This window comes from Apium graveolens, chromosome 6 (assembly GCF_009905375.1).
Source record: "Apium graveolens cultivar Ventura chromosome 6, ASM990537v1, whole genome shotgun sequence".
Classification (NCBI taxonomy): Eukaryota; Viridiplantae; Streptophyta; class Magnoliopsida; order Apiales; family Apiaceae; genus Apium; species Apium graveolens.
This window is the reverse complement of record NC_133652.1, coordinates 57,375,120-57,447,208: the sequence shown is the minus strand read 5'-3', so window position 1 is coordinate 57,447,208 and position 72,089 is coordinate 57,375,120. Positions and strand designations below refer to the sequence as shown.

Below are 72,089 nucleotides of genomic sequence, written 5' to 3'. Positions count from 1 at the left end.
AAGACATGCTGTACTTTACAAGACTTAGACAATTTGTCAATTTTAAGTAAGTTGTATTGTTATCTAAATTGTATTTTGTACTTGTAACACTTAAGTCTGTAAAAATGCAAAGGAGCAGACTGAAGTCTTTTTCCTAACAATAGTATCAAGCCTAAGGATTCTATCTGGAAGAAGATCAAGAAGATATGCCTCTAGAAAATTTTTTGAAGAAGCTGGAGTTGAATAAATCTGTTTGTGAGGAAAATATCCTAAGTAAAATCTCTAGAGTCACAGATTTACTGTTATAGAGAAGTCATTCGAGAACTCCAGAATGGCTTATCGAGAAGTCATTCAAGTTGTAGAGAGTTACCGACGGACTGAGGAATATCCATCGAGATAGTAGTTTGGCTAGCCGACGGATGACTGCTGTTAGGCACATCCGTTGGGATACAATCACTACTCGAACGATGAGCAATATCCACCGGGATAGAAGAAATGAATGAATTCAGAGTAGAGAAGTCAGGAAAGCTACTAGAGAACTCAGGAAGATATCGACAAGCAAAATTGAAGAAATGAAGATTGAAGATATCGACAAGTCATTCCTTCACTAGAAAACTTAGAGTTATCGACAAGTCTACATTCAGTAGAGAACTCTGAGTTATCGATAAGTCAAAGTGAAGATATGAAGTCTAGAGATCGCGACAAGCTGAAGACCTCTACAAGCCAAACTTAATATGGAGTGCTAGAGATCTCGATAAGCCTATGTACTTATCGAGATGTCAAGTGTTCTATCAATTTAAATTGGAGATATCAAGGTATAGTCTCAAAGTACAGAATTGCAGATCAGTTCAATATACACGATAAACAATCAACAAATAATCCAACAGCTGGATTGATAAGTCTACAAAAGCAGCTGAAGAGTGTGCAAGATCAATGACAAAGATTAACTGACAGAGGAAAATTAAAGTGAACACGGGATGCTAAAGATATGCTAAGCCAGAAATGGAAGATTTGATTTTCTATAAATAAAAATGACAAATTACAGTTTAGAAAAGCTAATAACATGTTTATTATCCATTGTGTAAACCAGCAGTTAACTGAGTTATAAAGTTAACACTGATTCTTAGTTAGTGATAACAATTTAGATCAATCTCTTGTATCACTCCCAAGAAGAAGCTGAGCTCTTTAACATCAAAGATCTTAGAAATTTTGTAGCAAAACAGTCTTAATTTTTAATATAAAATTAAGTGAGTTTTGAAGATCTGTGTTCTTTATTTTCTGCAAGTTTAGATTCTGCATGAACACTTTTCTATACAAGAATTAATTTACTTTGTTCAACCATTAACTTTCAAGAAAGCCTAAAATCAGAAAAACACATTCACCCCCCCTTCTGTGTGTGATTCATTACCTAACAAGTGCTTCAAAAAATATCGCGAACATATATATATAATATATAATTATTATCAAATCATGTCATTTAAATTAAAATTAAATTAAAAAATTATGTAAAATCTGTGTATCGCATTAAACTATATCTATTCTATTTGTTGGTGAGACCGCGTAACTGTATGAACAGTTATGTGATAACTCAATACGATAACAACACTAGAACATGACAGGTTAATAATACTACGTCTACATAAGAAATCAGGGAGAAATGAAGACAAGGCAAATACAAAGAATCAAAAGATTAGAAGAAAGCCTGAAGTCTGCTTATAGGTCACTGAAAGAAGTTCATTAATATGATCATGCCTCAGTGAAGAATAAAGGTTAAAGACTTTCAGGGTTTTAGAAATGTTGAAGATTCGGTATACAAGTGCTACCGGAAGATTTCAGTGTATTGACATTGATTGAAGATAGACAGTGTTCGAAGCATAGGAATCTGAAGAATTGAAGACAGGGTATAGACAAAGGTTAATGAAGACATTGTCTAAAGTACCTTAAAGGATTCCAGTGAAAGTACATTTATTTATTGACAGTCAGTGTCTGAAGCGATAAAGTTGTTGCAAGCTTAACAATTTAATCAAGGCCATAATACGAAAACCTGAATCGGGGTTAGTCGTCTGTGAACCAGACCAGTTACACTAGGCATCAACAGCTCATGAAAGGAATCTGGATATTATTTATAGAGGAATTGTTAAGTTGAGGAACGTACTTGGATTGAACGTTTATCTGTTAAAGTACGAGAAGAGGTGCGCGGGGTATACAGCTAAACAGCTCAAGGGACTGGCGAAGCTCAGAGTTTAATTGGTAAATTAAATAAATGTATTTAGTGGACTTTAATATAATTTATTTAATAAACTTAAAATGATTTATCTTATAAACTTTAAATAAGTTTATTTTATAAATCTAAATTAGTTTATTTATATAAGTTATATTTAAGTTTATTTTATAAATTAATTTAGTTACAATTTAAACTTAAAAAAAATAGAAAAAGCAAAAAGTAAATAAAAAAAGAAATGAATAAAAGGAATCAGGGGTGGCATCTTCCCCTGGTCGCCCCACAAGTAATGTTTTTGTTTGTTAAGTTCAAGTGGCACTAGTAGTACTCCTAGTCACCATAGGCTATGTTATATTAGTTTGCCTTGTATTAGTTTTATTGTAGTTGGTCGCCAAAGAACTTCCTTGGTCGCCACAGAACAGATGTACCTTGTACATTCAATAAATTTGTGTGGTCAATATTTACCCACACATCTTTATTGAATATAAAGTCTACACATTTGCAGCAGAAGTATTCATCCATTTTGGGGATTCATTCTGTTCATCTTCTCTCCCAAGAGAGTAGTGAAATGGCAATAAAGATTTGCACAAAAGCTCAAGCTTTTTGTATATCTGTTTAACTTCTAACCCGGAGTAACGTTATAATACCCGATTTAATTCTTGTATATTCTTAGGGGCATTATAATCGTTACCCGGTAATTAAATCCTTAGACAATCAAAAGGTAGATCATTGTATAGGAATTAAATATGTAAATCTTTGTAGAAGTTAGGAATTTTGTTGTTCTTAGATTGTAGCCGGTTAATTTATTTACCAGAGTGTAGCAACACCCCTCGAGGATTTATATACGAATATATACTTCCCCGAATATCTTGTGTTCCTCATTTTATATTCCCAAACACTATTCATCTCAAGAACACGTAACCTCTAACCGAGCACTAAATCTATATCCGCTAAAGATTCGATTTTTTTTTAATTTAGTAATTATTGTATTTAACCCCCCCTTTTACGATAACTCGGGACCTAACAATTGGTATCATAGCTGACTGATTGATACATAAATCAGGATCCGAAAATTAATTTATTTTATTAATTTGCATTTACATAAATTTATTTTATAAATTTAATTTAGCAAATTTATCTTATAAATTTATTTAAATGAATTTATAATTAAACTTGAATAAGTTTATTTTATGAATATATTTATAATAACTTTATTTTATAAATTTGAATTAAATAAATTTATTATTTAAATTTTGGTAAATAGAAATTATTAATCTAAATAAGTTTTTCAGGATTTAGGCTGCCACTTTTGTGATCTGTGTTCAGTTTGTTTGATTTATAAAACAAATAGTCACGTATAGGAGCAAATGGAATTAGAGGGCTGCCATTTTTCTTTTCTAACAATTGTAAAGGAAATGGTGAACACAAAAGGAATTGGCTGGTTTGTTATCACTGTGGCCCACCTGTAGTAGTCTTGGAATTACAATACTAGGGGGAGGAAACAATGAGGGTAAAACGAGGTCGCCACAGAAGTCTTAGTCGCCATAGACGAGTCAAACTAAGGTTTCACTCTGGTCGCCACACACGGTTTGATCGCCACAGGGAGTTTGATTGCAATAAAAACCAAGTTCAGCCTGTACCTCCTTCCTGGTCGCCACTCAACACTTAACAATTTTTGTAACCCCTTAATTATTATTTCTGATTTATTTATTTTTCCATAAAATTTAAAATTCTTAAATTTAAATTTTTCTTATATAATAATTTATATTTTATTTAATTTTTAAGAAAATTCGAAATTCTTGAAAATTACATTTTTACGTAAATATTTATTTTTGATTAATTTATTTTCTAAAAAAATTAAAAATACTGGAAATTTAATTTTTCTTAACTATTAAATTAAGGGTACTTAAGGTGTTGGTAGACTCAGGATTTCTCTGGGCTTTTAAAGTGGATTTTAATCTTTTGAAGAAAACGAAGACCTTGTGCTATTCAGACGGAAAATTCATGAACACGATTGTAGATAATGGTTTTCTTACTCAATTGGAACTGATTTCAAGACCTATAGACGAAAATTGTGGATCTTCCTCAAAGGCTTACTCCATAGGATACCACTGGGTTTTCAGACGCAGGAATTGAATGAAATTTCAACGGGTACAATTTTTCTTGGAGATTTTAAGACAACTCTATGATTCGAGAATATACAGTCACACAATGGTTTGTACCAATACAATATTTATCCAGGAATCAATGAGATCATACATGAAGGAATTGTGGAGTTCAGAGAGAATAGTGGGGATATACAAATATCTCAGTTCACATGTAGTATAGTTGGAACCTCGGGACAGAATGTAAGAGTTACTGATTGATGAATCAGAGAAAGCTCAGGTAGAATTACTTTAGGGACTGGACGTCAAGGTAGTGTTTCACTTGTGAGGGAAGTTTAGTTGCATCAGATTCACAAGGAGTACATAAGCTATATCCAAGGATCAAGCCTATCTATTCCGAAGCAGAGACTTTTACAGATTCAGTTCAAGAGGTAGTTACAAGACTGAGATTGGGACATTAACAAGATTTGATAGCTACAGTTATGACAAGACATATGTGTCAAGTAACTATCAGGGATTTTGCTACAACTGAACAAGAAGCTTGACAAATAAGGATGAGTAGGGATTCAGTTGAAGAGTTGAGAAAAGGTGTAATATTTTCTTAGGGAAGCAGCCGGTTAAAACTTATAGTCCACAGGAAAGTGTTGGGATGGATCAGATGACGGGGATAATGAATATCTTGCTTTCATAGCAATCTCTGAAGATGATCTAACTCACATATCTCAGGTTTTAATTTCTTGAACCACTGCAATATTTTGCTCTCAATATTCAATGCATGACAAGATCTTAGTGTTTAAATGTTTAACACTCGCACAAGCATGATAGCATCACACATAGATAATGCTGAACTAGTTTACTAGATTATTTTCTGGTACCTGTGATTGATGTTTAACTTGTGCATGTTACTCTAGATGATCTTAAATATGTGTTTGAACATTTGTTGAACATGATTAATTGCTTTAATGAGATATATATTTTCCAGCACTTAAGACCTTTGTTTATGTTTATCTCCTGCATCCTATTACAATGTGATTAATTCATTTGATCCGAATTGTTTGTTAAGATGTATTAGTTTATAATTGGATTGAGATAGCTAGATGAGATACATCAACATGATTGGACTAGATAGAATTATTGATTTATTTGTTAATTCTATTTGTTCCATATCTTGCCTGTCTTGCTTAATTCTTATGCATAATATTTCTGAAAGAATGCCATGTATTCTCAATGCAATGCTTATTTATTTCTATTCCCTGAATGCATCTTTTAGTACTTGCATTAATTGTAGAAAAAGCATGTTTAGGATTACAATAGGGCAAAGAATGCTAGTCCTCCTTATGTAAGGTTGGAACCATTTTTCCCCTAGCCTAGAGACAAATGGAGAAAATGGTCAGTCATAGATAAGAATTAGCATGATAAGATTGCAGTTGTTGTTATCTCTATTTATAATAATATCTCTAATCCATCTGGACCCAAACTGATAAGTTGGGTACCAAGAACTGTTAATCCATTTGTGAGTGCAGGACATAATAGGTTAATTGATTCATATGTATTCTTGGTAATTCATACTCAAGGCATATGATCAAAGAAAGAGCCTCATAATCAAATGTGATTGACAAAAGCTATTCCGTCAATAATCTTTGGAGATGACAACAAAGGTTTTCATTACGGGACAAGCTATACAGAAAAGGGATGTCATCATGGACTCAACAATTGCTATCACTGATAACAACTAATTATTGGAGTTATTGATAACAATTAAAGCATCTTTCTTGCTGGAAAATCAAGGCACAAATCCTCTTATCAGAAAGTTCTGCATCAAAGGATAAAATGTCAATTCAATGAAGGATTAGTGTCTCATCTGAAGCAGGAATGTTGAGAAGCTTGCTCTTGTTAGAGTAAGAAAAAGATATGCTCGTGGCTAGACTGAAATCTTAGGAAAGGTGAAGTCAATGGTTTCTATTGTAAAGCCTCATCTGACAAAAGTTTAGCTATGGCATTAAAAGCTCTCACCCTTGAACATCAACTCAAGGAACTCTTTTGTGAAAAAGGATTAGTGAGAGGACACTCTTATATAGAATTCAGAAGATGATAAATATGAGGCATGTCAGAAAGAGGAGTCAAAGACAATATCACATCAAAGCAAAGATATACCTTAGTGATGGTGGTTGACTACTCTTATTAAACAAAGTTGTTGTTCGTGCATTCTCAAGACAAAGAATCATAGATGGTGATTGATCATGTCAGGAGATCAAGCTGGAAGCAACTGTAAAAGAAATGATCTTGTGGTTAGATAATGGGACTGAATTCAAGAAGCAGTTCTGATTAATATCTATAACATCAAGAATATTTTGAGACATATTCAGCACTGGGAGCTCCGTGTCAGAATGGAGTGGTACCAAGGAAGAACCAAAACTTGATTAAAGCTACAAGGGAAATATCAAGCTAATCAAGACTTTCTAAATACCAAAGGACTGGAGCAGTCAAAACAGTTTGCAACAAGTAAGATCAAGCTGATCAGGATGTATACATGAAGACCACTAATGAGTTAATGGCCAACATGAGCAAACAATGGATAACCTGAAAGTGTTTGGAGAGAATGTTCCACATGAGCAAACAATGAAATATTTTCAGTTGTTTGAAGACCTTGGCATTTGCAGCTAAGACTTGTAAGGATATTCTTCATGGCTACTCAGTGGAGTCTACAACCTACAGGGCATTTATGGTTTATCAACAGAAGATGATTGACAGTCTAAATGCACAGTTCAACAACTCCATGCTCTAAGTTGTTGTAAGTCATATGTCATAGCCTATTTGTATATTCGAGGATTCAACTCAACTCAAATAAGAATGTAATAAGTAAATAGTGGATCGACCGTCAGAGAGATCTCGCAAAGTAATATCTGTCAAAGGATTCAGAAACATGGTTCATCTACAGACTTGAGGAGTTAATTCACTGGAAGAAGTTCAAGAAGTTGATCATGCCTCAGTGATATAAATCAAGATCGTGGATTTAATCAAGTGACAGAGATCTCGTCAGAGTATCATTAATTACAAGGATTTAATCTGAAGAAAATCAGAGTATCAAAGTCAACACATGAAGAAATGTCATGGAAGTTAGTCACTCATGAACCAGACAGTACATCGAGTGTCAACGTTGAAGTGGTGGAATTGATTCATAATTTTCAGTGATTTTCAGAAGATTTGCAGAAGAATGGTTGCTGCTCAAGACTAGAATTAATTCTCTATTAATTAATTAAGTCATCTAATTTAATTAAGAAAATAAATTATATCTGCGAAGAATAATTTATTTATTAATTGAATTAATTGATTAATTAATTCTGAATTAATTTTAGGAATTTTCAGAAGTTTAATTGGTTTAAAAATAGTCTTAAATCAGCAAGACAATTGAAAATGAACTAGCATGACAATCTGGATTGTCATACCGATTGTCATGCCAAGTCATTTCAATTGTCATACCGAAAGTTACACTAGGAAGGAGATTGTCTTGCTAGTTCAACTGATTGTCATACCGATAGTCATTGTAGTTCAATCAGATTGTCTTGCTAGTACAATTGAAAGTCCTACTGAAAGTCTTGCTGAGCCAAAGAGATTGTCCTACCGATTGTCATTGCAGTTCAAGTAATTTTGTTGGATTGCATACAAAAAGAAAAAGAAGCAGAAGACATTCTCACACTGAAAAATACAAGAACACAGCAGCCGCCTAAGAAATATTTCATTGTTCTCTGCTGAAATTCAAAGATCAATTTCTAGATTGCAAAGTTAAATCCAATCAACTAGAAATCTTTATCTTGTTCTTGTGTAACAATCTAGCGGATCAAAATCCCTAGAACTTAATCTCAAATCGCGTTTAGCATTTGATTCTAATTATTGCAAAAATAGAAAAAGTTCATGTCGAATTTATTCTAGATTTGTGATAATTGATTTGAGATTAATTCCTTGTAATCGATACAGTTGTTGTAACACCTTTCAAGTTTAATAATATTCTTATTTAACTTGAATTTTGTTTCACATTTTTTATTCCGCATTTATTCGATTATTCGGTACTGTTTGTATTCAACCCCCCCTTCTACAAACACATTGGGACCTAACAATTGGTATCAGAGCCTTCTGATTAACGAACACATCAAGATCCTAGACTTTTGTGATTTTTCAACTCCTTGAATTTTTATTTATTCAAAAATTCATAATGACTTCACATAAAGTTGGAACCGTTAAAATTCCACAATTTGATAAAGAGAATTATATCATGTGGAAGAAGAAGATGCTATTATTTTTACAAGTTGCAAATCCCAAATATTCAAACTTGTTAAAGAAGGGTATAAAAACTCCGATGGTTATTGAACCGGAGGTAATAATAGATGGTGTGGTGACTACTAAAGTTAGAACCTATCCAAAAGAGCCCGAAGATTTTACTCCTGCTGAGAAGGAAGAAGCCTCCTTGGATGCCAGCCTTCAATTAATATTAATTGATTCCCTTGATCCCTTGATGAACAGACATGTGATGAACTGTAAAAATTCTAAACACATGTGATAAACTATTGAGGTAATTAATGAAGGCACAGAGGAAGTTAGGGAGAACAAGTTGGAAATCCTAACCTCTGAATATGAACATTTCAAATCAAATCCAGGAGAAGGAATTACTGAAGTGTTTGAGAGGTACAATGCGTTGATCAACAACCTGAACATCAATGGAAAGTATTATTCAATCAGGGAGGTCAACAAAAAGTTCCTTTTAACACTGCCAGCTCATCTTGAACATAGAATCACTGCCATTAGAGAAGCTAGAGATCTGAGTGAGATTTCTTTGGACAGGCTCTATGGAGTGTTAAAAACTTATGAGTTGGAGCAGATTCAACAGAAAGAAGTCTACGGGAAGGATAGAATGGTCAGCACATCTAATGCACTTGTAGCTAAAGGTCAACAACAACAACAATCTCAACAGTTAGAAAGAATGGTACAGTTTTCCAAGGGTGAGGAAAATGAGTTAGTAGCAGAATATGATCCTCCTACTACAAATCAATCAAGTGATGATTTTTATTTCTTGGAAGAGCTGGAGCAATTGGAAGATGAATCAATGGCCCAAATTGTCAAGAGATTCTCCCATGTCAGATTCAGGAGGAATCCCAAGCTTAAGTACAAGTCCAACTACAACAAATTCCAGAAAGGTGGATCTTCATCCTCTAACACCAGCAGTGGTGGATACCAAACAGGGATGGTTGATCAGAGCACCATTAGATGCTATAACTGCAATGAGTTGGGACACTTTGCCACAGAATGTAGGAAGCTAAAGCAAGTAAGAAAGAACTCTGAAAGGGCTTATCTGGCAAAGGGAAGAAGCTGGGATGATACTGACAGTGAAGATGAAGAAGAAGGAAATCTTGCTCTTATGGCTATTGATGGAAAAGCTTCATCATCAAGAATAGAGGTAAAACTTTCTGATGCTGAAATGGTTTATCATCTAAGAGGTAACTTAGATTGTGCACGTCGTGATAATGAACTGTTAAGTTTACAGATCACAGACCTTGAGAAAGAGGTCAATGAATTAAGACTTGTGCACATTAATCAAGACAAATTAAAAGAACAGGTATCTTTTTTAGAGAATAGAGTTGACTGTTATAGAAAACTCGAAACTATTCTCAAAGACAAGATCACCGGTCTTGAGACTAAGGTTAGAGCCTACTTCAATTCTTGTTCGAAGGCTAAAGAGTTCTACAGTAAGCAAGCTGTTAATCAAACATCTGGAATAGGTTATGATTACAATGCTGCTATTGGAGAATTAGGCATAAACTCCCCTCCTCATGTCTGTGCTAAAGGGAGGGAAGTACCACATGTGCTTAAGGGTGTTGATGAACCCCTCTATAAAGCATCAATTGCTGAACCATTTGATGCGACCTCTTCTGTTATTCAAGAAGAAATACGTGCTGAGGATCATGCTAATGAGAAGATTGTTTCCAAGTCAAGTGAGTCGAAAGCTCCAGTCAAAGTTGTGAAAGCAACTGAGATTAACTCAGACACACATGAGTTGGATAACAATAATGCCATGTCTACCATGCATAAATTGCCTGCTGTTAATCACTCTCATAAAGCATGTGGTGTTGCTAATTGTATGTCTTGTGCTTTTAATATGATGTATGCTTATTTTAATGGTAAGCATGTGTCTAATGATAAGACTACTCCTCGTCAGCATGTGAATAACAAGAAGCATGATAGGTCTAAGACTGCTAGTCCTTCTAAGGCTAGAAAGGAGACATTTGTGCCTAAGCTTAAACAGAAATTTGTTAAGGCTGTTTACAAGGTCAAATGTTCAGTCATTGAGGATGTTGAGATCGTTAAAATTAAAAATGTTGTTTTGCCTGACAAAGGACAATTCTACAAGTATGCCGGGCCCAACCAAGTTTGGGTTCCGAAGAAGGTCTAATCCATTTGAAGTGCAGGGCAGTATACAGGTGTAACCGGTAGTGTGGATTCTTGACAGTGGATCATCAAGACATATGACCGGAGATAGAGCCCTGCTATCAAATGTGGATTGAGAAAGCTGGCCCCCTGATTACCTTTGGAGATAACAGCAAAGGTTTATCTGAGGGATATGGCTGTCTGCAAGCTGGGAATGTTATCATTGTAATTTTGTATATTGTGCTAGGTTATTATCAGGAAGCAGTATCCAACATATAGCACCAGTGACGAGACTTGAGAATATTACGACATATCAGGCACCTGCTGCACATTACACTTGGAATTGTACTCTAGTAAGATGTGTACAAGTGTACTCCTGATTGGTGAGTTAAAAGAGGAAGTCAGTGCACCACAGTTCATGGACTTTGCAGCTGCAGATCTATTGGACTATGCAATCTCTTCTTCACAATCTCACTTCAGGTTGGTATGAACTAGTGTACTACTCAAGCAATCGTCAAAAACATGGTATGGCACTCTAACTGAAGTTATTATTTAATATGAACTAGTAGAGTCGTCATATTTTTAACTCTCTTATCATTAGGCACAATCATATTGTTTTATATGTGCAGTGATATATTGATTATGCAACATAATAATTAGTATCTAAAGTACTTGACAAGTATCGGTCAATGACATCTTGTTAACATTATGTTGCAGATATTTGTAAGCTTTTGACATGAATGAGAATTACTTAGACTTTACCCTAAGTGATCAATATTTTATCAAAAACTCATTCATATTGAAAAACAAAATCAAACTTCTTTCTACATTAGTGATTTCTTATTTCATGTAAAATCTTTTGAAATCACTATTGTAAATCATTTTCTCTCTATTACCATATGTTCTGTGTTACAGGTACAGTCTCCAATGACTTTCTTTCATTGACAGTCATGAGGTTGAAAACCCACAACGTCTATCCCAGACTGTAAAGACAAACACAGAAACAGAACCAACCAACACTCTCTTACCACTAAATGTAGTATGAATGAGCGTGAGGGAGATAGTGCCTTAGTGCACCACATAAGGAAGGTTCTGTAGTCAACCCAGTAGCTCTGTCTCATACATAGATGAGTAGTATTTAAACCGAGACAACTGCTAGCCCCCATACATCTTCTCAAAAAGATGTAATGGCTGAAAAGGCACAAAAACAGTTACTAGATTCATTCTCTCAACAGGGTGAGTCTATTAAATTTTGCCTGTCGGCCAAGGTATCCGATGTAGTGTCACCACTTCAAACATAATCAATTCTTGATGCACAAGGAGAGGTTACACACACAAAGAATGAGTTGACGGAAACAAGAGTTTCGACCATTTTAAGGTCAGATTCGATTGTTCAAGGTTCGTTAGTGGACCAATTACCTTTACAGGTGTTAGGAGAGGATACTGATCCAAAAGCCATATGTCAGTGGTCAGTGTCTACCTCCCCAGGCTTAAATCCCCTGGATGCATCTGCGGATAGTGGATCTGACATAGGTGCAGATCGGCAACTTGTTGACAATGATTCAGATATTACGTGATGTGTAACAAGGAAATGTCTTCACAGACATTAGAAGGGAACTTTGATCTTTATGCTAAATTCGTTGGATCATTGTTTACCTTCCCAGAATTCAAGTCTGGAACCCTAAAAGGGAAACTAGCAACTTGTAAATTATGACTCAGATTCATCTAACGAGTTTAACAAGGATGGGGATTTGTGAACTCCCATTGCACCATCTGTGACCTCCTTAAGGATGGCTAAGGTGATTTTCCTTGCAGGTACAGCTGGAATATGGAGCTATGAGAGGAGTGATACACTTGTGAGAATGAGTGTAAACACGAGTGGAGAGAAGAGTGAAACACATGTGAGGTACACTAAACAGAATCACACACTCACAGTGAGGAAGAAAGAGAAACTACTTGTTATTTCTTTTCCAACCAAGTGAAATATGAGAACTCCTTCAGACAACAGCATACATTCCTTCTTTAAGGGGGAGATAAAAGCTTAAGTAATAGTTTGGAGGATTCCTCAACTAAGGGGGAGAAATAGCAGGGAGTAAGAAAAAGATCCTAAAAATGTACACTACACCACACCATTGTTGTTTGTAACTACGGATCCTATTGTACGGGAGAGGTGGTAAACACAAGGTGATTTCCTAGTAAGGGAAGAAGCTGTTAGGGGAGTACCATTGGTTTTTATCTGCGGATCCTATTGTACGGGAGAGGTGGTAAAATGAAGGTGATCTTCTTTAATCAGTTGATTCTCATAGGGGGAGAAGCAAGAGATATGGCCTTCTCAACAGGAAATGTGGTTGTACAAATGAAGATGGAACTACTTGAAGATATGTTCAGTCTAGAGGAACATCTACTTGGAATCTGGAAAATGTTAAATCTCATCCAGAATTTTTCTGCTATTTACTTTGCATGTATGTTTATATCTTTTTCTTATTTGTTAGTTGAGTTATCCTCTAGGTATTTGTGTGTTATTGTCTAACAAACAAATAGGGGGAGATTGTAAGTCATATGTCATAGCCTATTTGTATATTCGAGGATTCAACTCAACTCAAATAAGAATGTAATAAGTAAATAGTGGATCGACCGTCAGAGAGATCTCGCAAAGTAATATCTGTCAAAGGATTCAGAAACATGGTTCATCTACAGACTTGAGGAGTTAATTCACTGGAAGAAGTTCAAGAAGTTGATCATGCCTCAGTGATATAAATCAAGATCGTGGATTTAATCAAGTGACAGAGATCTCGTCAGAGTATCATTAATTACAAGGATTTAATCTGAAGAAAATCAGAGTATCAAAGTCAACACATGAAGAAACGTCACGGAAGTTAGTCACTCATGAACCAGACAGTACATCGAGTGTCAACGTTGAAGTGGTGGAATTGATTCATAATTTTCAGTGATTTTCAGAAGATTTGCAGAAGAATGGTTGCTGCTCAAGACTAGAATTAATTCTCTATTAATTAATTAAGTCATCTAATTTAATTAAGAAAATAAATTATATCTACGAAGAATAATTTATTTATTAATTGAATTAATTGATTAATTAATTCTGAATTAATTTTAGGAATTTTCAGAAGTTTAATTGGTTTAAAAACAGTCTTAAATCAGCAAGACAATTGAAAATGAACTAGCATGACAATCTGGATTGTCATACCGATTGTCATGCCAAGTCATTTCAATTGTCATACCGAAAGTTACACTAGGAAGGAGATTGTCTTGCTAGTTCAACTGATTGTCATACCGATAGTCATTGTAGTTCAATCAGATTGTCTTGCTAGTACAATTGAAAGTCCTACTGAAAGTCTTGCTGAGCCAAAGAGATTGTCCTACCGATTGTCATAGCAGTTCAAGTAATTTTGTTGGATTGCATACAAAAAGAAAAAGAAGCAGAAGACATTCTCACACTGAAAAATACAAGAACACAGCAGCCGCCTAAGAAATATTTCATTGTTCTCTGCTGAAATTCAAAGATCAATTTCTAGATTGCAAAGTTAAATCCAATCAACTAGAAATCTTTATCTTGTTCTTGTGTAACAATCTAGCGGATCAAAATCCCTAGAACTTAATCTCAAATCGCGTTTAGCATTTAATTCTAATTATTGCAAAAATAGAAAAAGTTCATGTCGAATTTATTCTAGATTTGTGATAATTGATTTGAGATTAATTCCTTGTAATCGATACATTTGTTGTAACACCTTTCAAGTTTAATAATATTCTTATTTAACTTGAATTTTGTTTCATATTTTTTATTCCGCATATATTTGATTATTCGGTACTGTTTGTGTTCAACCCCCCCTTCTACAAACATATTGGAACCTAACAGCTGTTAAAGGAGAAATTAATGGTATTGATGATTCATATCCAAGCAGTGGAATGGCAGTGTAATACACAACTCATTATTTCAATGAAGCCAATCAGCAAGGGTAAGGATTTTCAGGAAATCCCAGCAACAGCTTAGGCGGAGCAATAGAAGGATCAACTAGTCAGACACAACACCACATTGAAAAATCAGAGGACACTAAAGAACATATCCGCTGAGACAAAGGGTTTGATGTCAATATTATTCTCGGAGTCTAGTTCTTAAGTGATCCAGATGGTGGAGTAATGATTAGCAGGGCTACTGAGTGTGAATGATTATTTCTCTAGTTTTTTATCTGAAGAATAAACTAACAAAGTTACAGAAGCTCTGATAGATCCGGATTGATTGGGTGATTACAAAACAAGATGAACTCAATCAGTCAGCAAGCAGATTGTAGGGAAGCTGGTATCCAAACCAAATGACAACTTTGTAATTGGTACTAGGATAACCAAAAGTCAATACTGGATGACAATGGTATTGTTATGATGGACAAGGCCAAACTGGATGCTAGGTTATTATCAGGAAGCAGTATCTAACAGATAGCACCACTGACGAGACTTGAGGATATTACGACATATCAGGCACCTGATGCACATTACACTTGGAATTGGACTCTAGTAGATGTGTACAAGTGCACTCCTGGTTGGTGAGTCAAAAGAGGAAGTCAATACACCATAATTCATGGACTTTGCATTTGTAGATCTATTGAAATATGCATATCTCTTCTTCATAATCTCACTTCAGGTTGGTATGAACTAGTATACTACTCAAGCAATTGTCAAGGACATGCTATGACACTCTAACTAAAGTTACAGTTTAATATGAATTAGTAGAGTCGTCATATTAATAACTCTCTTATCACTAGGCACAAACATATTGTTTTATATGTGTAGTGATATAATGATAATGTTATATGTTGGTCTACTAACAAAGACTTGTGCAAGATTATTTGCTAAGTTGTTGCAGAGTAGGTATGGAAGAGCATGTTGGAAAGGTTGCAATTCTTTTTAAAATTACTTCAAGAAAGCCATTAGGAGAATTCTTTTGAGAGCTCAAGCAAGCCAAAAGAACAATTCTTTTAGGAGCACAAGTAAACCAAAAGAATGATGGCAATACAAGTAAGTTAAGGATCCTTTGAATATGCAAAATTTGGAAGATTCTGAACATGTCAAGACTACTTACCAACAGAAACCACTAAAGTTTGATCAATGCAACTCAGGTATAATGATAAGCTGTAGAGGTATGATAAGCACACTCTTTTACTCAAATGCTAATAGACAACATGTAATGTTCTCAAGATGCCAAAGTGCAAGGTTCTAAGTAGATCCTAGAGAATCCAATCTTATAGCTATTAACAAGATTTTTAGATATCTAACGGGATTACCAACTCTTGGAGTATAGTAACCTAAAGATATTATGCTTAACATGTTTGGCTATATAGATATAGATTACACAGGTTGTAAGAAAGACAGGAGAAGCATCTCTGAAGATGTCAACTTAGGTGACTAGAGAAGCATTTCTGGAAGCTGTCAACTTCATAAAAGAAGAGTGATTTCTTATTATGATAAGAAACAACTTCAAATCCAACAACTCTGTGGAACACTCTATGACAAGGCACCTTCACACCAGGTATCATTACTTTAGAGAGCATGTCTTTTAGTCAAAGAATTACTTGCAGAAACACTTATTAAATCACTTGTTAAAATTAATCTTTCAAGACTGGTTTGTAAGTGTGGGATATCATTCATTGCATATTAGTTGAAAATCCCATATGTAAGGAATTCTTAATATAAGTTCACAAGTATTAAATTTTCAATATATTAAAGCACTTGTGAATTTATCAATAATCCAGTACCTCGTACTTAGTGCTACTATCTTGATTATCATGATTACAATGTCATATACATTTGTGGTAGTTAAGCATTATAACATTAAGTTTGAATACTATTTTAATTGATTTAAATTATGACTGTAGACAATTCCATTCTATATCAGTCTCATAATTTAAATTATATTAAAATAATATGTAGCATAGTTATTTGTATCTTGTACGAATAATTGTGATACTTTTATTATTAGTGATATTATTTAGAATTTTTTTTCAAAGTAATCAATGCTTATTTCTAAAATAACTGATATTGAAATTTGAAGTATTTTCCAAGTCATGTGTATTAAACTATCAATATTTTATATGCTTAGAAAGTATCTCTAAAAAACTAATTATCCAAAGAGTGATTGCCATGTATATAAGTCATATATCCTATTGGTGCTTACTCAAGGATAATTATAAATATTTAAGTGCTAGTATCTAACTCATAGATATTTAGTATTTATTTATTTAATATTTATTTTGGGTTTTTTGGAATATGGATTTTGAAGTAATTCAATGATTTTATTTGCTCTATAATTTAAACTAACTTAAAATAAATAAGTAACATGAATGATTATAACTAAATCTGTCAACAATTGATATCTAGAATATTGATTATAACTTATGTGTTATAAGTTAATTATGATATTTTGGTTTTAGTGAATTTAGCAATGCTTATATCTCAAGAATTCACTGAAATCAGAATATGATTGTAGCATGGTTAGTTGAGTGTAAATTCTTGACTTATATCATTTAATGATATTTAGTTAAGAGTTTAACTATGAACTAATTGTGAAGTATTAGTATTTGTGATATTACTTAGAACTCCTCTAAGTAATCAATGTTTATCTTCAATCACTTATACTAATATAGAAAGTGTGGAAATTTTTCTTAAGTATGACTATGGTTAACATATCTGATTGCTTTATTAGAAGTAACCATATGTTGTCAAGTTAGAATAATTTTTATACTTATTTGCAAATTCCTAAATACTTTGATAATAGATGCAATACTCAATGTATCAAAGTATATGGAACTTAGAATATTTATCTAAGATTGCAAACAAGTCAATGTTGGTTAATGTTGCTTTATTTATCAAACCAATATTGTTTAAGATATTACAGTTGTAAGGAGTTAACAATTGTACGATATATGAAATTGAATGCTGATGTCTTTTTGATAGATAATTGGTATTTAACTCATTGATATCTTATTTTAATATTTAAAATAGGATGCAACATAATTATTGGTATCTAAAGTACTTGACAAGTATCAGTCAATGATATATTGTTAATATTTTGTTGAAGATAATTGTGAGATTTTAAGTTCTAGTGAATTTAAATGAGTTGCTGTATCTGAAAAATTTACTATAATTTAAAATTAGCAGCATAGTCATTCTTATTAAGATTATTTATCAATAAACAACGTTGTTGGTAATAATTTTATAAAGATAGATTATGGAGCTTTTAATATGAATGAGAATTGCTTAGACTTTACCCTAAGTGATCAATGCTTTTACAAAAACCATTCATATTGAAAGACAAAATTTTTCTTTCTCTTCTTAATACTGCTAGGTCATCAGTCTGTGTCTTATCAAATCATTTATCTTTTTAGGCATAAAAACAGACTTGTGCACTCGAACAGTTTTAGGAGAAAATTAAACTTCTTTCTACATTGGTGATTTCTAATTTCATTAAAATCTTTTGAAATCACTATTGTACATCATTTCTCTGAAAGATTAAATGCATAATTTTCATTCATTTATATCTTAAGTGCATTTTATCTCTATATTACCAAATATTCTGTAATACAGGTTCAGCCTCCAATGGCCTTCTTTCATTGATAGTCATAGGTTGAAAACCCACAACTTTTATCCCAGATTGTAAAGACAAACACAGAAACAGAACCAACTAACACTCTCTTACCGCTAAAATAAAGTATGAATGAGCGTGAGGGAGAAAGTGCCTTAGTGCACCACATAAGGAAGGTTCTGAAGTCAACCCAACAGCTCTGTCTCCTACAAAGTTGAGATATATTAAAACTGGGACAACTGCTAGCCCCCATACATCTTCTCAAAAAGATGTAATGGTTGAAAAGGCACAAAAACAGTTACTAGATTCATCCTCTCAACAGGGTGCGTCTATTGAAATTCTCCTGTTGGTCAGGGTATCCGATGTAGTGTCACCACCTCAAACATAAGCAATTCTTGATGTACAAGGAAAGGTTACACACACAAAGGATGAGTTGACAGAAACAAAAGTTTTGACCATTTTATGGTCAGATTCGATTGTTCAAGGTTCTTTAATGGACCAATTGCCTTTATAGGTGTTAGGAGAGAATACTGATCCAATAGCCATATGTCAGTGGTTAGTGTCTACCTCCCCATGCTTAAATCCCCTGGATGCATCTGCGGATAGTGGATCTGACATAGGTGCAGATCGGAAACTTGTTGATAATGATTCAGATATTACCTGATGAGTCACAAGGAAATGTCTTTACAAACATTAAAAGGGAACTTTGATCTTTATGCTAAATCCTTTGGATCATTGTTTACCTTCCCAGAGTTCAAATCTGGAACCCTAAAAGGGAAACTAGCAACTTGTAGATTATGACTCAGATTCATCTGACGAGTCTAGCAATGATGGGGATTTGCGAACTCCCATTGCACCACTTGTGACCTCCTTAAGGATGGCTAAGGTGATTTTCCTTGCAGGTATAGCTGGATTTTGGAGCTATGAGAGGAGTGATACACTTGTGAGAATGAGTGTAAACACGAGCGGAGAGAAGAGTGAAACACTTGTGAGGTACACGAAACAGAATCACACACTCACAGTGAGGAAGAAAGAGAAACACCATATCCCATTCCTTATCCCTAAACTTGGTTCTTGATATTTCGGGTCTCGAATCTATTTATGATTGAAACCTGTTAGTCCCTTAACAATATAGCAAGAATTACAGAAGGGGGGGTTGAATGGAATTCTTGAACCTTTTTCTCGAAATAAAAATGTTTAACTCGAATATAGGTATAATGTTTTGATTAGCACAATGCGGAATAGAAACTTAATTGAATCAAAACATAAGTAATTAAAAACAAGAGTCTTTAAAAACTTTCTAGTGGATTTAAACAATTCCACCAGATATATATATAATATATCGAGAGGACTCTGTGTGCAGGAATGCTCACAGCTGCTTACAAAATGGAACTACTGAGAATACAGGAAATGCTAATGATTCTGCTTACAAAGATTTCTCTGTTTTTGTGTTTCTCAGCTATCTCAGTTATTTTTCTATTTGCTACACTCTTGGTTTATATAATACCAAGATTACAAAGTCAAAAATACTGAACAAATATAAAAACTATCAGTCTTAAGCTTTGCTGCTTTTCGTCCTCTATTACCCAGTTAATGGGCTTCCACAGTGTGTTTGTATACATCTCGACAGCTGTGTGTCAGCTTTCACTGTTCAACTGCTGTTTGAATTCTTCATATGATCATCCGTCGACTTTCAGAACATCCGTTGATGGTTTAATTGATCATCCGTCGACTGCTATATTAAACATCCGTTGATAGTCATTTGATCATCCGTCGGTGGCTTTGTTAATCATCCGTCGGTAGCTATTTTAGCACTTGACTCTATTTCATTTATGCAGAATTACAAGACATCATTTATGTACAATTAATCAACCTATTATGCATATCTAGCTAAAGTCAACATGACTTATATGCTACTACAGATTCTATACAAAGGTGCATACATAACTGTGCTACAAACTTATTATTACATAAGCTACTCACTCGATTGATAATAAGTTAATCATCCGTCGGGACTATAATGAGTTATCCGTCGGGACTATAATTCTTATCCGTCGAGTGCTACATAATTTCACTAAGTAAAATCTACTTAGATGTTTTGTTTATGAAATCATCAAGTACACAACATATGCACAACAATCTCCCCCAATTTATGTCTACTGGAATTGTAGCCATAAATTAAGAGATACTTGATGATAACAAAACATCCTGAACATACATCTTTAAAGATAAGTAGATAAACTGAAAGTGCTTCAATTAAACAAAATGTACAAGGTTTGGCTCACAGTCAATTCAAGATGCTCCTCTAGCCTGAGCAGATTTTTCTAGTTCCTTGAAGGTCTGGATCTTCTTCCAAGCTTTCTGTTATTTTCCTCAATCTGATTTTGGAGCTGCCTGTGGAATTCTAGTTCATCAGATTCTGAGAGATCTAGTTTTTCTTGCATTTCCAAGAGAGTCTCATTGCTAGAGATACTCAATTGGTCTTCTAATCTGAAGAATCTTCTCACACCCTTGTCATCCATGAACTCCATCAGCCAGTAGGGCCTTAGATGCACTCTTCTCCCTGTGTATGGGATGATTAGAGTCTTTGGGAGTGTATCTTTAGCTCTAACACTCCTTAGTTCTTTAATCTTCTTCAATACTAGTCTTCTTGCAGTTAAATTGAACCCAAAGTTTTTCTTGAAGGATGAATAAACTTTAATCAGCACAGCTTGGCTCTCTTGAAGAATCCTGTGAAGTGGCCACTGAATCTCCCTTCCTCCTTTGTACTTGAACACTAACCTTTCAGGCAGGTTCCTGTATGCATCAATTCCCCTCACTTCATCCAGTTCATCCAGATAAAGATTTAGATCTGAAAATTCTTTAATGTCACAGAAGTACAAGTAGTCTCCCCTATTGACTTTGGGTTGAGCTTTAACTACTGACTTGGATTTGAGAGGTGACAGCTTTACTTTCTTGACTGCCCTTGACTTTGTCCTTTTTGGCTTGCTAAGGATTGGTAGGCTGAAGTCAGGAATTGGTATGTTATCCCACTCTATTGGCTCATCCTTTGGCACAATAGGTTTACCATGTATATTCCTGTAGGGATCCACCACCCTTATGTCTTCAAAAACCACAGAGGGCTTTGATGCTTGAGTTGTAGCTGGTGTGGATTCCTTAGGAAATTGATTTTCCAATTCCTTGTCAACAACATCCAGTTTCCTTTTTGTTCTTCTAGCCAATTCTTTCTTCCTTGGGGATTTCTTCTGTCCTTCAATTTTCTTCTTTGATTCAGCAGCTTCAGATGGTTGAGAGGGAATTTGTTGAGAAGAGTTTACAGCCTATAGCTTGGCCAAGATAGCAATCTCTTCTTTCTTTTGTTTAGACTTCTTTGCATCTAGAGCAGCTTGCCTTTTTCCTGCTTTAATCTGGCTTTTTCTTCTTTCTTTGTTTGAGCAAATTGTGGATGTCCAGCTACCACACAAATTTCCTTTCCATTTCTGAATATCTTAGCAATTCTCTTTTTTGAAGCTGAATCAGCTGGATCTTTATAGAAGACAATAGATCTTGACAGAAGCTTCTTTTCATTAGGCTTGGGTGTCTCATACACAGTGTCCATAGGGTTCTTCCAAGATGATTTTGGATAATTTGCCCTTGGTTTAAGAAATATTTCAGCCTTTGGAGACTTGATGCAGGAAGATTGTCCTTTTTCCAGATAGTTCATGCTCATCTCATTCACCCTGATTGGCTTGACATGAGAGTGATGGATGGCTGACTTAACTGGCTCCTTGACTAGTTCAAACTTTTTCTGTATCTCCTCATCAATCTTATCCCAGTTGACCAAACTCAACTTTCCTTTTTCAGCAACTTTTAAATTTGCTGCTGCTGCTTTAATTAGATCTATACCATCTGCAACTGTTGGCTTGGAGACAGTAATTGAAGGTACAATTACTTTACTGATTTGTACTTGAAGTTTCTCCCCCTCAGTTGGTCGTTTCTCCCCCTTACTTGATTCTCTCTCCCCTTTTTGTTATCATCAAGTTAAGGAGTTAGGCCTTGTGCTTTAGCCAGTTGCATGAGAAGATTTGTCTGAGTCTGTTGATTTTGAAGAAGGATAGCCACTGAATTCTCAATAACTTGAACTCTGTCTTCCATCTTGGCCAGCTTCTTTTCAGAATCTGATTCTCTCCTCAGTCTCAATAATAGATCTTGTATGGTACCATATGGCATTACTGAATCCAGCTTCTCAGAATTATAAGTTTTCAAGTCAGCTATGTCCCTTTTTATTTCATCTACACTCAGATTCTGTCTGACTTGCTGGAGCTTCATTAGATGTAAAGACTCTAGGTGAGCTTGAAGAACAGCCTTGGTACCAGCATTGAAGCTCTTCTGAATGGCCTGTTGAATAGATATAATCTGTTTGACCAAGGATACATTGAATTGTCCAGGAGTAGATTCCTTAGTCAAAGCCCATTCAGGTAGATCAGGAATAGAACTTGGGCCTTCAGCTCCCCCTAAGTTCATGCTTCCATCAAATGAAATAGAGTCATCATCATTAGAATTTGCTCCAAATTCTTCAGATGGCTCACCAGCTTGAGAAGGCATCCTATTGACAGCAGCTTTATCTCTTTGAAGAGATTCTGAGGTGTGTACTAAATTCAAAGTCTGTTCTGCCTCCACATTGCCCTGAGCAGCCAACAATTGATAGGCTGACATAGGATGAGTAAAAGTGTCAGCATCCAAGGAAATGTTATCAATTTCAGCTTTGTAATGTTGCTAAAATTGTCTTCCCTTTTCAGCATCATCCACAATCATTGACTCACTAGCAATGGCTGGATCCACCCTTATTTCTCCTGTACCTGTCTTTCTCTCATAATCTCTCTTTTATTACATCAGGGTCTCATCCTGGCTTCCCACCCTCACCTTCACCTACTAAGGTGGGACTCCTCTCACTCACTTTTGCCAATCCTGAATAAATGGATTATTGAGATTCACTCTTTTCCTCTCCTTTTGCCTGGGAGCAACCCAACCTCTCACTCAATGCACTCTCCTCTCTCAATCCTAAGAGTGACTGTATTACCACTAAATCTTCTGCACTAGAGATAATTAATGTTTGAAGTTGTGCAGAGACACTCGACGGATAGGTGATATCCATCGGGTGAGTGGTAAAGTTATCCGACGGATAACTGCTGTTAAGCTTATCCGTCAGGATACAATCACTACTCGACGGATGAGCAATATCTATCGAGAGAGTAGAAATGAATAAGGTGGGAAGAGAAACTACTATTGACTCTGTGTTGATTAAAGTTATTTGAGGCACAGATGTCACAATAGTATCTGAAAGAATTGGCAAGTGAGCCAACAAATCATCTAAAAGATGATGCTCACTTGCACTAGATTTTAGCTTCCCCAACAGAGTTAAAGAAGGGGAATCAGGAATTGAAGTGTTTATCATATCCACTTCTAGAGAGTTTGTTGGTGAGTATGGTGTTTCAGAGGCTTCTATTATAAGAGATTTTGGTTGTGACTCCACATTTATTGGAGCCCCATCAAACTGAATTTGAGAAAGTGCAGGGACTGTGTCTTTAGCACCAATTTGCACTGTGTTTGTGCCCTGTGCATCCCCAGTGGTTTTGGATTTCTTCTTTCTTGTGTAAGTTTGGGGTGAGCTTGTGTCCCTAACCCTTTTGGCCTGTGCTCTTGGCTGAGAGCTTTGTTCAATAGTCACATCCTTTTGGGATGATGTAGCTAGAAGTGAGCTTTTGTCCTTTTTAAGCACTGCAGTTTGTTGGGAAACTGCAGTGTGGCTAGGCTGGGATTCACTCAACTCTCCAACCTTATCCTTAGGGTTTCTTTGATGTTCACCCCTTCCCTCACCTAACTGACCCTCCTTCACACTCCCCTCTTTGGCTTTGGTGGATTTTTCAACTGGTACCTTTTGAGAGATACCAGAGAGGGTTTTCTTTGACTTGGATTTAGAAATTACAGTTGTTTTGGCAGCTTTGGTAGGCAACTGGTTGGTCATTGTCACAGTTGCCATAGCTACTCCTGAACTCAAAGAAATTGAGGAGATTGGAATGGTTGAGGGTATGGATGAACTTACCTCACTTACCTGAGGTGTCTGTATTACAGGAAAGTAGAACATTGGCACATCCCTATGATGGTTGGCTCTATTCAAATCTGCAATGATTCTTCTCTCTTGAACCCAACAAGCCAATTTGTTGTTTGGGTTCTCAAGTATAATCTCTTGACAAAGATGATTAGCCAATAGCATGAAAAATCTGGCATAATATACATTCTTTCCCCTTTTGGCTAACTCACCTAGTTTAAAACCTAACTCATACAAGACAAGGTCACTGAAATTGTAAAATTTATCTGTAACTAGCATGTATAGCATGTTAAGTATGAAAATGTTCACAGAATCAAAATTACTGATTTTTCCAGAGAAAACTTTAGTTACAACATCACACATGAAACTCCATTCCTTCCTAAGACCTAATCTCCTAATATCACTTAGTTTAGTAGTAGGAAGTGCATAATGCATGAAATTAAGCATATTGATAATATCAGTGTCATTGTGTGGTGAAGTTACATTATTATCAGGAATTTTGAAACATGCTTTAATCACATCACTATTGATACAGAACTCATTACCTTTGATAGTTAGAGTGATGGTTTTGTCAGTAGAGTTGTAGATTGCAGTGGTCCACATCTCTTCAACAACTTCACAGAAGATTGTGGGTGATTCAAGCATGGCATAACTTAACCTGCAGTTCTTCACAAAGTCCATCACCTTGTGATAGTCTTCTGATTGTTGAATACCCTTATTGACCAAAGCAGTGAAGTTGTTCTTCTCATAAATGAACCCAGTTTGAGACATAATCTTTACTACAGGTGCCATTGTTAGAGAATGAAAGCTTGAAGAGAAAAAGAATATTTGCTTGAGAGAGAATGAAATAAAAGCAGTTGAATTTAAGAATGATAAAAGAAAATAATTGGAATGAAATAAGCTTTTATACTATCTCAAAAACAACGGATAAAAATAATAAAGAGGAGTAAATTAACCAATAGAAATTTTCCAAAATAGCCGTTTAAAAATAAACTATAAAAATTCCACCCATTATCCGTCGTGTAATGCTTACAAACTGTAAGTATACTCGATGGATAATATTCAGGGAATTAACGGCTGAGATTTAGACAATTTGACGGATGAGGATAAACTGATATCCGTCGAGTTTTAAAAGATTCCAGATAAGTAATTGATTTTTATTTGCAAATATTATATCGACGGATGACTCAACTCGATGGATACTGGTCATCCGCCGAGATGCAAATTTTGACTAAGCCAAAATTTCATCCAAGACTAAAAATCAGATAAATTTCTGGCTTCATAACAACTTGCAAAATAACTCAGATAAATTTAAGAGTAATTAAGCATACCTAACTCACTTACCAACCTTGAAAAGGTGGATTCATCCAGTGGCTTGGTAAAGATATCTGCAAGTTGCTTCTCACTTGGAACAAAATGTAACTCCACAGTACCATTCATTACATGTTCCCTTATGAAATGATACTTGATGTCTATGTGCTTTGTCCTTGAATATTGCACTGGATTTTCAGTGATGGAAATTGCACTTGTGTTATCACAGAAAATGGGAATCCTTTCAACTTGCAAACCATAGTCTAGCAATTGGTTTTTCATCCACAAGATCTATGCACAGTAACTGCCAGCAGCAATATATTCAGCTTCAGCTTAGAAGTAGAGACTGAATTTTGCTTTTTACTGAATCATGACACAAGCTTGTTTCCTAGAAATTGACAGGTTCCTGTTGTGCTTTTTCTGTCAATTCTGCAACCTGCATAATCTGCATCTGAATAACCAGTTAGATCAAAACCAGAATCTCTAGGGTACCAAATGCCAAGTTTTGGTGTTCCCTTGAGATATCTGAAAATTCTCTTAATAGCTATCAGGTGAGATTCTCTAGGATCAGCTTGAAATCTAGCACATAAACATGTAACAAACATTATATCTGGCCTACTAGCTGTTAAGTACAGAAGTGAGCCAACCATGCCTCTATAGCTTGAAATATCTACAGACTTTTCAGTAGTGTTTAATTCAACCTTAATTACAGTGGCCATGAGAGTTTTTGCAGATGTGCAATCCATTAGATCAAAATTCTTTAAAAGATCAAAAATATATTTAGTTTGACTAATGAATATTCCATCACTAACTTGTTTAACTTGTAAACAAGGAAAATAAGTTAGTTCTCCCAACATACTCATTTCATACTTACTTTGCATCAATTTGGCAAACTTGTTACAAAGTTTCTCATCTGTAGAGCCAAAAATAATATCATTTACATAAATTTGAACAAGTATGCTAGAGCCATTAACATTTCTGAAAAATAAAGTTTTATCTACAGTACCTCTTGTGAAGTGATTTTCCAAAAGGAACTTTGATAAAGTGTCATACCAGGCTCTAGGTGCTTGCTTCAGTCCATAAAGTGCTTTCAGTAGATAATAGACATACTCTGGAAAATTTGGATCTTCAAAGCCAGGAGGTTGACTAACATACACTTCTTCCTCCAAATCTCCATTCAGAAAGGCACTTTTGACATCCATTTGATGGACTTTGAAATTGGCATGGGCTGCATAGGCTAAGAAGATTCTGATGGCTTCAAGTCTTGCAACAGGAGCAAATGTTTCATTAAAATCTATTCCTTCTTGCTGGCAATAGCCTTTAGCAACCAATCTGGCTTTGTTCCTTACTACTATGCCATTTTCATCCATCTTGTTTCTGAATACCCATTTGGTGTCTATTGGATTCTTTCCTTTAGGCTTGGGTACCAGCTTCCATACTTTATTCCTTTCAAATTGGTTTAGCTCCTCCTGCATAGCTAAAATCCAATCAGGATCTAACAGAGCTTCTTCTACCTTCTTTGGTTCCTCCTTTGACAGAAAGCTGCTGTATAGACATTCTTCCTGAGTTGCTCTCCTTGTTTGAACTCTAGAAGAAACATCACCAATAATAAGTTCAAAGGGGTGATCTTTTGTCCATTTCCTTGGTTGAGGTAGATTAGCTCTAGATGAAGAGACCTCAATGTTGTCTTATGTGTGATTGAGTTTTGATTGCTAGAAACTCCCCCTGAGTTTGTGGATCTTCGATTTGAGAAAGGAGTACTTTTTATGGGTGATCTACCTTGACTTCCTGCTCCTTTTGATAACCCGACAGATGGTGAATTTTGAGTACCGACAGATGAGGCAGGTTGTCTTCCGACGGATAACACAGATTGCCTTCCGACGGATGAAGCATTATGCAACTTGACGGATGTTGAGTTTTGTGCTTCATTGGTGGTAGATTTGTCTGCATTATTCTTAGACACTGTTTCTTGATCACTCTCATCATCACTTTCATCACTGACCATCTCAACATTGTCGAATTTGAGGCTCTCATGGTAATCTCCATCTTTCAGTTCTTCAATCTTTTTATCATAAAAAACAACATGTATAGATTCCACAACAATGTTGGTTTTTAAATTGTAGACTCTATATGCTTTACCAACAACATATCCAACAAAAATTCCTTCATCTGCTTTAGCATCAAACTTCCCATTTTGATCAGTTTGATTTCTCAGAATATAGCATTTACAGCCAAAGATATGAGGAAAGTTTAGAGTTGGCTTCTTGTTCTTGAACAATTGATAAGGAGTCATGCATCTTGCTTGATTAATCATAGAGATGTTCTGAGTGTAGCATGCAGTGTTTACAGCTTCAGCCCAGAAATATGTTGGTAATTTTGATTCTTCAAGCATTGTCCTTGCAGCTTCAATAAGTGATCTGTTCTTCCTTTCCACTACTCCATTCTATTGTGGAGTCCTTGCTGCTGAGAACTCATGTAAGATTCCATTTTCCTCACAAAATGCTCTCAAGACATAGTTCTTGAACTCAGTTCCATTGTCACTCCTGATTCTTCTTACTTTGAAATCAGGATGATTGTTAACTTGCCTTATGTGATTGATGATGATTTCACTAGCCTAATCTTTAGACTTTAGGAAATATGTCCAAGAGAACTTTGAGAAATCATCTACAATTACTAGGCAAAATCTTTTCTTTGAAATTGACAATACATTGACTGGTCCAAACAAATCCATGTGAAGCAATTGCAGAGGCTCTTCAATTGCTGACAATACATTGATGCTTTGATCTACTTCCCTTTTTGGCAGGCATCACACAGTCCATCCTTTGTAAACTCCACTAGAGGAATGCCTCTTACTAGTTCTTTCTTTACCAGCTCATTCATGGTCTTGAAGTTTAAATGGGATAGCTTCTTGTGACATAGCCAACTTTCATCTTGACTTGCTTTACTGAGAAGACAAGTTACAGATTCTGCTTTAGTTGAGTTGAAGTCAGCTAGGTACACATTTCCTCTTCTCACACCAGTGAGAACCACTTTGTTGTTTTGATTATTAGTTACAACACAAGCTTCTTTATTGAAGGTTACTGAGTTGCCTTTATCACAAAGCTGGCTGATACTCAACAGATTGTGTTTGAGACCATCCACTAAGGCAACCTCTTCAATGATGACATTGTCCTTTGAAATCAAGCCATATCCCACAGTATAACCCTTGCTGTCATTTCCAAAAGTAATACTTGGGCCAGCTCTCTCCTTAAATTCTGTGAGCAGGGTAGAATCACCAGTTATGTGTCTTGAACAACCACTATCCAAGTACCAAAGATTCCTTCTGTTTCCCTGCACACATCAAAATCAAATCAAGTTGATTTTGGTACCCAAGTTTCCTTGGGTCCTGCCTTGTTAGCTTTCTTCTTCTGTTTCTTAGGTCTTAACTTATTTGACTTAGGAATTTCAGATTCTTCCTTAGTCATTTGGGTTGGGCCTTTGAAACCATTTAATGCAACAGAATTATCATGCATATTATGGCTAACAGGAAATGACATGCTTGGTGCAAACATGTTATTCCAGTAAGGCATGCTAAATGGCATTTGAGGCATATTATATGCAGCATAATATGGATTAGGTGTAAATGGCATATTAGCAAACTGTGCATTCATATTCTGTGTAGGCATAACATTAACAGGCATAGGAGGCATGGCATTTATGTTGGGAAATTGAGACTGAACAGACATGGGAGTAGGCATGGCAGATTTGCAATTAACAGAGAGATGATTTACACTACCACACTTGACACAGATTTTTCTAGGAGCATATTTATCAGGTGTATAGTTATTGTGTTTGTTAATCCCTACTTTACCATTCCTATTTTTTTTCCTTTTAGTCTCTGTTTTTACCTCAACTTTCTCAAGTCTGTCACTTAACTGTTTGACAGTCATGTGACCAACATTAGCCTTTTTCCCTTTCTTAGCTTGACTTGACTCTCCTGAAACAAAGTTCTTGGAAACAGACCCATACTTTTCATTTAGCTTGATTAATTTGGCTTTGCTAATGGGTTTGCTTACAGCCGACGGATGAGGATTTTCATCATTCGACGGATAACACTTTTTGTTATCCGAGGGATAGTCCTCATCATCCGTCGAGTCTACATCTGTCAATAACCCATCTACCAAAATAGGTTCTAGTTTCTCTTTATTCTTTTTCCAGGCTTCATCACAAAAAGACTAAATTCCTTGAACTTTGGTGATTTGAGCATGAACATCCCTGGATGTTTTCCAAGCTTTAATCACCTCTTGTTCACGCTCGAGCTGCTTCTTCAAAATTTCTTCCTTTTTCAAGGACTCAGTTAATTACTCCTTGGCAATCTTACACTCAATTTTTAGTTTCTCAAACTCAACAAACTGAGAATCAAGCACATTATTCCTCTCACTTAAAAACAAGTTGTTTTCTTTGATTTTAGCATTTTCTTTAGTGAGAGACTTAAGTGTAACACGCAAATGATACAATTCTATAGACATGTCATTTATGGCACCATTACACTCATCTTTAGATAAATGTGCAAGGTTTGTAGTGATTACCTGATTGCTTGAGGAACTTGTCTCTGTTCCATCAGACTTGGCCATTAGGGCTAGATTAACATAGCTGACATCTTCATCTTCATCCAAACCATCTGCTGCCCAGTCATTCTCTTGTGTAATAAAAGCCCTTTCCTTTTGTTTGAGTAGATCAAAGTATTTTTGCTTATAATCCACAGACTCAAACCTTTTTTTACTGGAATCTGACTTTCTACACTCATTTACAAAAGCCCTGCCAAGCCACATTTGAAACATTTGAATTTTGACTTATCCACCATGTTTCTATTTGGCTTGGCTGCTCCAAAGTTCTTTTTGAACTTGAGCTTGGCAAATCTTCTAGAAAGAAATTCTAGGTGCTCATCAATGTCCTGCATGTCATCTTGGCTCAATGAATCTTCACTTTCTGCTGCAAGTCCCTTACCCTTATTCTCACAGACCTTTGAAGTTGATTCTACAGCTTCCATCTTCACTTCCTTCTCCTTTTCCAGATCAGCAACTAGTGTAATGGATCCTCCTTTCTTCTTTCCTCTCTCCATTCTTTCATCCTGCTCTATCTCAAGCTCATAGGTCTTCAGAATACCATACAGTCTCTCCAAAGTAAACTCCTTATAATCTTGTGAGTTTCTCAATGAGACTGTCATTGGTTTCCATTCCTTTGGAAGAGATCTGAGAAATTTCAGATTGGAGTCTTTAGTCTGATAGACTCTTCCATGCAACTTAAGAGCATTTAGTAGTTTTTGGAATCTACTAAAAATGTCAGTGAGTGACTCACTTTCTTCATTGTGAAAATGCTCATATTGCTGAATCAGGAGCTGTATTTTATTTTCTCTTACTTGCTCAGTGCCATCACAAATTATCTGTATTGTATCCCAAACTTCCTTGGCAGTTTTGCAGTTGATAATATTATCAAACATGTCTGCATCAACTCCATTGAACAGAATGTTCATGGCCTTTTTATCCTTCCTGACTTGTTCAATATCAGGGTCAGACCATTTGTGCCTTGGCTTTGGAACAGATGGCTCGTTTCCCATTGCAGCTCTCATTGGAACATGAGGGCCTCTTTCTATGCAGTCCACATAGGCCTCATCTTGAGAAAGCATATGAAGATGCATCTTTACCTTCCAATGATGGTAATTATCTTTATCAAGAAAAGGAATCTTGACTCCAACATCTTTCTTGTTCATTTTGCTGAATTGTTTTGATCTTTAAACTCTTTGTAGATTAAGAGCTTGCTCTGATACCAATTGTTAGTCCCTTAACAATATAGCAAGAATTACAGAAGGGGGGTTGAATGGAATTCTTGAACCTTTTTCTCAAAATAAAAATGTTCAACTCGAATATAGGTATAATGTTTTGATTAGCACAATGCGGAATAGAAACTTAATTGAATAAAAACATAAGTAATTAAAAACAAGAGTCTTTAAAAACTTTCTGGTGGATTTAAATAATTCCACCAGATATATATATATATATATAATATATCGAGAGGACTCTGTGTGCAGGAATGCTCACAGCTGCCTATAAAATGGAACTACTGAGAATACATGAAATGCTAATGATTCTGCTTACAAAGATTTCTCTGTTTTTGTATTTCTCAGCTATCTCAGTTATTTTTCTATTTGCTACACTCTTGGTTTATATAATACCAAGATTACAAAGTCAAAAAGACTGAACAAATATAAAAACTATCAGTCTTAAGCTTTGCTGCTTTTCGTCCTCTATTACCCAGTTAATGGGCTTCCACAGTGTGTTTGTATACATCTCGACAGCTGTGTGTCAGCTTTCACTGTTCAACTGCTGTTTGAATTCTCCATATGATCATCCGTCGACTTTCAGATCATCCGTTGATGGTTTAATTGATCATCCGTTGACTGCTATATTAAACATCCGTTGATAGTCATTTGATCATCCGTCGATGACTTTGTTAATCATCCGTCGGTAGTTATTTTAGCACTTGACTCTATTTCATTTATGCAGAATTACAAGACATCATTAATGTATAATTAATCAACCTATTCTGCATATCTAGTTAAAGTCAACATGATTTATATGCTACTACAGATTCTATACAAAGGTGCATACATAACTGTGCTACAAACTTATTATTACATAAGCTACTCACTCGATGGATAATAAGTTAATCATCCGTCGGGACTATAATGAGTTATTCGTCGGGACTATAATTCTTATCCGTCGAGTGCTACATAATTTCACTAAGTAAAATCTACTTAGATATTTTGTTTATGAAATCATCAAGTACACAACATATGCACAACAAAACCTAACTCTTAGGGACCTAACATTTACATATTGGATTAGAATACTTCGGGACCTAACAAGTTGGGAGCTAACAATTGGTGATCTCACATTTGGGAGGTATAAGGAGTTGGGAATATTGGTTACCATGATGATCAACAGTGAAGTCATTCATGCAGCATTTAACGGGATATGGTTGATCAGATTCTGACTTGTTATTTATTTTTCAACCAAGTAAAGTATGAGAACTCCTTCAGACAACAACATACATTCCTTCTCTTAGGGGGAGATAAAAGCTTAAATAATAGTTTGGAGGATTCCTCAACTAAGGGGGAGAAGTAGCAGGCATGAGGAAAAAGGTAAAGCACATGTACATCACACTACATTAGAAAAAGTGGATTCGTTCATCACTATTCTTCATAAGGGGAGAAGCTGTTTTCCAAAAGGGGAGTACCATTAGTTCTTATCTGCGGATCATATTGTACGGGAGAGGTGGTAGACGAAGGTGATCTCCTTTAAGTAGTTGATTCTCATAAGGGGAGAAGCAAGAGAGATATGCGCTTCTCAACAGGAAATGTGGTAGTACAAAAGAAGTTGTTGATGATTAATTCAAGACTGAGAAGTATTATCTGGAAGAGATTTGAAGAACCAAGGAAATGAAGATGAAACTACTTGAAGATCAGTGCTAGAGGAACAAGCATCTTTCATTTCAGTTACTCAAGAAATCTGGAAATGCAGTATTTGATCCAGAAAACCCGTAGCATTATTTACAAGTCTTGGTACATTACTTTTTCTAGTTGTTAGTTGAGTTATCATCTCTATTTAATTTGTTTGTTAAGTTTAACAATCAAATAGGGGGAGATTGTTGGTGAGACTACGTAGTTGTATGAACAATTACGTGATAACTCAACACGATAACAATACTAGAACAGGACAGGTTAATAATACTACGTCTACACAAGAAATCAGGGAGAAATAAAGACAAGGCAAATACAAAGAATCAAAAGATTAGAAGAAAGCCTGAAATCTGTTTACAGGTCACTGAAAGAAATTTATTAATATGATCATGCCTCAGTGAAGAATAAAGGTTAAACACTTTCAGAGTTTCAGAAATGTTAAAGATTCAGTATACAAGTGCTACCGGAAGATTTCAGTGTATTCGCATTGATTGAAGTTAGACAGTGTTCGAAGGCATAGGAATCTGAAGAATTGAAAACAGGATATAGACAAAGGTTAATGAAGACATTGTCTAAAGTACCATAAAGGATTCCAGTGAAAGTACAGTTGTTTATTGACAGTCAGTGTCTGAAGCGATAAAGTTGTTGCAAGCTTAACAATTTAATCAAGGCCATAATACGAAGACCTGAATCGGGGTTAGTCGTCTGTGAACCAGACCAGTTGCACTAGGCGTCAACAGCTCGTGAAAGGAATCTGGATATTATTTATAGAAGAATTGTTAAGTTGAGGAACGTACTTGGATTGAACGTTTATCTGTTAAAGTACGAGAAGAGGTGCGCGAGGTATACAGCTAAACAGCTTAGGGGACTGGCGAAACTCAAAGTTTAATTGGTAAATTAAATAAATTATTTAGTGGACTTTAATATAATTTATTTAATAAACTTAAAATAATTTATCTTATAAACTTTAAATAAGTTTATTTTATAAATCTAAATTAGTTTATTTATATAAGTTATATTTAAATTTATTTTATAAATTAATTTAGTTACAATTTAAACTTAAAAAGAAAAAGAAAATAGAAAAAGCAAAAAGAAAATAATAAAAAAAAAGAAATGAAAAAAGGGAATCAGGGGTGACATCTTTCCCTGGTCGCCACACAAGTAATGTTTTTGTTTGTTAAGTTTAAGTGGCACTAGTAGTACTCCTGGTCTCGCCATAGGCTATGTTATATTAGTTTTGCCTTGTATTAGTTTTATTGTAGTTGGTCGCCACAGAACTTCCGTAGTCACCACAGAACAGCTGTACCGGGTCGCCACAGAAACCTCAGTTCAATAAATTTGTGTGGTCAATATTTACCCACACATCTTTATTGAATATAAAGTCTACACATTTGCAGTAGAAGTATTCAGCCTTTTCGGGGATTCATTCTGTTCATCTTCTCTCCCAAGAGAGTAATGAAATGGTAGCAGAGATTTATAGAGAAGTTCAAACTTTTTGTATATCCGTTTAACTTCTCACCGGAGTAATGTTATAATGCCCAATTTAATTCTTGTATATTCTTAGGGGCATTATAATCGTTACCCGGTAGTTAAATCCTTAGACAAACAAAAGGTAGATCATTGTATAGGATTTAATTTGTAAATCTTTGTAGAAGTTAGGAACTTTGTTCTTCTTAGATTTTAACCGGTTAATTTATTTACCGGAGTGTAGCAACACCCCTCGAGGATTTATATACGAATATATACTTTCCCGAATATCTTGTGTTCTTCGTTTTATATTCCCAAACACTATTCATCTCAAGAACATGGAACCTCTAACCGAGCACTAAATCTACATCTGCTAAAGATTCGATTTTTTTTAATTTAGTGTTTATCATATTTAACCCCCCCTTCTACGATAATTCGGGACCTAACACTATTATATAATAGACGAAATATTGAAAATTTTGATAAGCTCATGTATTTTAGCTGAAAAGAGTAATTGATTAGTTATTAACAATTATAGTATTTATACTTTATTAAATAGATTTGTCTATGATATCTTTGGCATGAGTGTTTTAGTTATACGGAATAGAAAAGATTGTGTGTGTTGCGCGGATGGAAAAGATTAAAGACGAGAATGTTTTATTTGAAAAAGGTAATTGTTGTTTTTATGAAAAAAGCAATCGGTTGAAAATTTTGATAAACTAATGTGTTTTAACTGGAAAAACTAATTGATTAGCTATTAATAATTATAATATAATTATTATATTTTATTAGATAGATTTTTGCATGATATCTTTGGCAGGGTTTTTAGTTATATGGAATAGAAAAGATAACGCGTGTTTTATTTGAAAAAGATAATTGGTGTTTTCATTTTAAAACATTAGCAACTTAGTAGTAATAATAAATTATTTGAAATTCAGATAAAGTTAAACTTTTTTAATGTTTCTTTTATATGATATATAAGATTTCTAAAATCTAAATAAATGCAAGTGCGCGATGCTTATAATTTTTGTTTAACATAGCTTTTTAACAAAACCCGCCAATACCAGCAGTAAAGAAAGTGAATAAGAATAATTTCAAGTTCAAGTTCGAAAATGCTTGGTTGACTGAGCCAATGTGTGGCCAAATTGTGAGAGAATCTTGGAAGGAGGAGCCTGGCGATAGCGTGTTGAACAAAATTCGTAATTGTGCTAACAATTTACAGGGTTGGGGACAGGAAATCACAGGCTGTTTTAATAAGAGAATAAAGGAATGTAAGCGGATTTTGAAGGCGACAAGAAATGGCAGAGACCAGAATTCAAAAACGGAATATATGGAAGCAAAAAAGCAATTATTTTTGGTGTTGGATCAGAAGGAAATTTTTTGGAGACAACGGTCGAAACAGCTTTGGTTACAGGCCGGAGAGAAAAACACTAAATTTTTTCATGCGGCCTGCAACAGTAGACGTCGTACAAACAGAATCCAGAGGTTGAAAAGTGAGGAGGGGCATTGGTTCGATTGGGAGAATGGGTTACATGAGCTGATTAAAAGTTATTACCAGCAATTGTTCACAGCCACTAATACTCAAGAGGGGAATGTTCTTGACTGTATTCCGAAAACAATTTGTGAAGAACAAAATGCGCAGCTGCTTAGTCAAATTACAGATGAGGAAGTTCGACACGCTATTTTTCAAATGCATCCCGATAAAGCCCCGGGGCCAGATGGCATGACCCCGGCTTTCTTTCAGAAACATTGGAATGTTGTTGGCCCAGATATAGTATGGTTGGTTAAGCAATTTTTTCATACAGGAGAAGTGGTGAAGGAGTTAAATGAAACAAATATAGTCCTCATTCCGAAGAAAAAGAACCCTTCATGCTTATCAGAGCTACGACCAATTGCGTTGTGTAATGTGGTCATGAAAATAATCACAAAAGTTCTTGCCAATCGACTAAAGCTAGTTCTTGATTCAGTTATTTCGAATTCTCAGAGTGCATTCTTACCGGGGAGGCTGATTTCAGACAACATTATGGTCAGCTTTGAGGTGATGCACTATCTAAAGCGAAAGAAATTTGGGAAAGAAGGGTACATGGCTCTGAAACTTGATATGTCTAAAGCATATGATAGAGTTGAATGGACTTTTTTGCGTGGCATTTTGCTGAAGATGGGATTTTCTGATTGGTGGACGCATTTAATAATGCAATGTGTCATGTCAGTTTCATATAATATTGTTCATGGGGAGCATGTTATTGGTCCTATTTGCCCTAGTCGAGGACTTAGACAAGGAGATCTTTTGTCTCCTTATCTATTTATCATTTGTGCGGAGGGGCTATCAGCTCTTATTCATCAATACGAGGAACGAAAGTTGATTCATGGAATTAGAATATGCAATAAAGCTCCAATAGTCTCACACATGTTTTTTGCTGATGATAGTTATGTGTACTGTAAAGCGGATACGAATGAAGCTGACAAGGTGCTGGAACTTTTAAAAGTGTATGAAGACGCGTCGGGGCAGAAAATTAATAAGGAAAAGTCTTCAGTTTTCTTTAGTGGGAATGTTATCCAGTACAACAGAGTTGAAGTAAGTCATAAGCTTGGGATGAAGGAAGCAGATGAGCATAGCACGTACTTGGGACTCCCTAACATCTTAGGTCGAAAGAAATCAGTGGTGCTGGCCTACTTAAAAGATAGAGTTCAAAACAGAATTCAGAGTTGGAGACCGAAGAAATTCTCAAAACCAACGAAGGAAATACTAATCAAAACAGCTGCTCAGTCCTTGCCAGTATTTGCTATGAATGTGTTTTTATTACCCATCGAAATCACCAAAGAAATTGAAAAGATGCTTGCTAATTTTTGGTGGAGTTCGACTGATTCTGGTGGCCGTACGATCAACTGGATGGCCTGGGATCGTATGACTAAACACAAACATTCTGGAGGCTTGGGATTTAGAAGTTTTCGTGACTTTAATCTGGCAATGTTGGGAAAACAATGTTGGAGGCTGATCACGAACCCAAATAGTCTTACAGCTCAAATTTACAAAGCCAGATATTTTAAGGACACGTCGTTCTTGGAAGCCAGCTTGGGTTCTAGTCCGAGCTTCATTTGGAGAAGTCTGTTAGAAGCAAAGAATGTCATCTTAACTGGTTCAAGCTGGAGAGTTGGTACAGGAAATGATATTAATATTATTGGCCAACCATGGTTGGGAAACAAGGAGAATGCATTTGTCACGACAGTATCTCCATCAATTGTCAATCAAAAAGTCAGCTCCTTAATGTGCACAGGAACAAGGAATTGGGATTGGGAAGTGATTGCAGATATCTTCAATAATAGGGATCAGGAAAGTATACAAGCAACTATCATTGAAGAAGAGTTGGATTCTGATATGCTACAATGGGATTGGGATATCACTGGTCAGTACACGGTGAAAAGTGCATATAACTTATTGCAGGTTCAAAAAGGAGCATGGACAGTTCATGACGATGATAGCTCTTGGAAAGCTCTCTGGAAAATTAAAGCTCCCAAGAAGGCTCTAAGTGTGCTATGGCGAGCCTTGACTCATTGTTTACCTACTAAAATGCAGCTTATCCAAAAAAGAGTTAAAGTTGACTCTTTGTGTGAAATTTGTAAGTCTGGTGTTGAAAATACAGCTCATATTTTTCTCCACTGCCCTTTTGCAGCTAGTTGCTGGGAGGTTTTGCAGGTTTCACCAGTGTGGGACTCGACTTGGGAATTTGCGAATTGGTTTGAGCAGTGTTTACTACATGAATCAAAGGAAAACAAAGTCAAGATGATTATGCTCTGCTGGTCTTTATGGCGGTATAGAAATGATGTGGTGTGGAACAAAAAATTTTCGAGGCCATAGCGTGTAGTTGCAGCTACTTTAGAATATCTCTCACAATGGAAGATAGCCCAAAATAGATTCTATAAGGTCCCTCTCCAACCGTCGATGCCTGGGGATGGGGCAGAAATTTGGGTAAAACCTCAACAGTACACAGTGAAGATTTCAGTAGATGCAGCCACATTCAATGACAGACATGCCACAGGGATGGGAATGGTGGCCAGAGACTATACAGGTGGTCTTGTGAGCGCGAAAACAAAACTTCTGCAGGAGCTTTTGCAACCCAGTATGGCAGAAGCTGTAGCGATCAAAGAAGCTTTGAGCTGGATAAAAGAAATGAAATGGGACAAGACTGTAGTGGAATCTGACTGCCTAGTGGCGATCCAGAGCATTCGAAGTTCAGTCCACATGCGCTCAAGGTTTGGACGCACTATTGAGGATTGCAGGAGGATAATCAAAGGGTTAAACAACATGGAGTTGTATTTCATTAAACGGTCTGCGAATAGGTCGGCACACGAGCTTGCTCGATTGTCACATATGTATCCTGATCGTATATTTGACGGAAGCTCTATTCCGGTCATAGTTAAAGATTGTATTGTGCTTGATTCAGTTGAGAAATAAAACTTCTGCATTTTGGTCAAAAAAAAAAAAAACAAAACCCGCCAAAATTATGTAATTTTCATTTGAAGGTTTAGACTAATTAGGGTTAAAAAAAGCTTGCTCGCAAGAGCGGGCTCAATTGATTAAGTATGAGATAATTATTCTCTTGGTCATATGTTTGAATTTCACAGGAGGAGAATTTATGATTATGCATCCTGAAACTGAAACAGAGTCTGTCGCTTAAGTTTGATTTATCTTGGTTCACGTAACGTAGGCTATTACGCGAGTCCGTGAGATTTATCCAGGGCACATCAGAATCGAAAGGTAGTGCCTGCGAATTTTATACGATAAAAAAACTCGTTAATTAAATTAATTCGAAGAAATTTATTAACCTCGGACAACAGAGAACTGATGCATGTGACTCCCGCTGGCATCAATTATATTTATGTATTCCCTAAAGAACTAGTATGTTCTCTAATTATATTTATGTATTCTGCAAATATTTTTTTACTATTTTTCCTCATTTGCATAAAAAATTATCAGAAACAGATTTTAGTTTTACATAATATATTTAAAATTTTAATAAACAATGTCATAATTACTATAAATATAAAAGTGCATTATGTTCTGTAATTTGTGCATAACATATGTATATGTTATGCAAAAATTTCCTCAAATTGTTTTTCCTATATACAAAATTTTATTTTCATTAACGTTGCACATGCATTTTAAATAAGAGGTACAAAAAAATATATAAAAAAATGAAGTGTTCTCCGGTTTTCTCATATTAAGGTGTTCTCCATGGAATTCAATCATGTATCTTTATATTAATCAAATTAATAAAAAATTAGAAGCCTACTTTAAAATCAATTAGTTTATCATATGAATTAGTAGGAATTAATTAGTAAAGATAGTTAAATAATTTCAGCAAATACCGAGCAATCAACTGCCAAATTTTCAATATTTCGTTTATTATAATAATACTAGCTTAAAACACGTGCGATGCATGGTTGTTTTAAATAATTATTTTATTCTTATTATTTTTATTTTATATATTATTTAAATTTATTCATGCCTAAATAAGTATGATCAAATATATCTTTTATTGAAATTTATAATAATTAGGCATGTGAAAATAGGTAAAAAAAAAAATTAAAACAATTAAAACCACCTGTAATAAATAAGTTTTTATTTCTAATATTCTAAAATTAAACAATCCGGTCATAAACTTGTGTTACTATTTTATTATAGATTTAAATGATGTAAGCCAGGGACCGAACTATTTAATAACTTTATATTGATCATAGTTTTATTATTTTTCTAATTAAATTTCAGCCATCATATTTATACTACCTCATGTTATTATATGAACAATAGAATAGTAATACAGATAAAATTAGCTTGAAGGTCACAATAGGGATTTATAATTCACTTAACACGTACCCCATCATTCCAATGTAATAATACTCAGCAATTTGCTCTTTAATATGAACTGAGCTGATTGGGAAAGAGGGTTCGGAATGTGTGTATATCTGTAAGAAGTAAGTAGTAGTGTAATAATATTTAAATTTAATAAGAATTAAAATATACTTTAATTTAAATAAAGGCAATTACGTAAATTCAGCAAGTATCGACCGATCAATTATTAAATTTTTAATATTTCGTCTATTATAAAATAATATAGATAATATAGTATAGATGAATAGTATAGATGAATGAGATGATTGACACATACTTTTAGTTTAAAGAAAAAAATAAAACCACTATCTTTGCAAAACATATATCTAGCTTGGAAAAAAAGCTTAATAACATTTTAATCATATATTTTTACCCGAACAAAGAAATTAATTATCAATTTTTAAAAGTGTATAATTTAGGTCGAGCTCTAATTCGAACTAGACAATAACTGAACAGGTTCGTTAAATAAGTTAAATTCGGGTAGATGTTTCACCTTGTTTAAGTTATTTGTGTGAACCGATTATACCTGAAACTCGATTACACTCCACTTTTGAAACTCTCTATTTCGCGAGGACTCGATTCGACTTGAACTAGAGAACTCGTTTACAAAAACAATTAATTAAAAAAAATCATGGATATCCAACAAAATTATTATTTTTTATTTTCTGAAAACTTGAAAATATCATTTAATTAGATATATCTTAAGATCCGGAGTTCCTTAAAATTGAATTATCAATTAATATTTTTTTAAAAAAAATATTAATATGAGACAAAACACTAGTTTCGAATACTAATCAATAAATATTTTTTATCGATTACCAAGTGTTTGTGTTGGTGTGTTGTGTTAGTTTGGGAAAGATCCGATTAGAGAAATTGTGCCATTTTGAGTTTGTAAAGCAGAATTTTGTGAATTATTCTGTTCAGTTGTAAACTGTGTTACTCATTCCTAACTTGGTTCTTTGTTAAAAAAGACGAACTTGGTTCCTAACTTGGATTTTTATTGCTTCACCAGTTAACAGCTTGCTACAGAGTGTTTAGACAAACATTAAGTTGTTGAAACTAAAGATCATTTTCAAACTTCTACAAAACATAAATAATTTTAAGTCGGAAGGAGCCTGGGGGGAGTAGGTAAGAAAGATAAAAGTGCAAGTTGAAATACATATAAGGTTTTCAGAGGCAGCAATTAGGGAAGATTAAAGTGGAAGATCAAACAGTGGCCTGCATGGAGGTCCAAGCGAAATTTAAGCAATAGATTAGCTTAGGTTATTTTACTTCAAAGCAGAAAGAAGAGATCTATGATTTGGCTATAGAGCATTATGTGTACATGTGTCTTTCCTTTCATATCTCGAGCAACATTGCGGGCTCATTTCAAGTGTGTATTAAAATAACAAAATTTTTGTTATCCTCTTATGTGTATAATGGGACCATTTGTTGGGACTGCTTTCTCATCATTCGATTCAGTGATGAAAATATGCAACTAAGTTTGACGATAACGTTGTATTACTGTACTGTTTATGCAGGCAGGGATCATATTTCTAAATCCATTTCTGTACATGTCTGACCGCTAATTACCTATCCCCCAAACACACACATATTACCGACACAACTCATCCAAAAAATTCAATATTCAGCATCAATGTGTACTAATAAGCCCCTCCTAATTATGACAATGTTATTCCTATTTAAGGTTTCAGTGTGACATGTGGAGACCTTTTCCGCATGTGTGTCAGTATTCAGTAGGTAAATGTCTGTGCAATGTAATAATCTTAAGCCAGTAAAACTGAAGAATTAAATAAATTGCAACCATTGAACAAAAAGACTATGTTTCCCTCTTACAATTTCTTTTCCTTTTGCCTTCACTAATAATCTACTAATATAGTACCATGATAAGATTCATTGCAGATACTTTAAGTTACAAAACCAGGCAACACATTAAGTTACAAAAACCCAATATCAAATTAAGGATTACAGAACTTACCGGGGGCTTACTCTACTCAATCTTTGCAACTCAAAAGTGTACTCAATCTTTGCATCTAAAAGTGTATTCATCAAACCTTAACTTGCCGGTGTAAGCATCCATCAACTCTGGAACTTCATCCATGTATGCTGCGACATATTTCTCCAAGAATGCAACATCATTCATCCCCAATATTTGATAAAAGCCAGAACTACTACTTATAGATTTTCTAGACTCCAAGGCTTGCAAAACAGAACATCTCGGTATAATCCTTTTCGCCAAGCTAAACGCAATGACATATGGCAAATCCACTAACCTAGCAGGAGTCCATCCCAACTTCTTCACATAAAACTCCAACACTTCTGTAATTCTCTTATCCGAATAAACAATAACAGTAGGCAGCTTCTTAAACATCGTAACAATCTCATTATCCGAAAATCCAAAGCTTCTATAAATCTTACATTTAGCTTCCCAGATCTCATCATTAATAAGACACAAACAAGTAACAGCCCTACGAAAACCATACGACAAAGGATCAAAGCCCATATCCCGAACCTTCATTACAACTTCACTAAACTTATCATGATGCTTTCCAGTAACTTGCCCGTATTCCGTAACAAACTTCAAAACCTGATCCTCAGGCACACCAAGCTTTTGCAATAACTCAATATTTTGTAACAAATCTCTGGGAATACAGTAAGTAAGCACAAATGGATTACTAATAACAACAGCAGCAGCACTGCAATGACTACCCGTAACCGATATAAGCATATCGAAAATAGGTACCAAATGTTGTTTCAAACTCCTCCTAAGCACATGTGGGGTTTTGTTAACAATCTTGATAACATCAGATTGAGATTGATTGCAAATAGATAGTAAAAATTCGAGCTTGGGCTTTAGGATTTTGGGCCCAAGAAGACAAGCAGGTTGTTTAACCAAGATTTTGTTAATATGGGTCTGTGAGAAGCCATATGTTTGTAAAAGCTTTGAAGAGCTTGTTTTCTTGGATAAATCGCATTGTTTGATTGAGATGGTTGCGTAAGTAGATGTATAGATATTATTGATTATCGGGTGGGTTTTGAGTTTCTTCAACCACCACCGCAGCACCACCATTTCTTCCGGGCTTTCTACACTCGATTCAGATAATTAGGGTTACAGAATTTGGGGATTTTTGTAATTTCATTAAAAAATTGATATTATATAAAACTGTTTTTATTGTTATTTTCAAATTTCAATGTTTATCTTTTAAAAGTTACGAAGATTTTTTTTTTAAATCTAATGTTTTATAATTTAAGTGAAAATAAAAAATATATTTAATAAAAATATATTTGATGATACTACTGTAATATCTTAAACATGATAAAAATCGGTTAACAAACCCTAATTTTATATTTTATAAAATCTTTAGCTAATTTATTTATCATATTATTTTATCAATATTTTATGAATTGTTATATTAAAATAATTATATAAGTAATTAATAAATTTGGTTAAAAATAAATTTTTTTATAGTTTTTTTATAATTATTTTTACACTTAACATCACGTAAAAATAAATAAATATATATTATAATTACTAAAATTAATAAATACATATACATATAGTACACACGCATGCTAGGGTTCAATTTATTTTCATGTATAAAAAATTCATCTCTAATGAATAACATCACAAGAATGATTCATGAATATCATGTAGGCGGAAGAAGAAGAACATGAATCAAGAATTAGAACGAGTGCTGCTTACTCTCATCATCAGAGGCAAAGCTGATTCTAACCCGAGTTATGGTGGTTCTACAATTAATCATCGTGTGATAAATCGTAGTAGATAAGAAGGTCATGCTAGATTATACCGTGATTATCTATCAGATAAACCTACATATACAGAAACACAATTTCGTCGAAGATTTCGGATGCGCAAATCATTATTTTTACGAATTGAAGATGCAGATACAACTCATGATAATTAGTTTACTCAAAGAACTGATGTTGTGGGAGTTCGTGAACTGTCATCACTCCAGAAAGTTATAGCTGCAATTAAGATGCTTGCTTACGGAACTGTTAGGAATATGTTGTGTACTTGATAATAACTTGAACAAAACACTTAGTAGAATTTATTTAAGTGAAATTGTAGTTTTCAACGGATGATCAATTCAACATCCGTTAAAAGAGTAGTTTATGTAACAATAAGATTAGTAGCACATTCCTGCATACTTAAGTAATTTAGTGAACTAGATTTTGTAGAATGTGTAAGTCATGTTGACTACTAGATTGATATGCAAGATAGGATGGTTAATTGTAAATATTAGATGCCTTGTAATCTTGTATAAATGAAATGGAGTCAAATGTCAAGAAAACAGTCTCAACGGATGATTCACAAAGTTTCAACGGATGATCAACATAAGTCTCGACGGATGATCAACAGAAGTCTCGACGGATGATCAACCTAAGTTTCAACGGATGATCAATCTAAGTTTCAACGGATGATCATATTCAAAAGAGCAGTTGATGGTGACTTGACAGTCACATGCGTTGGTTGTATGCAAATGGAATGTGGCAGCCTAATTCAGGTTTTAGAGAACAAAGAAGCATTTCCATTTTCATGCTAAACTGAAGATATTCAAAGATGCTGGTAAGAGAAGTGTAACAACATGAAATTAGACTAGAAATAATTTATCTTATTATCTTGTCTTTTTATCATGTAACTTGGTGATATATAAACCAAGGGTAGAAGTTGAATAGTATCCAAGTTAGTAAGCATTTACTAGAGACATAGATAAGGCAAAATCTGTAAAAAAATTCTTTGTTCTTGTTGTTCAACTTGTAAGCAGTTGTGTACAATTTTGTAACACAGAGTTCTCTACTTCATATATATATATCTCTGGTGGAAAATTTCAATCCACCAGAAAGTTTTTAAGTACTTGTATTTAAATACTTTGTGTTTTTATTTCTACACTACTTTCATTCCGCACCATTGCTAAATCAAACACAGTTATTTATTTGTAGAAGAATTGTTCTTAAAATCTAAAAAGTAGCCAGAATTTCATTCAACCCCCCATCTGTAATTCTTTGTTAGATTGTTAGGGAATAACAATTGGTATCAGAGTAAGCTCTTCAAGAACAAAGAGTTCAAAAATCACAACAACTAACAAGATGAGCAGAAAATATGTTGGAGTAAAGATTCCATTTATGTACTGTTATATATAAGTGATGATGTCAAAGATCACTGAAGATAATAATATCATTAGTGTCCCTTATCAGAATATGAAGTAAGCCAAATGGACATCTGATCTAAGGAGATTAATGAACTGTTATTTTTGGTAATCAGCTAAGCTTGGGGCCAACCCTAAGTAAGTTGTATTGTTATCTTAATTTGTATTTTGTACTTGTAATGTGTAAAGTCTGTAAAAATATCAAAGGAGCGGACTGAAGTCTTTTTCTATAAGCAGTATCAAGCCTAGGAATTCTATCTGGAAGAAGATCAAGAAGATCATGCCTCAGAAGAATTATGAAGAAGCTTGGAGTTGAATAAATCTGTTTTAGGAAAAATACTCTAAGTCAAGATCTCTACAAGTCACAGATTTAATGTTATAGAGAAGTCATTCGAGAACTCCAGAATGGCTTATCGAGAAGTCAGGAAAGCTACTAGAGAACTCAGTGAGATATCAACAAGTCAAGAAGACATGAAGGTTGGAGATATCGACAAGTCATTTCTTCACTAGAGAACTCAGAGTTTTCGACAAGTCTATATTCATTAGAGAACTCTGAGTTATCGATAAGTCTAAGTCTACTAGAGAACTCAGAGATATCGATAAGTCTAAATTCACTAGAGAACTCAGAGACATCGACAAGTTAAATTTTGACTAGAGAACTCTGAGATATCGACAAGTTAAATTTGACTAGAGAACTCTGAGATATCGACAAGTCAAGAAGCTACTAGAGAACTAAGAGTTATCGATAAGTCAAAGTGAAGATGTGAAGACTAGAGATCTCGACAAGCCAAAATTCTCTTATAGAGAACTGAAGACCTCTACAAGCCAAACTAAATAAAGAGTACTAGAGATCTCGATAAGCCAATATACTTATAGAGATGTCAAGTGTTCTGTAGACCTAAACTGGAGATCTCAAGATACAATCTCAAAGTACAAAGTTGCAGATCAGTTCAATATCCAAGATAAACAATCAACAAACAATCCAACAGCTGGATTGACAAGTCTATAAAAAGCAGCTTGAAGAATGTGCAAGATCAATGGTAAAGATTAACTGACAGAGGAAGATCAACGTGAACACGGGATGCTAAAGATATGCTAAGCCAGAAATGGAAGATCTACTTTTCTATAAATAGAAATGACAAGTGACAGTTTAGAAAAGCTAATAGCATGTCTTATTACACACTGTGTAAATCAGCAGTTAACTAAGTTATAAAGTTAACACTGGTCCTTTAGTCAGTTGTAACAATTTAGATCAAATTTTTTGTAACACGAAGAAGCTAAGCTCTTTATCAACAAAGAGCCTAGAAATTTTATAGCAAAATAATCTTAATTTTAATATAAAATTAAGTGAGTTTTGAAGATCTGTGTTCTTTATTTTCTGCAAGCTTAAATTCTGCATGAACACATTTTACTACAAGAATTAATTTACTTTGTTCAACCAAGCCAAAAACATTCAAGAAAAGCCTAACAACAGTAAAACACATTCACCCCCCTCTGTGTGTTATTCATTTCCTAACAAGTGGTATCAGAGCAAAATCTGAAAGTAAACAGATTCAAGGTCTTGGAAGAATGAATACACAGAAAATCAGTAGCATCAAAATTCTTACTTTTGACAAAACTAACTACACTTTTTGGAAAAAGAAAATGATGCTGTTTATTAGGATGGCCAATCCATTCTATATTCAGATCCTCAAGAATGGACCCTTCATTCCTATGGTTAGAGTTGAGGAATCTACAGATGGAGACATGGTTATTCCAGCTCATTATGCTCCAAAAGTTTCTTCTGAGTATAGTGACCCTGAAAAAGAGAAAGTTTCCCTGGATAGCAGCTTGCAATTAATATTGATTGAGTCACTTGACAATGTAATGTACAACAACATTGTCAACTGTGACACTGCCAAGCAAATATGGGAAAAGAATGAGATACTCTGTGAGGGAACTGAGGAAGTTAGATCAAATCAAAGAAGGATACTGATTCCACAGTATGAGGGTTTCATGGCTAAGCCAAAGGAAAACATTACTGATGTGTTTGAAAGATTCAATAAGCTGATAAATGACTTGCAACTTCATGAAAAATACTATAAAGCTGAAGAAGTGAATCTAAAGTTCTTGCTTACTCTTCCTGATCATTTGGAACAGAAAATCTCAGCAATCAGGAAAGGGAGAGACTTGAGCAGAATAACTCTGGAAGTTCTATATGAAATTCTCAAAATAAATGAACTAGAGATGATTCAAAGGCAATCATTGAGATCTGGTCAAGGACATGTTGTGGATGGCTCAAGTGCCTTAATTGTAAATGAAAGCCAAACATCCAATGATGAACCAAGATCTCAAACTTCAGTTGCCTTAAAAAGTGAGCAAAGAACAAATGATTCACAAGAGCAAGTTATTCTGGAATTGGAAAAAGGATGAGTTATATACTCTTGAAGAACTGGATAAGCTAGATCAGTCAATGGCCTATTTGGCTATCTCTAACATTAGAGTAAAGAAGCCAAAATACTTCAAGAGTAAATGACAGTCTTTCAACAAAGATAGCAGCTGGAAGGAAAAAGGGAAGTACAATTCTGATAGCAAGAATGGCTACAAAACTGCATCTGTTGACAGATCTAAGATAGGGTGCTTAAATTGTGATGAACTAGGCCACTTTGCTACAGAATGCAGGAAACCCAAGAAGGCAGAGAAAGATAAAGCTTATCTTGAACTTGAAGTAAAGATAAAGCTCTTCTGAAGAAATAGCAAAACAAAGCTTGTATTGCAGAAGGTAAAAGTTGGGATGACTCTGAAAATGATGAAGATGGAAACTATGCACTCATGGACTTTGAGAAAGGAGAATCATCCTCACCTAAATCACAGGTACCAACTCTTACCTCCACTGATTTAAATGTGAATCAATATAAGGAAACTGTTGAAAAGATGAGCACATAAATATTTCACATTCATACAAGCATGGTGGCTGCAAATGAAGAAATGAGCTGACTGAAAAAAATAAATGACAAGCTTGAGAATGAAACACAAGGAACTAAATTATTGATAATGGAGCTTGAAGCCTTGAAACAAGAAAATGGTTATCTGAAGAACAAGCTCAAGTGTGCAAATGAGATTGAGGCTGTGCTAAGGGAAAAACTGGAGAAAATGAAGTAAAGTTGAAGTCCTTCAGGAATGTATCTGAATTGGTTGGTCAGTACCATGAGAAAAATAAACCATGTGCAAACATTGCTATTGGTCTTGATTATGATGCCTTGAACAGCAAAAAGAAAAACATAAGTGACAGAGGAAAAGCAACAGAGAGTGAAAATGTTCCAGCAATGCTGAGAAATGTTGGGTCACCTGTGTTCAAGACTTGTGAAATAAACTTCAGTGAAGAAGAATTGATCATCAAGCAATAAATTGCAGATGAGGATAATAAAAAGAAAAATGCAAATTCAACTCAGTCTTCCAAGGCTAAAGAAAATCTCATGGACAATCAAAGCACCAAGACTCCTGTCAAAGAAATAAAGATTGAAGATGCAAGAAAGAAGAAGAAAAATAGAAATGGGAGAATAGGGAGAAACAAAAGCAATAATCTGGCTTATGTTGCAGATGCTCCTGGAAAGAAGTGTGAAAAATATGGCTCTGCAAATCATCTAACTCACCTTTGTAAAAAGGTTGTTAGTAAGCCAACTGAAGGAGCTTGCAAATACAATGAAGCAGATTTAAATGATCCCTACTCATTCTGTGATAAGTTTGACTGTATCCCTTGCAACTTGAAAGTGATGAAGAGTTGCCACAAACTGAGAGTAGACCTCAAAAAAACAAAAATTGAGTCTACATCAGAAAGGGAAAGTGCACAAAAATCATTGAACCCTATTTTATATGAAACAACTCACTCTACTTCTGCTAAATCAGTTAACAAGAAGAAAGTACCCAACATTACTTGGGTCACTAAATATACCTACATCTCATTGTGTGCAGGGCAAAGTGAAGAAAGTCATATGGATCATTGACAGTGGATTTTCCAGATATATGACAGGTGATAAGGCCCTGCTATCACAGTTTGAGGAGAAAGCTGGCCCATTGGTGACCTTTGGAGACAACAGCAAAGGATTCACAATGGGTCATTGATGATGTAGCACTAGTAGCTGGTCTTGAAGTGAATCTTCTCAGTGTTAGCCAATTTGCAGACAAATGCTTTGAAGTTTTATTCAACAAAGAAGAATGCACTTTTACCAGCAAGAAAACTAGTGAAGTTGCTCTGAAAAGAGTAAGGAAAGGAAGCTTGTTTGTTGCAGACTTAGACTCAATAAATAAGGATGGTATTTGCTGCTTCTACACCAAGGCATCAGAAGAACAAAGCAAGCTTTGGCATAAGAAGTTGTCTCACTTGAATTTCAAGGCAATTAACAACTTAGTCAGAAATGAGTTAGTAAGAGACATGCCCAAGCTGGAATTTGCTCAAGTTGAAGTTTGTGAAGCTTGTCAGAAAGGAAAAATGAAAAGATCTAGTCACAAGTCAAAAACTGTAAATTCTATAAGTGCACCCTTGCAACTTATTCACATGGACTTATTTGGGCCAGTAAATGTCTTATCAATTTCAAGGAACAAATATGCACTTGTGATGGTGGATGATTTCTCAAGATACACTTGGGTAGAGTTCATGTACTCTAAAGATGAAACTCCACACATCATAATTGATCACATCAAGAAAATAGAAAAACAGACTGAAGATTACAATTGTGTGAAAAGATTGAGAAGTGATAATGAAACATAATTCAGAAATGATGCAGTAAGTGAATTCTGCAAAGGCAAAGGCATTGTTCAAGAATTCTCAGCTGCCAGAACACCTCAACAAAATAGAGTAGTTGAGAGAAAGAACTGAACATTGGTTGAAGCTGCCAGGACAATGCTACAAGATGCCAAGTTGCCAACAAGTTTCTGGGAAGAGGCTATTAACACTGCATGTTATACTCAGAACAAATATCTCATTAACAAGGCACATGGAAAGTCACCCTACTCAATCATGTCTAAAAAAAGCCTATTGTAAAGCATCTTCATGTGTTTGGAAGCAAGTGTTATATTTTGAAAGACAACTCTGCATATGTGGGAAAATTTGACTCAAAGCTTTTTGAAGCAATTTTTCTGGGATATTCACTGGAAAGAACAACCTACAAAGTTTATGTGACTGATCAAAGGAAGATTATAGAGAGCATAAATGTGACCTTCGATGATGACAAGTGTCCAGGCTTGGAATGCCTTGATGATAATGAAGCTGAAGCCCTTGTATTTAAAAACCTCAACATTGATAGTGATTCTGATGTGGAAGATGAAGTTGATGCACAACAGATGTTAAATGAAGAGACTACTCAACATGAAGATCATGAAAATGGAAGCTCAGCTCAGACACCTGCATTTTATAGCACAAACTCAGGGGGAGAAAGAGAAGAAGGAACTGGCAGTCATACCAACAATGAGGTAGAGGATGAAGGCACAAGTCAACAAACAAATACAAGGAATGTAACACCCCCAAATCCGGGGTCGGGGATCCGAGTTGTCACGAGTTCCATTTCCCTTAATAACACCTAATTCTTAATAAACAATCATCTACTGCGTACTATGACCCCATTATATACACACACCACAAGTTATAGTCTCAGAAATGAATACCAAAAATAACACAAGTCATTTTATTCCACAATTATAAACCATTTCACCTTAAAAAGGGTTTCTTAATAATTTACATATTTTTTGCCATTATTACAATTCATAAATATACATAAGTCTGGTATATCGAAAGTTGAAAGCCTAGCCTATTGGTAGATCCTACCTCAGCTACACGACATCAACGCCTACAGGAAACTGCGGAACGTTTCCTATCTGCTCGCGAATTGGGAGCTTGATCCTGTTCATCTTGTCTATCTATTATTGTGTGATGAAAGAAGAAAGCAAGGGTGAGCAACAAGCCCACCGAAATAATATGTATAATAATTAACAATATATGAGCATTCTCATAGTACTCATGAAAGTCTTGGTCAAGAAGAAATGAACCAAATTTGATATCTTAACGTGACCAAGTCGCAAAATATTCAGTATATATGTACATATATACTTTTCAAAATCTTGGAAGTCCTCTTCCATGCATAATAAACACAGAGTTCCAGTTTATAACTGTATAAAAATATCGTTGCAAGGTGATCTCATATATCAAACCTTGTCTCAACATTTTTCTGAAAATCTTTGACATGCACAAGATAATCATTTACAAGATATAAGTTTAAAAGATGAAGTTATAAGATACTCCAATATACTTATATCTTTTCCGAATACTACTTGAACTACCACCATTCAAGTTGTAATTAGTTTCAAAAGTTCATCACACTGATGATACTACAAGATAAGACTTGAATAGATTCAATCTTTGAAATATCATTTGAAAGAAATGAAGTTACGAGATACTTCATTAAGTCCCGATATATATATACACCTATATATATATATATACATTTCATACACTCCTTGAAAACCTCTATTATGAAAATTATAAACAGAGTTGCAATATCCAATGAATTTGGAAAGGAGAAAACCTTGGCATAAACCTGATATCTTGCTGATCAGGAAAAGATACCAATAAGTAACCTTTTCTACTAGTAGATGGACGAATTCCCCACTGGTCATCACCCCGGCCACATTAGGACCTATGCTGGACTGCCACTCAGCCACTTACGCATTGATGGACTCCCACTGAGCCACTTACACTTTCATGGACGCCCACTGAGCCCATATTGCTTATGCCGACTCAATTAGATGAACTTACTTCCCGAACGATGCGCAAGTAATCAAGATGTTTTCTCAAAACAGCAACCTCGTTGCGAATGTAAAATACACCACTGAGCCGGATCCCTCAGGTTTTGAGCGGGTATTTAAATCCCCTTCGAAAGGAAGATCTTAAATATAAAAATGAGTTTTGGGATTCGCTGTAACTTTTAAAAATCATTTTGAAGACTCGAAAACATTTTTAAGAATGTTTGGAGTAATGCTGATTTAATAAAATAAATCAGTCCCGATATGTTGGAGAATATCCGAATATTATTATTTAAATAATATTCCCATAAAGGATAATCTCTATAAAAATAATTGAAGTAGAAGTTTTAAAACTCATACTTGAATTGAATAATAAATAACCAAAGATATACTAATATATGAAAGTACGATCTTTATTTGAATAATCGAAAATAAGTTTGAAATATCAAAACCTTATTCTTTAATCAAAATAAAGAATATTATTTAATAAATAAGCGGAGTCATAAGTCCTCGAATGAATATTCAAAATAATATTCATTAAATAAAATAAGCAGAGTCATAAGTCCTCGAATGAATATTCAAGATAATATTCATTAAATAATATAAGCGGAGTCATAAGTCCTCGAATGAATATTCAAGATAATATTCATTAAATAAATAAGCGGAGTCATAAGTCCTCGAATGAATATTCAAGATAATATTCATTAAATAAATAAAGTTATCGAATAAACCTTATTCGATTAATAGTTTTGAAAACTATTTATATATATATATAAATATACATATATTATACTCGGGAACACCGACTCCCGGTTTAGAAAAATGTTCGCCTTCGGGTCCCCTATACTAAGGATATACGCAATTACTGCTTATCTCTAGCATAAGTATTATGCAACTTATAAGCAATTGAATCAACAATTAGATATCAAGATTACGAAACAGGCATGCATATATATCATATCAACATGCTCCAATATATCGCAAGATTTGCTAATAACAATAATGCACTTATCACAAGATAATGCATATACATATATACATCACAACAACAGTATAACGGGTAGAAAACTTGCCTGAGTGTTCCCAGATAGACTTAAGCTTAGAGTGGGTCCGATAACCTATGAAAAACAACATAAGTTGGAATTAAACCCCGGTCGCTTAAGAATCTAGACTTTAACCAATTAGACTCTAACGCTCGCTTTTGCGCTTAATGATTCACCTAAGTCGCTCGAGTACCTTCGGCTCCACCAATTTTAATAAATTAACCATTAATAATTTTAAGGCGATTCTTTCGCGAGTACCCTACCAACTGCCTAATCCACTTAACATAATTGTTTCATACCTCAATTAGTCATTTAAGGTCCTTAACCAAGGTTTCAAAGTAAGGCGAGGGGTAATGGTTCGGTCGCGAAACGCCGTTACTTAAAACGGTCGTTTCTCCTAAACCGTACATCGGATTCAAACGAACCACATATCAAAACGAAGCTCGTAACATGAACTATCTAATCAAGGCAATGGTTAAAACCTAACAGTGAGTTCACGGGTCCTGATGTTAAGAACAAAAACAGTCTAAAGTAAATCGGGCATTACGACGGCTATATTTACGCGATTACCAAATTTTATACTACTCCAATTCAATCCCCAATCAACCCACAATCATTGTTGCAACCAAACTTCATCCATAAAATACTACAACAGCCCCAATATCTCAAGGTTTCCACTTTATACTACTTCTCAATCTTGAACTCAAAGTTTACTTAAGTTCATTAACTAATTACCAAGATTTACCATTCCAAAAACATCACAAAACCAACCAATCTCTAAATACACAATAACCATGCCTCTCATGAACCATACCAAACATACTAACTCTAATTTATACAAAAGTAGGGCTAGGGTATGAGATTATACCTTCCTTGGTGAGTAAAAGTAACTAGGGAGCTTGGAATCACCCTTGAAAATCCTTACCAAAGTTATATCTAAACAAAAACACAAGATCAAAATTTCAAGTTCTTGAAAAACACTATTCACCAAGAACTTTGATGAATTGATTAGCTATGATAATCATGGAATCTTGAGCTTAAACTTATGGCTCATCTAAGTTATGAATTATGGAAGCTAAAGAAACAAACCTCTTGAATTATGAAGGTGTGTAGCTTAAGTTTTGAAAAAATTTCCCTTGCTTTCCATGGAAAAGCCGAGAACTTTCTTGAAGAAAAGGAAGTCAAGTTGTGTTTTTGTGATTTGTTTTGCTTGCCTTGGTTGGTTGCTTTGTTTTGATTAATTACTTTTAACCATGGTGAATTTTGTGTGGTTTAGAATCGACCAACACTTCCTTCCCTTTTTGTCATGCTCATGTCATCCTCTTATATCATCATCCCACACTTGTCCTCTTCTTGTTGGTGAAATGACATCACCCTCCACTAACTCTTTGATTAACTCCTAATCACTTGGCTAATGACCGCTGATCTGTTATACGGTTCGCTTAACTTTCGTTCTCATTTATCGTTTGAGGGATCATACCCGGGATCTTATTACTTGGGTTCCCTTAACCTTTCTCAATACATTATATTCCTTTTATGATCCTCTCTTATAATCCTTGAATTTAAATCCTTTTTATCATGTTACCTTATACTCAATTCTTTCGGTATCTGGTGGATTTTCGGGAAAAAATCAAAGTGTTCGGATTTGGATTCTGACGATCTTTACATACACTTATATACCACATAGAGTACTAATAATATCTCAGAAGATCAATAAAAGAACCCCTACATAGTGTGGTATGAAAAGTTTTCTTATTCAGCAAAATCAGCAAAATCACTATTCATAAGGGTTTCAAAAATTCCAAAAATTGGGGTTATTACAGTCTCCCCTCCTTAAAAGGATTCCGTGCCGGAATCAGATAGAAAATGAATAGGGATGCTCCCTTAACATTGCACTTTCTAACTCTCAAGTAAATTTTCTCACATTATGGTTCTACCACCAAACTCTGCCTAGTTTGATAACACTTCTCCTAAGCACTTGTTCCTTTTCGATCTATAACCCTTCCCGGTTGCTCCATATAGGTTACGTCTGGTTGCATGTCTATGCGCTCATATGCCCCTATTTGTCTGGCATCCGGATTACACTTCCTTCACATCGATACGTGGAACTCATTACAAACTTGTTGCAGGTTCGTGGGTAGGGCTAGTTCGTTCGATAACTTCCCAATATGTCTTAATATATTCAAGGGTCCAACAAATCGTGGGCTTAGCTTTCCTTTCTAACTGAACCTCATCCATCCTTTCCAAGGAAATACCTATAACAGCACTAGGTTCCCTACTTCCTACTCTTTGTCATTTCGTGTCAAATCAACATACTTCGTGTGTCCATCTTGGGCTACTACCAGCCGTCCTCTGATTACATCTATTATATCCTTGGTCCTTTGGACCACTGCTGGTCTAAGCATCTTGCGCTCTGCAACATCATCATATCATAAGGGAGATCGACATTGTCTTTCCTCAAGGATCTTATAAGGCGACATCTCGATAATGACATATGATCTATTGTCGTAAGAAAACTCAATCCGTGTTAAGTGACCATTTCAAATTCTTTCAAGTCAATTGCACAGACTCTCATCATAGATTCTAGCATTATAGCTTTTGCTTCTCAATACTCCTTCTTTTCTTGTTTGTAGTTATTACTATCTTCTGTACATAATACTATACTGGTTATACTTTTGCTCGTTAGCGTTCTATAACCTTTTAATACACGCGTCAACCTTAGTATCACGAATGTGTTTCCATTTCGAATACCACCATACTCATACTACCCCTTTTTCTAACTACTTCTATCTTCGAAAGCTTGATCCATCATATAGAAGTAAAAGAATTTATTGAGAGATCACTATGATCATGAACACTTGTTCTATTGCATAGTTAGTACAGAAGGTGGCCAGCCTTTAGTACTTGACAGGCAATTAAACAACATGTGGTATCCTACTAGGCTTCTATCACACAGATAGATAGTCATTCGGCAATACCTCCCCTTCTGGAAGGGTTGTTCTTCTCAGCTTATACAAAATAAAAAGGAGAGAAAAAAATGAATTGAAGAGAATTGTATATATATAAAATATACTGCCACAAAATATCTGGCTTGGGATCTACCTCTGAACTATAGAGGTTTGTCATAGGAGAACAAAACATATACGTATATATATCAACATCAAGTATTATAGCATCGTATTTCACATGCCTAAATATTTTTGCTATTCCGTCCATCATTCTATGGACCCATGCTCTTCCTCGAGCTTATACACAATCACCTTTGAAACTCCCTCGACATCGAAAATCGAATATGGGATCTCATTCTAGACATCATCGTTACTAGAATTCTATGCTTGCATCGCAACCTTCCTCATATAGTCATACGACCCTCTATTGATAAGGAGGAATAAATATTCGATAGGTAAATAATCTACTTAATTAGTCTATTCAATGATAACTTATACATCATCACGACCCAATTAGTGGTACTCAATCTCAACATTCATTACAATACAACTCTCACAGTTGTCATTGTCTCATTATTCATAGACTCATTGGAGCATTACTATGGTCCACCACTGACCTACTGTAGTCATTCGCTTTCCATGAAGTCTTAATATCTAACCATACGGAGTCCATACATATCGTATCGAATTCTTCTAAGGAGGTAACATGATCACCGTTCATGATCCATGAAGAACACTCCTGATCCTGACGTACATTCATGACATGAAGCAGATAAAATGCAGAAGAGTTTTAATGAAAGCAACGATAGTAGGTTAATACCATTCTTAATCATATGTCTATATTAGGAGACATGAAGCTCAAAGGTTCATTTAGTCCTTTTTGAAACATAGTCCTGGCTTATTCTCAAGATAGTTCCTTCTAAGATAGATAGCCCGCTCATGGCGATTACACGAATTAAACCTTTACCAAACTACTATTACGGTTGGGTATTGCACAGTCATCAGAAGGAATGTCAATCTTCCAAACCATAATACAACCTTCACGGCTTCAACCATTATCACTGCATTCCTCTGGCACGAGCGCCTATAATTGCTCTCTTGCACTTAGAGTGTCGGCCACCTCATTGGCCTTTCCTGATAGTAATAGTTCCTTATAATCAATGTCTTTTAACCACCTTCAACTAAATTTTCTACCTCATTTCAATCACTGCTTATGTGAAAATGCTTTTCTTAAGTCCTGGTGAGAAAGAAAAAAAATCACCATTTTTCCATAAGTCACTGCCTTAGTCTTTAGATGTGAACATTGTCGCGGCTGACTCTCGATCATACTTAGGACGTCTCTTATCATGGGTCCTTCTTGTTTTCACCAATCTTGACCCTCATTGGGTCGATCTATACTTTCTTATGGTTCAACACGTGCCGACCTGGCATTATTATAATTATGTCATATTTTCTTTATCAAAATTTCTATTCTTGAGAACTTTAAATATTACCTTTTTCCTTGTAAAACCTTTAAGGTTATCCTTGAATCGTTCCTCCTGTATTCCCTAGATACAGGGCATATCAAAATACCATTTACTAATACTAGAACCATTGTCTATGCACTTCGGAAAAATTTCTCTACTGATCTTTAAAGGTTGTCGTTACCTTAGTCCTTCGTTCCATACTATCAAAACTCATACTGTCCCTATTAAGGGTGAAATGCCAACCTTTATGCATTCCCCTAGGGTTCATCTCAAGTTACCGAAGTTATATCCTTAATTCTACCTTTAAAAAGGTACTTACATCCTTCCATGGATAAATCAAGTCATATATCACTGATAAGGGTATCTTATTCAATCATTTCCACCTCGATATTCTATACCAAATTTCATAATAGTATCCTTATCCAAATTGAGGTCAATCCATATAGCCTCCAAAAGATAACAATGGTTATCCGCTTTTTTTTCCTGATTTGGTAATGATCACATGGATGTTCTGGAAGATATTGGTCGTGTTCAACGTGAACTTCTTCTTAATAAATCCTTATTTACTTTTGTTGTTTATCTCAACAGTCATCTCAATATTGGGATTTCTTTCATACCTGACGTCTCCCTTTCGGGGTATCATGCCCCCGGTCTTACACTTCACATTTTTGAAGGTCACTCCTTCTTCCAATTTTCCTAATTTCTTACTTTCTTGTCTCCTCAGTCTATCCGCGTCTCATTAATTATCCTTCGAACTATCTCAAGGTTTCCTCGAATCCTCCCAACTTAAAGGGGATAAAATATATGTATATCTTATGCCTTCAACCATCAATTTTTAACTCATGGTGAATCACCCTCATCCTGACGATTACATACTTTTCTATTTCTATTGCTACGAGCCTTTAGGGTTTCCTCATACCCAACTCCCTTATCATTCCTCAAACTCTATTGCCTTTATATTCCTTTCCACTTCAGTTTCTTTTTTTTCCTTTCTCTTACAATCATTTCATGAACCCACTAATCATTTACTTCAAACATCACGTCATTCTGGGATTCGTGTCCTCAGAATGAATCTTGACAACTTTTTCAACTTAGATTCATAATTCATCATACTCGTCCGCCTTTGTTTCGGCTCTAAAGCTTTTACATTATCTCCATAACCTTGGGAAGTACTTTCCCGAAAATAATTGACTGAACTTTAATCAGTTTATTATAACCTCTGGCTCCGTGCCTTCCTTGGACTTTCACCAGCGGGTGGCCTCTCTCTTAGGAGGGTAAGTGACAAAAATAGTCTTTTGTGATTCGTAACTCATTTAAAATCTCAAATGATTCCTATATTTCCTTTAGCCAAGCTCTTGCCTCGACTGGGTCAGCTTGTTCTTTGGAACTCTGAGAGCTTAGCGACTTAAAGGACCGGAAAGAATTTCTCACCGCATTGTTTCCTCAGGGTGGTGGTTGGGGATAATAGTCTAAGTTCTGTTTAGGCAGGTCCATGAATTGCCCAATAGGAGTACCATCCTGGTTCTCCCTATCTTGTTCGACTTCTGTTTTCTCAGTATGAAATGTTTCAACCTTCTCCCATAATCGGGGTTATCTTATACGTTAAAAATCCTTGTTTTTCATTTCATTATATTATGGGTTCTTTCTTTCTTGATGGCGACCTCCCTGACTATCACATTTAGGGTTTCCCCTAAATCTTATTCCTCGAACTATGGCTTTCATCTAAGGTCTTGTCCTTAAGCTCTTGAACGTTTGGAACCCAAATTCTGTAGGAATACCTCATTATTCCCTTATCATCTTTCTCGGTATTAATTTCTTCTCTATTTGTTGGCTCTCTGCCTTCATTCATCACTTTTTCTTGGCACAATATGATCTTTTCCAATAATTCGGGTTGTATTGCAATCTCAAACAGCTTTTCGGTACCGGCTCCGGTTACCTTCACTTCTATTTCCATTTTCTCAAAATCTCTTATCAACTCTCCCAAAGACATTTTCATCGCGGGTCTCTCTTTTATACTAAGGGCATTAGCCACCATTTTGGCTTTCCCTGGATGATACAGAATCTCATAATCGTAATCCTTGATTAGCTCTAACCACCTCCTCTGGCGTATATTGAGCTCTTCCTGCGTGAAAACGTACTAGAGCACTCATGGCTTATGTAACTCTCGCACTTCTCTCCATACAAGTAGTGCCTCCAATCTTTAGGGCAAAACTATTGCCACGAGCCCAAGCTCATGGGTGGGGATATCGAATTTTATATTCCCTTAATTGTCTTGACGCGTACGCGATTACCTTACTGTGCTGTATAAGAAGTACCCTAATTACTTATGTGAAGCGTCACTACGCATCACAATATCTCCTTCTCCATCCGGCAATACCAACATAGGGGCCGTCACCAATCTTTGCTTCAGTTCTTAAAAGCTGTTCTCGCATTTCTTTGTCCATTCGAACTTCTCAGTCTTACGAGTAAGCCACGTTAAAGGGGCTACTATCTTTACAAACTTGAACGAACCTCCGATAGTGACCGGCCAATCCTACCTCTGGTAGTCGCCCTAACCATGGTTATCAATTCCTCAGCGGTCATCTCTTCAGTCTTGTTAGGATCCTCCACGAGATCCTTCTCAACAACAATCCCTTCTGGGACAACATCCTCAACCGCTACATCCTCAATATGAATATCATCCGGTCCCTCATTAGGGTGTTCCATTGGATCCACAATCCGATCCCCAATCAGTAATAAAATATCATCGCGCTGTTGCTCCTCAACCTCAGGGTTCGGAGTCCCGCTACTATATACGATAACGAACTACGCTTCTATCACGATATTTATAAGGGTTCCCATAAGGGTTTCAACTGTCAGTACTACGTTAGGTAGCCCGACTATGAACTTGGCAAGAGTTCTTATTATCTTAGTGAACTTATTATCTTAACGTCACATCATCTCTAAGGTTTATAACGCTTAGCTCTGATACCATTTCTGTAACACCCCCAAATCCGGGGTCGGGGATCCGAGTTGTCACGAGTTCCATTTCCCTTAATAACACCTAATTCTTAATAAACAATCATCTACTGCGTACTATGACCCCACAATATACACACACACCACAAGTTATAGTCTCAGAGATGAATACCAAAAATAACACAAGTCATTTTATTCCACAATTATAAACCATTTCACCTTAAAAAGGGTTTCTGAATAATTTACATATTTTTTTGCCATTATTACAATTCATAAATATACATAAGTCTGGTACATCGAAAGTTGAAAGCCTAGCCTATTGGTAGATCCTACCTCAGCTACACGGCATCAACGCCTACAGGAAACTGCGGAACGTTTCCTATCTGCTCGCGAATTGGGAGCATGATCCTGTTCATCTTGTCTATCTGTTGTTGTGTGATGAAAGAAGAAAGCAAGGGTGAGTAACAAGCCCACCGAAATAATATGTATAATAATTAACAATATATGAGCATTCTCATAGTACTCATGAAAGTCTTGGTCAAGAAGAAATGAACCAAGTTTGATATCTTAACGCGACCAAGTCGCAAAATATTCAGTATATATGTATATATATACTTTTCAAAATCTTGGAAGTCCTCTTCCATGCATAATAAACACAGAGTTCCAGTTTATAACTGTATAAAAATATCGTTGCAAGGTGATCTGATATATCTAACCTTGTCTCAACGTTTTTCTGAAAATCTTTGACATGCACAAGATAATCATTTACTAGATATAAGTTTAAAAGATGAAGTTATAAGATACTCCAATATACTTATATCTTTTCCGAATACTACTTGAACTACCACCGTTCAAGTTATAATTAGTTTTAAAAGTTCATCACACTGATGAGACTACAAGATAAGACTTGAATAGATTCAATATTTGAAATATCATTTCAAAGAAATGAAGTTACGAGATACTTCATTAAGTCCCGATATATATATACACCTATATATATACATTTCATACATTCCTTGAAAACCTCTGTTATGAAAATTATAAACAGAGTTGCAATATCCAATGAATTTGGAAAGGAGAAAACTTTGGCATAAACCTGATATCTTGCTGATCAGGCAAAGATACCAATAAGTAACCTTTTCTACTAGTAGATGGACGAATTCCCCACTGGTCATCACCCCGGCCACATTAGGACCTATGCTGGACTGCCACTCAGCCACTTACGCATTGATGGATTCCCACTGAGCCACTTACACTTTCATGGACGCCCACTGAGCCCATGTTGCTTATGCCGACTCAATTAGATGAACTTACTTCCCGAACGATGGGCAAGTAATCAAGATGTTTTCTCAAAACAGCAACCTCGTTGCGAATGTAAAATACACCACTGAGCCGGATCCCTCAAGTTTTGAGCGGGTATTTAAATCCCCTTCGAAAGGAAGATCTTAAATATAAAAATGAGTTTTGGGATCCGCTGTAACTTTTAAAAATCATTTTGAAGACTCGAAAACATTTTTAAGAATGTTTGGAGTAATGCTGATTTAATAAAATAAATCAGTCCTGATATGTTGGAGAATATCCGAATATTATTATTTAAATAATATTCCCATAAAGGATAATCTCTATAAAAATAATTGAAGTAGAAGTTTTAAAACTCATACTTGAATTGAATAATAAATAACCAAAGATATACTTATATACGAAAGTACGATCTTTATTTGAATAATCGAAAATAAGTTTGAAATATCAAAACCTTATTCTTTAATCAAAATAAAGAATATTATTTAATAAATAAGCGGAGTCATAAGTCCTCGAATGAATATTCAAAATAATATTCATTAAATAAAATAAGCGGAGTCATAAGTCCTCGAATGAATATTCAAGATAATATTCATTAAATAATATAAGCGGAGTCATAAGTCCTCAAATGAATATTCAAGATAATATTCATTAAATAAATAAGCGGAGTCATAAGTCCTCGAATGAATATTCAAGATAATATTCATTAAATAAATAAAGTTATCGAATAAACCTTATTCGATTAATAGTTTTGAAAACTATTTATATATATATATATATAAAATATACATATATTATACTCCGGAACACCGACTCCCGGTTTAGAAAAATGTTCATCTTCGGGTCCCCTATACTAAGGGTATACGCAATTACTGCTTATCTCTAGCATAGGTATTATGCAACTTATAAGCAATTGAATCAACAATTAGATATCAAGATTACGAAACAGGCATGCATATATATCATATCAACATGCTCCAATATATCGCAAGATTTGCTAATAACAATAATGCACTTATCACAAGATAATGCATATACATATATACATCACAACAACAGTATAACGGGTAGAAAACTTGCCTGAGTGTTCCCAGATAGACTTAAGCTTAGAGTGGGTCCGATAATCTATGAATAACAACATAAGTCGGAATTAAACCTCGGTCGCTTAAGAATCTAGACTTTAACCAATTAGACTCTAACGCTCGCTTTTGCGCTTAATGATTCACCTAAGTCGCTCGAGTACCTTCGGCTCCACCAATTTTAATAAATTAACCATTAAGAATTTTAAGGCGATTCTTTCGCGAGTACCCTACCAACTGCCTAATACACTTAACATAATTGTTTCATACCTCAATTAGTCATTTAAGGTCCTTAACCAAGGTTTTAAAGTAAGGCGAGGGGTAATGATTCGGTCGCGAAGCGCCGTTACTTAAAACGGTCGTTTCTCCTAAACCGTACATCGGATTCAAACGAACCACATATCAAAACGAAGCTCGTAACATGAACTATCTAATCATGGCAATGGTCAAAACCTAACAGTGAGTTCATGGGTCCTGATGTTAAGAACAAAAACAGTCTAAAGTAAATCGGGCATTACGACGGCTATATTTACGCGATTATTAAATTTTATACTACTCCAATTCAATACACAATCAACCCACAATCATTGTTGCAACCAAACTTCATCCATAAACTACTACAACAGCCCCAATATCTCAAGGTTTCCACTTTATACTACTTCTCAATCATGAACTAAAAGTTTACTTAAGTTCATTAACTAATTACCAAGATTTACCATTCCAAAAACATCACAAAACCAACCAATCTCTAAATACACAATAACCATGCCTCTCATGAACCATACCAAACATACTAACTCTAATTTATACAAAAGTAGGGCTAGGGTATGAGATTATACCTTCTTGTTGATCTTCTGAGATATTATTAGTACTCTAATTCATGCTCTTGTCATCCTCTTATGTCATCATCCCACACTTGTCCTCTTCTTGTTGGTGAAATGACATCACCCTTTAATAACTCTTTGATTAACTCCTAATCACTTGGCTAATGACCGCTGATCTGTTATACGGTTCGCTTAACTTTCGTTCTCATTTATCGTTTGAGGGATCATACCCGGGATCTTATTACTTGGGTTCCCTTAACCTTTCTCAATACATTATATTCCTTTTATGATCCTCTCTTATAATCCTTGAATTTAAATCCTTTTTATCATGTTACCTTATACTCAATTCTTTCGGTATCTGGTAGATTTTCGGGAAAAAATCAAAGTGTTCGGATTTGGATTCTGACGATCTTTACATACACTTATATACCACATAGAGTACTAATAATATCCCAGAAGATCAATAAAAGAACCCCTACATAGTGTGGTATGAAAAGTTTTCTTATTCAGCATAATCAGCAAAATCACTATTTTATAAGGATTTCAAAAATTCCAAAAATTGGGGTTATTACAAGGAAGTAGGATAGAAGTCACTCTAGAGAAGTAATTATTGGTGATCATACTACTAGTGTGAGTGTTAGGGCGGAAAACACGCGCTAATAATACACGCAAGTATACGCGTTCGTAAGTAATATAGAATACTTTCTAGTTCGTTCTCACAGAGACTCAGACTAATTATGTTCAATTAACACTTACTCACCAATGTATGATTACTTTTCAACGTCAAGACAATAACACGTAGATTTGATTAACTAAGTATTAACTATAATTAACTTTGAGAATTAAACACTTAATTGACCCTTGAATTAACAATATTAAACACACATGAGATCATAACTACATTACTACTTCCTTCAATAGTTATTGTTATTACCCTTAGCATGTAACGGTGATGATATTAATCGAACAATACGAAACTGATAAAAGCCAACTTTCATTGTACTAATACCATTCTACCAAACATCCACAATTAAGATAGAAGTTTAATAGTCATCAATTATGTTGAGACCCTATATGTCTACAGAATTTGAAAACATAACGATTAAGCACTAGTTATTCCTTATGATTACACAGGACAAGTAAAACGGTTAGAGTTACCCATTAATCATGCATACACATACATGAACCTATGCAAGAATGGCAAGTTCTAAATCTCAAGATCCACCGTCGCTTCACAAGAGATTAACACCCTATCTTATATGTTCGCGACACACATAAGACGAATAAGCACAACCAATACTAGATATCATACAATCATCACACACTAAGGTATTAAACATCTAACTAAAGAATTCCATAGTAAATCCGTTATGACTCCATGATCACGATTAGCCCATGATTGAACTCATCGTCACCATGGGTTCATATAAAAACATGATAATAACACACGCGAATAACTAATAAAAATACTTATTAAAACCAGAGTACGTCACAAGAGTAATAAGGTTCAAAGTAAAGAAAACTAGCATCCACTGATACAATGAATAAAAGAATCACAAGAAAACTATGCTTCCTCTTCTTTGTTGCGATGTGCTAAAACAGTCTTCTTCCTTATCTCCTTGCTCCTCGATTGATACCACGATTCAACACACGTGAAACGTCTCTGAAAACTACTTATATAGGAGCCCCACAAGTCCCAGCTATCTCAGAAGTCGGAAGTTCAACATGAATAGAACTCTAAAAATCAGGATTTTAATTCACGACCCTGAGCAGCCGCCCAGCAATCCTGAGCGGGCGCCCAGCTTCCTGAGCGGCCGCCAGCCAGGTTGAGCGGGCGCCCATCACCTCACTGGAAAATTTATTATTTTTCTCCTGTTTTCTGCTGCGTTCTGCTCCTAACTTCCCACTTGCAATGCCAAGCACATACTTAGGCCTATTCCTGATGAAATCTCTCCACAAATGCAAGTAATACCCTGAAATGCACAAACACTAGAAAAACACATCAAATACACAAAATACTTGATATCAAGACATCAATTCAAGCCATTATAAGACATTCTAAGTGGTATAAAATGCCACTTATTACACCCCCAAACTTAAATCGATGCTTGTCCTCAAGCGCCACAGACTCAAAAATAAAACAAAAACATGCATGAATGCAATCTATATGAAATGCAGCGATCCCCCTCACTATGACTAAACCAACCAATTCACGACATCTCAACAAATGCAATTAGGCGACTAAAGATCAATCAAATTATGTAAACTAACATACAGCCAGAAATATGGTGTGTGCGGATGCTTAACAGATATGCTTCGAAACTAGATCAATTATCATAACTCGACTATCCTCAAGGCAATCACATGATTATACGAAGAATAAATTCTAGGCACAAAATGACTTAAACACTTCAAGATTACTGGAGCTTATTACGGAATCATGCTTTTATTCACAACAACAAATGCTTATTTGACCGTGCAATGAGTGAGGTCCACAAAAGACTTATGCAATGGCATCCATTTAGTGAGCATTAGGTTAGCGGATCCCAGACTATAAAAGCCTTAGGTCACTAGGCACAAAGTCCCCTAAGAACTTAATAACTCGAATACCAAAGAGCCCATTCGTGATCAATTATGCATAAACTTTTTTTTTTCTTTTTTCTATTCTTTTTTTTTCAAATTTCTGAACAAGTGTGTTTCGCTCCATCTTGCTCAAACCTAGACTACTCGCATAAAAATATGAGCCGGCTACTAGCCATTTGACGCCTAGCCACAATTAGTAATGAATTCCAATTTTTACTCTAATTTTTTCTTTTCATGCCTTTTATCATTAAGAACCTATTATAAATTCTAAGCATAATCAATAGATTAACCTCAAAAACCATCAAACCATGACAACAATCTAGTCCTTAAGCATACTCTAAGACTTAGTGAAATTACAAGTGTTTCTAGCATGCATTTCAACCTACAAGACTCAACATCGCTCTAACGCTATTACTACACTTGCATCAATATCACAAATCAATTAGTAAAGCAACGCAAAAGGGATCATGGTAAATGCATGAGCTAAATGACATGATAAATAAAGCTATAAAAAAAACTATATGGCAAAAATATGCAATTATATGAACTAAACTATCATGAATATGCAACTACATGACACACACAAAAATATTCCTTAACTACCACCCCCAAACTTAAAATCTTCACTGTCCCCAGTGAAGGTAGTAGAAAGGAACACAGGGTATACCTACTCAGAGAAATCATCATCATCACCCTTAGAGGGTGGAGTATCAGGAGGCGGATAAGCAGAGTCCTCACCAAAAATGGACCACTGGATGTTAGCTCCAAGGCCTCTGAAAGCAGTCCCAAGTGCAAGGGTGAGCTCCTGAGCAAACCTACTCTGCGTCTCATACAAAGCATCCATCCTCCTCGACAGCCTCCTATACTGGGCATCAGCCATCCCATTACCCTCCTAGGCTCTAGAAGAGCCTGCCTCATCACGACCCGGCCTAGCCATGGTAGCACCAGCTGCTGGACGTCCTCCTGGAAGACGATAACCCAACCCATGCTCCTCGGGCTCTCCACCCGTCCACTCCTGCATCGCATTCAGAGTCGCTGAATCAATAGGAGCGGCCGACATCTGCAACTACTCGTGAGAAAGCCAATGAACTCCCACTGCTCGGCATAGCTTCATGGCAGTAGATGCATAAGGGATGTTCATGTGCTTCGCTCCCCTCAAAAACTTTAAAATTCCTTGGTAGATGAACTCACCAAGGTCCACATAATACTCCTCATTCAAAATATCCCATAACAACCTTGCTCGCTCAACTGTAACCTCATGTTCATGTGAAGTAGGCAGAATATTAGTACAAATAAAGGCATTCTATGCACGGGCATACCTATTCATCGCAATCGCTGGAAAAGAACGATACTCGTTAGTTCCCGTCTTGAACTTCCAAACCGTGCCCGGCTGACAGAGAGTAGCACAAATCAAATCCAAACCAAACTCCTCGGAGGGCTTCTCATTCCAATTCTCCTCCGTGGGCTTCCTCTGTCGCTGCCCAATCACACGGCGAATCACCTCAGGATGATAATCCACCATAAGCCCACGAACAACAGTAAACCCATTCTTTTTAGCCTTTACGTTCGCATAAAACTCGCGAACCACGCTCATCGGAACCGCCTCCGGCGACTCATAAAAAGAAATCCACCCTTTTTTAGCAATCATCGGCAACAACTCACCATCCATCCCCGATGATAAGAATCCCCTCTCCTTCAAAATCGGCTTAGCCAGAAGCCTAGTATACTCCTCCTCAGCAGCCCTATCAAACAAACGAGGTCTCGCAGCAGTACCCCTCGAAGAATCAGCAGTAGGCACAGTGCTGCTGCTATCAATAGTTCGGGATCTCTTGGGTGCCATTAAAACTGAGAAAAAGTGTTTAAGAGTTGTGTTTTTTTAATATGGGAGAGAGTTTTAAGGTTGAAAGTATATGGGAGAGTATATGGAGGAGTTGTATGTATATATATAAGGTAGTGATTAGGGTTAGAATTTGATTAGGAGTGGGGTTTGAGGGAAAAAACAACAAATCTTGGGTTGCCTCCCAAGGAGCGCTTCTTTTACGTCATTAGCTTGACGTAGAGTACCTTGCTCAAGTTGACAATAAAACGACACTAATCACTTCCCGGTTTGCCGTGTCCCCATAGTAATGCTTCAAACGCTGACCATTAACCTTGAATGCTTGGCCAAGATCAGTCTCAAAAATCTCCACCGCTCCATGTGGAAACACAGTTTTGACAATAAAAGGTCCAGACCACCTTGATTTCAACTTTCCAGGAAAAAGTCGGAGATGAGAGTTGAATAAAAGAACTTGCTTCCCCATCACAAATGACTTAGGATATAGCTTCCTGTCATGCCACCTTTTCACTTTTTCCTTGTACATTTTGTTGTTCTCGTAAGCTTGGAGTCAAAATTCATCAAGTTCATTTAACTGAAGCATTCGCTTCTTCCCAGCTGCATCTAGATCAAGGTTTAACTTCTTCAATGCCCAATAAGCCATATGCTCAAGCTCCGCAGGTAAATGACATCCCTTACCATAAACAAGTTGAAACGGGGACATCCCAAGTGGAGTCTTGTATGCTGTTCTATAAGCCCAAACAGCTTCATCGAGCTTTAAAGACCAATCCTTCCTTGAAGGATAAACAACTTTCTCTAGAATTCGCTTGATCTCTCTATTAGAGACTTTCGCTTGACCATTCGTTTACGGATGATAGGAAGTAGCAACACGATGATTCACATTGTAGCGCTGCATCATAGAAGTGAACTTACAGTTGCAGAAATGCGACCCCTCATCACTTATGATTACTCGTGGCATTCTAAACCTTGTGAAAATCTGCTTATGAAGAAAATTCAACACTACCTTTGCATCATTCATCGGTAGAGCCTTGACTTCTACCCATTTTGAGACATAATCGACTGCCAGCAAGATGTACTGATTATTACAGGACGAGACGAATGGTCCCATAAAATCGATTCCCCAAACATCAAAGACCTCAACTTCAAGCATCACATTTAACGGCATCTCATCCTTCATCGTAAGATTCCCCACTCTTTGGAAACGATCACACCTTAAAACGAACTGATGAGCATCCTTAAACAAAGTAGGCCAGAAAAAACCTGCTTGCAGAATACGAGCTGCTGTCTTTTCACCACCATAATGTCCAGCATAAACTGTGGAATGGCAGTCTCGTAATATCCCCTCCATCTCACAGAATGGGATACATCTCCTGATGATCTGGTCAGCTCCTTGTCTAAACAAATATGGTTCATCCCACATATACCACTTCACCTCATGCAGAAACTTCTTCTTTTGAGCTGTATTCATATTAGGAGGCATTATATTATTGACAAGATAGTTCACAATATCTGCGAACCATGGCTCTTCCTCCTGAACTGCGAACAACTGCTCATCCGGAAAAGATTCGTTGATCAATGTCTTATCATGTGAAGTAGAATCGGGATTCTCCAATCTAGAGAGATGGTCAGCTACTTGATTCTCAGTACCTTTTCGATCCTTGATCTATAACTCAAATTCCTGTAGCAAGAGCACCCAACGAATAAGTCTAGGCTTCGAATCCTTCTTGGAAACCAAATAATGAATGGCAGTATGATCAGTAAATACTGTCACCTTTGTCCCAAGCAGATAAGATCGAAATTTTTCAAAACCAAAGACTATAGCCAAGAGCTCCTTCTCAGTAGTCGTGTAGTTCATTTGAGCTCCATTTAGAGTCTTACTAGCATAGTAGACCACATGAAAAAGATTATTCTTGCGCTGCCCAAGAACTGCTCCCACTGTATAATCACTCGTATCATACATCATCTTAAAAGGCTCTGTCTAATCAGGTGCCGTAATAACTGGTGCAGTTATCAAACTCTTCTTGAGAGTCTCGAATACCGCCAAACATTCATCATCAAATTTGAAAGGCACATCCTTCTCGAGCAAGTTGCATAATGGCTTAGATATCTTCGAGAAGTCCTTGATGAAATGCCGATAAAACCCGCATGACCAAGAAAACTACAGATTTCTTTCACAGAAATAGGTGGTGGAAGATTTTCAATGACTCCCACCTTGGCTTTGTCCACCTCAAGACCCTTGCTAGAGACTTTATGCCCAAGAATAATGCCTTCACGCACCATAAAGTGACATTTTTCCCAATTTAGCACCAAATTAGTTTCTACACACCTTTTGAGCACCGCACAAAGATTATTCAAACATTCATCATATGAATGTCCAAAGACGGAGAAGTCATCATGAACACTTCGACATTATTTCCAATCATATCAGAGAATATAGCCATCATACATCTCTGAAAAGTGGCAGGTGCGCCACATAAGCCAAACAAAACTCTGTGAAAAGCAAACGTGCCAAATAGACAAGTGAAGGTAGTCTTTTCTTGATCCTCTGGTGCAATGCAAATCTGATTATATCCCGAATAACCATCCAGAAGATAATAATACTCATGACCGGCCAACCTGTCAAGCATCTGATCAATAAATGGAAGAGGGAAGTGATCCTTTCTCGTGGCCTTGTTCAACTTTCTGTAATCCATGCATACCCTCCATCCTGTGACTGTTCGAGTGGGGATGAGCTCATTCTTCTCATTTGTTACCACAGTTATACCTCCTTTCTTCGGTACACATTGCACGGGGCTCACCCAAGAATTGTCAGAAATAGGATATATGATTCCTGCATCCAGCCACTTCAGAATTTCTTTCTTCACCACTTCTTTCATGATAGGATTAAGTCATCGCTGTTGCTCAACAGTTGGCTTACTACCTTCCTCTAGCAGAATTTTATGCATGCAGTACGAAGGGATGATCCCTTTGATATCTGCTATAGTCCATCCGATAGCCGATTTGAATTCTCTCAAGATCCTCAAGAGCTTGTCCTCCTCACTACCTGAAAGGTCAGATGCAATAATAATAGGTAAAGTAGATGCATCACCTTAAAAAGCATACCTCAAGTGTTCAGGCAATGGTTTAAGCTCCAAAGTAGGTGCTTCCTCAATAGATGGTTTGAGCTTTCCTTCAACATTCTTGAGATCAGAAGTACCAAGAGATTCAAATGGCATGTCTAGCTTTCGCCTCCAAGGAGAAGCATTTAGATATTGTAGTTGCTCATTTCCATCCTCATCATCACTGTCAAACTCCCCCACTAAGGATTTCTCTAATGCATCAGACATTAGCATATGATAAAATCTGAAGTTATCGCAGAATCAATCAAATCCACCTTTAAGCACTCCTCGTCTTCTGTAGGGAATTTCATCACTTTAAATACAGTGAAAGTCACATCCTGATCCTGCACCCTCATAGTAAGTTCACCTTTCTACACATCTATCATGGTACGGCCTGTAGCCAACAAAGGTCTTCCCAAGATTATGGGGATCTTCTTATCTTCCTCGA

At 35.7% G+C, this 72,089-nt stretch overlaps 2 protein-coding genes across 2 annotated transcripts; one reads left to right on the top strand and one right to left on the bottom strand.

The window, feature by feature from the left end:
- The first annotated feature begins 38,617 nt into the window (after nt 1-38,617).
- LOC141665099 (uncharacterized) lies at nt 38,618-39,130 on the top strand. Its single transcript, XM_074471081.1, has one exon. The coding sequence runs from the start codon at nt 38,618-38,620 to the stop codon at nt 39,128-39,130; it is 513 nt and encodes a 170-aa protein (XP_074327182.1).
- Nucleotides 39,131-42,333: 3,203 nt separating this feature from the next.
- LOC141663771 (transcription termination factor MTERF15, mitochondrial-like) lies at nt 42,334-43,684 on the bottom strand. Its single transcript, XM_074469585.1, has one exon. It carries the CDS (start codon nt 43,635-43,637, stop codon nt 42,588-42,590), a length of 1,050 nt encoding a protein of 349 aa, XP_074325686.1. The 5' UTR covers nt 43,638-43,684; the 3' UTR covers nt 42,334-42,587.
- Between the last annotated feature and the right edge of the window lie 28,405 nt (nt 43,685-72,089).

Excerpts from the sequence above, each read along its gene's own strand:
- LOC141665099 (XM_074471081.1), top strand. The coding sequence starts at position 38,618 with ATGCCTGGGGATGGGGCAGAAATTTGGGTAAAACCTCAACAGTACACA.
- LOC141663771 (XM_074469585.1), bottom strand. The coding sequence starts at position 43,637 with ATGGTGGTGCTGCGGTGGTGGTTGAAGAAACTCAAAACCCACCCGATA.